The sequence below is a fragment of the Dermacentor andersoni genome, chromosome 1 (assembly GCF_023375885.2).
Source record: "Dermacentor andersoni chromosome 1, qqDerAnde1_hic_scaffold, whole genome shotgun sequence".
Lineage (NCBI taxonomy): Eukaryota > Metazoa > Arthropoda > Arachnida > Ixodida > Ixodidae > Dermacentor > Dermacentor andersoni.
Window position 1 is genome coordinate 59,278,070 of NC_092814.1, and position 72,089 is coordinate 59,350,158.

The 72,089-nt window shown below is 50.5% G+C and overlaps 1 protein-coding gene across 1 annotated transcript; it reads right to left on the bottom strand.

Moving 5' to 3' along the window:
* Positions 1-939: 939 nt before the first annotated feature.
* Positions 940-56,675, bottom strand: LOC126545643 (uncharacterized). Its single transcript, XM_050193576.3, has 4 exons — positions 56,438-56,675; positions 40,029-40,106; positions 7,853-7,997; positions 940-7,367 (listed from the first exon to the last, which is right to left on the bottom strand). Exons 1-4 carry the CDS (start codon positions 56,450-56,452, stop codon positions 6,601-6,603), a joined length of 1,005 nt encoding a protein of 334 aa, XP_050049533.1. The 5' UTR covers positions 56,453-56,675; the 3' UTR covers positions 940-6,600.
* Positions 56,676-72,089: the final 15,414 nt, after the last annotated feature.

The window sequence follows — 72,089 nt, forward strand, 5'->3', positions numbered from 1 at the left end:
TAACGACCAGACACTAATGCCTTGGTGTACAGACTTCTGCGCGATAACACCGCAGTGTACTGGACCTCGCCAGGTCATCGTCATCACCGCCTTCACGAACTCGACCCAGAGATGAAAATACGGATACCACCGAACACGAAAAGGTGTAATGCAAGCTTGCTGCACAGATTACGACTAGGCGTGGCCTTCACCCGGCGCTACTTACATCTCATCGGTCGGGCGGACAGTCCGAATTGTGAGGAATGCGGTATTCCCGATACGACAGAACAACTGTTGTGCGTCTACCCGCGATTTGATGTAAAGAGAAAATCGCTGACGGACATCTTGTCCAAATTTGTCATTGGACCATTGACTGAAAAGATTCTATTGGGACCTTCGCCTGATCCTCGTCATCAGCCTGATAGCTGAAGGTTCTCAACAAATTTTTGTACGAGAGCGGACTGGACAATAGACTTTGAATAGTCTTGGAGCGTGCAAGATTTTCCCCACCATCTTCATCCTCGTAATCAAAGTCTTCGTTATTCTTTCTGCACCCATTCCCCTTCTCCCAACGCCGAATAGCAGGTCAGAACATCGATACAGGCCGACCTCTCAGCTTTTCTACCATAATAAATACCTCTCTTTGCATTACATTACCCTTGTCACTGCGTCCGCTTTTCTTAACTGTAGTGCGGCGTCGTTGGCAGCCAGAAGAAGTCGCTGGTAGATTAGTCCTGTGGCAGCGCGACAGCAGAGTGGCGTAGAAGACGACTGTCGTCCTCGATCACTCCACCACGGCTAGTGTTTTTTTCCGCGACATGCGCTCTTTTAGCGTCAAAACACGGGACGAGGGAGACAATAAAGACAGAAACGTCTTTGGCGTAGGAAAACGATGTGAACAAAGCCCGCCAACTCGCCCAAAGATTTCACGCCATAGACAAGAATAACGCCACGCAGCACTCGTTTTGAAAACGCTCAACGCATCGTTTATTTAACAATGTTACAGTCGTAGTCTGTGATTTTATATATCCAAAAATACGCAAGATTTTTTTTTTTTTAAATACACGCAGAATGAGGCTCACGTTCGAAAAAAGCACAAAAAAAAAAAAAAAAGACGAGGAAGGGTGGGGGAGGGGGGAACATGGTGGTGGGGAACGAGGCGATGTGCGTATGAACAAGTGAGTCGTGCGGCTGGAATGGCCTCCTGCACAGTGCTTTCCGCGGTCGGAGACAAGAGGAGAAGCACGTGACAGATGGATTTAAATAGAAACTCAAACGAAAAGGGAGAACAAACAGTGGAATGCGAAGGAGTGAAGGAATGTAGACAGCGACGACGCGTTTCCGTGCGCTCTTCCCCCTCGGATCGAGATCAACGGTTAAGTAGAAGTGAGCCCGCGGCGGCTTCGCTTGTCGGCGGTGTCACTGTTCCGGTGCAGGGTGTTTGCGCAAGAAAAGCGCGACCACTTCGCCCCCGAGCTACGCTTGAACGGAACTGGAATCAATCGCTGCATTCAATGTTCGCTCGCGCTACTGCCGGATCTATACTCGCGGACAACTATCTGTGGCTATGAAGGGAAAGCTACGGGGGCGGAGCTTCTGCACATGTGTTACCGCACCAAGTAGTCCGGCAGCGTTCGACAGTGCTTTGGTTGCTCGGAGCAGACGCTGAATCGACGCAGCTTCCCCGTGCGACGGTTTCGCGTTTCCTAAGACGCGGAACGGAGAAGCCGCAAAAGACGTAAGCATTTCCACTCACTGGTGTGTTCTAATTTAACTGTTGCCAATAAGGTGTTTGTTTTCTCTTTCCCAGCCTAAACCAACGTGGATTAAAACGCGGGACTCCTTTCAGAAGCGCTCTCAGTTGTGCGCTCTTTGCCTCCGTAGCTTTCCCTTCATAGCCACAGAAAGTTGTCCACGTTTTCTTTATATATATATATATATATATATATATATATATATATATATATATATATATATATATGCACCTTTCTTGTCTGCACATTGTTTAATGCTGCGAGCCCGGTACTTTCCTGTCAAGAACGCTATGTCGCGCTACTCGCCGTGGTGGCGTAGTTGCTTTGGCAAGCGCTGCAACAAATTATATTTTAATGCGAGCAGTTCAACGTGCGCGTACAGCTTCGGGTATAAAATTCTCCGTGGCCAGCAACCGCCGCACCGGGATGGCCATGCGTGACCTACTTAGTGGCCTGTGCGAGAGGGGCTTGGGGCACCACTGGAGCTGACCAACATTCCCGTGACGTAATGATGAGTCCCTGCTTCGCGTCTGCACATGGCACGCGTTTTGAATTGGTCGCCTTAAAGAACGACGCATTAGCTATGCTACACGCTCTCGGAATTGGAGCTTCATGACGTATTCAGTTGCCAGCCGTACTTTTGTTTTTTTTTTTTCATTTTCCATCAAACCATAAACACAGATGTGATCCGTTGTTCGCTGTGGCGGCGGCGACTCATGGAAACAAGCTACGCGGAAGGCTCGCGCTGCAACGAAACGTGGCCCGACTGAATTCATGCCACCGCTGCTCATCCAGCGAAAAGCGCCAGTATAGGATCCAGCAACTGTAGCTTCGCCACTGTAGCTTCGTTTGCATGAACTCGACTCGAGCGGGTCGAGTAGGAGTTGAGCTGACCCAGCTTCACCCGACCGCGTTTACATGCATCTTGCCTAGCGGGTTGGGCGATTCAGCCAGCGTTGGTGGAAGGGTTGATCGAGCTTGCCTCGACGCTCGCTCGGCCAACGCCGCCTAGATAGCCAAAGCCTACGCACTTCGATCCATGACGTCACAATAAGGATGCTCCGGAGTAAACCGTGGTGCTTTTGACGTCACCGCTTTCGTCACGCCGGGCTTGGCAATGAAAATTTCGGTCCAAGTAGCATGACGTCATAAAGCAGAGTGCACAGGCCTGCTATCTAGGAGGCGTCGGCTCGGCCCAACCCGCTAGTTTTCATACGAACACGGCGACCGGTTTTTAACGCGCCAAATCGATTCGACCAGCCTTTGTAGGGTTCAGATGAACGTACTTGTGTGGCAGGTGGGCAGTGGTCCCGTGGTCGGGTCTTTCAAGCACCTTCGTTTAGATCGTCTGCACAATGACTACTCGGGCGACTGTGTGGGCTGCGTCAATCGGCATAGTGTGCCGGCAGCGCGATGTACTGACTGCGAGAACGTTCGTAGCAAAGCAAGTCGAAGGAAGCAACGACGCTGCAGTGTCACACACACACACTACTACAAATTAATATCATTCTGCACCAGAACGCACTCTTATTTCTATACGTTTCCTTCAAATGTGTACAGAAGAGCACCAACATGAGCATCGTCGTGTTTACCGCGTCTAGCGGTTGATTGTCTCTTTCCTCCCGTATGCGCTGTCAAGTTCAGCAGGAGAGCCCGCGGATAGCTCAACTGTCACGTATATGCGAATCGCAGCACGAAGACAGTGGCGAACCCAACAGCGCACGAAAAAACAAAAAAAAGAAAGAAAAGGCGCCGCGCCGAAAGCGTTTTGGACGGAAGCAGTAAGTTTCATTCATCTTGAACAAATGCAACCGATCCAGTCGGACAAACCTGAGGTCCAACCTTAGGCGCATCACAAACAAAGCTCGGGAAATTCAATGGCAATCTATATCGGTTGTTCAACCAATATCCAAACGCTTCCCGTAACTTCGCATTTGCATTTTTTCTTTCACTTTCATTCCTTGCAGCTGATACATCACGTTCAACATTACAAAACAACTCTTCGTACTACTCATCATAAATGTTAATGCTCTAGTAATACGTAGGGCACTGGATGTTTGCACCCTTTCGGTGCTAGCCATAATAATGCCTTTTAATTTTAGTTAGTGCTGCTTAGAGAACACTTCCCCTGTCGGTGGGAATCGGTGGGCCTAGGACTGGCGTCGTGAAGGACAACGACCGTGAGATATGTCAGGGCCGCCAAGAAATTCAGAGCGAGAACGATTTCTGTCGTCAAAGCAGCCGTGCCATGAACTCGTTGTAGCGCTTTTAATTCTCGACAGATGGGCGATTGATTTAAAGGCAAGCTGCAAGGAAGTTTTGGACCGCAAAAAAAGCCTAGTTTCAAGTAGTTTAAATATGGGGAAGCCATCCAGCAAAGCTCCCGAGACGTTCGATACCGAAAGTGGAAGAGGTGCTGCCGTTACCGCGCACCGGAAATGACGCAGAATCTAGAATGTGGAGAACCAGCGCGGCTGCTCCGCATAACCTGCCAGATTGGGTGGGCGAAGACCGCGGCGTGCTGAAAATCGCGTGGCCATTGTATGGGATTTGCGTCGTAAATCCACTAACTAGGGTTACTGTACCTTTAGAACCTTGCTTCGTTTTGCGCGCAAGGTGGCGGAGCTTTCTTTGCGCACTTCTGCTCCCCGCGGGAGTGCATACAGTAACTCTACTGCTAACCACTAGGTGTATGCGTCGTCTGCTTAGGTGCCATTTAACGGCTGTTCAGAAGAAAATTAGACAGTTACCAGCCTTACAGCTTTGTCAAGATTTATTCAATAGTACATGTATGTACTACTCATCTATAACCAATTTAGCTAACATGGTGAAATTTCGATGCAGTTTGCCCTTAAGGGGAAAGTGAAAAAGAGAAAGGCTAGGTGATCTTGGGGACTTCGCGATCTTCTGGGACATTGTTCAGCACAGAAACGTTCCGAATTTTCGAAAATTCTGTGAAATCCATGACATCAGCAATGCGGTTTTGACGCAAGAAAAAAAATTTATGGGAGAGCTTACGTTTACTTTCTTTGTAAATAATCAACCTTTCCTTCGCCAAATAAAAGTAAATGCGCCGTTAATAGGCTACTCTTCAGTGCAAACCGCTTTAGTTTGTTTTGTGCCTTAACAAAAGCATAGCCAATACGTCGCCACCTGCTTCTGCCGTGTACAGTTTGGTCTCGCTCGGATACGAACGAAACAAATTCTGTGGTTTAAGAGCTAGCTTAGTGTAACTCCAACGCCAGTCAGCACCGATTTCAAGCATTGGGAAATCTTTACGTCGGACTCAAGAGCTCCGAAGTCCGTTCGGTGGCCAACACCGTGCAGATTTTCCAGCAGCGGTCCGCGAGCATGGAATGTTGGTCTGAACGACCTGGGGGGTCGCTTTTGTCTCGTACTTATCTCTTTGAAGCATTACCTCAATGGGGAGCGTGGCGGCTCACAGCCTGAACTGGATCAACAATGGTTCGACGCTCGGACCGCGTGATAAGCGACACCGGAGGATGGCCGTGTGCGTCGTTTTCGGGGGGCGCGCACTTGCCGTAATGAGCTGCGACAAATTCCAGCTAGGGCAAATGACTATACGAGGGGAAAATGCGAGGGAAAAGCAGCAACACGATCCGCGCATGCGCGGCAACACTGTTCGACAGCGCGCGCCGCCAGGGGCAACGGAAAGGCCAGAGGAGGACAGCGGCAGCCTGATCAGGTACTGGCACAGTGCGAAAAAGACGAGGGAAAGTGCCAGAAGTAAAAGCCACTTGGAATGGTTTGTACTAGAATGCCCACAGCCCCGATGCGCGTGTACACGCGAAATTACAAACACACACACACACACATAAAACACACAAACACGCCGACACACATATATATATACTCATATCTATATATATATAATATATATATATATGTATATCAAGGCTCGTAGTGAACCGCCTGGTTCGAAGGTTTTATCACAGTGGGAATAGAAGAAACATTAAACGCTTAAAAAAACAACGACATTTCGAAACATGCGTATGAAGGCCTCTCTTGAAATGGATGCAGTTTGTGAATTTTGTACAATGATTCAGGCCACCAGTGAGCAGCGATTGTCTTCCTGGCACACAGACAGCAATTTGTGAGGGGAGGCTGCGTGTGGTGAACAAAATGTACAGGGAGCGCGTCGGTGACAGCGACGACCCTGGCAGTTTGTAGGCCCGTTTGCAACGTCGACGGACGAGACTCGCGGACAAGCGGTGTAGCTCTACGGAGCAGGCACTGGTGGCACGAGGACGTAATACTGGTGGCGGCTCGGACCGGACGAGTCGCCCAGCCAATGGCGTCCCGCCAAAGGACACTCCCGTGGCGCTATACCTCGAGTAGGAGGCGCAGGAGAAAAGAGCGTCGAGGCGACGGAATGTCTCACAAAAAGGCACGAGTTTTGGTGGCGATGTGGAATGGTCGGTGGTCCACGTCTGAGAAGGGCAAAGATAATAGGAACATTTGAAACAGGATACGCGAAGACGAGGAGGAACGAGTTAGAAGACCGACAGATCGCAACGAGACGCTTGGCTACCAAGTCTTCTGCAATGCCCTTAGTGAATTGGGAGAGGGAAAAAAAACACAGTAAAAGACAGACTTTGACGGGGCCACAGCGGTCCCTTCGAAGACGAAGGACTATTACAAAGAGCAGGCTCACACAAGTTTCCCTGTCGTCGACATAGTTCTATCTCTGTGGTCCATAAGCGTCGTTCTGTGGGGGGGGAGGAGGCATATATTACACAGTATTACAGCTCTAACACACACACAAACACGCACACACACTGCGACCTTTGTTCCGGCGGCGAGTCCCTATGAACACGTGGACGGCTGGCGAAAGGGGCTGGGGGCATCACTTCTTAGCACTCCGCAAGTCGAGTGGGATCTCGGCGCCAGAGGAGCAAGGCGCCTGCAGCGCGGGCTTGACGTCACTGTCCTGGGTATCAAGCTCCTCGGCGAGACCGTCGGCAGGCGAGGCGCTCGGGGAGCAGGGCTTGCGTACCGAGAGGTCGATCGGCTTCTCCTGCTCGGGTAGGTCGGCCAGGCACTCGCCGTTCACGAGCAACGTAGACGGGTGAAGTAGGTCTCGGTACGGCTTCAGGGGCCCAAACGGCATGAAGCGCGGCGAGTACGGATACGCGACGGCGCCAGCACCTTCTGCGAGGTACTTGGACAGGCCATTGTGCGACGCGGACGGCTTGCCGAAGAACACGCCAGCGCCAGGGTGGAAGAAGAACTTGCTCGGGTGCAGCGGCGAGATTGGCGACACGGGCGACATGGGGTGGTAGGCCAACGCATCCGCGTTCGTCGGACTCTCGCCGTTCGACGACTTGGTTTCAAAAGCCGACGGCGTGGACGCGAACGTGCTGGCAGACGACGATGGCGGAGGATACGACGCTGGTGACGACGGCGGCTTGTCCGACGACGAGAGCGGCGAGCTGGTGCCTTCTTCGGCCTTGGCACCGAAGCCCAACACGTCCTTATCGTACAGGGCCGTCAGCTGGTGCGCCGACGCGCCCATCTGGTGGTGCTGCTCGGCGATGCGGGAGGTCATCTCCGCCTGGTCCTGGATCAGACAGTGGATCTTGAACCAGTTGGAGCGGCGTCCGTATCGGGACCCTGCAAACGGGGCACGGAAGCCTGTCATCTCCGTGGATCTCGTACCGTGCACGGGGTGTACCAGAGGCGCCATAAGTTTGGACCCCTTTACTGCGCACACATGGTCATGTCACGCACTTTCAACAGCAGGTACAAATTACGGCGTCACACGAGAAACGGGTAAACGCGATAACTATGCACCGTAACTTTCTCCTGTAGACCACTCGAATATCTCAGTGAAAGCGACATCCTGACTGAGGTTGCTTTCACCAACAGGCAATATTTGCAGAAGGAACTACTAACACACATGCATCCTAAACTTAACACATGCACTCACCCGGCCCTCCTTGTTCAATATGCCGTTACATTCACACTTATTCCGCCGCAGACTGCAGTCCGGCGCACAAAATGTGTATTCGCGATCTCTCCGAACACACCATTCGTATATAGCTATACAAGTTAGAACACATTGCATGCACAGCAAACTGAGTGCAGCTAATACACACCACTTTTGGACATGCCGACCAGGAGACATTTCTTGAGTCTACAGCTCTTGCAAGAGGTCCTGTTTTTCTTGTTGATAACGCACTGGCCGCTGTTTTTGCAGTCACCAAGAGCTGCAAGGTTGTTGTACGTCCGGCCGAAGAAGGACTGAAAGAAAAAAAAAACAGACTTTTAGCCCTATATTTGCTTGTACATTTTCCTGAACACTATGCTCCGAACTGCCCTCGACTGAATTGTATGATACTATGCTGTCTGGACAAAGTTGACATCAGAGTTGCGTGCATGTGTACCTTGTCTCGACAGCGTGGACGCGTGCGACATAAGGCATCGCGAAAATGTAGCGGCAGCGGCGAGTGGGGTGCCTCGCCGACCATCCGCGAGGCCAAACGGAAAATTTTAGTGTCCTATAGGAGGCGATATTTAAGTTGGCACGAACAGGTGCAAACATGCGCGAAGATGGGAGGCGTGAGCCACACCCACGGAGGAAGGGAAAAATAAAGACGAAGGGAACGTCATGTGAAAATTTTTAAACCTAGTGATCAAAACATATACCAGAAAGGTTCATGGGAAAGAGGCCCTCGCCACGTTGTGTGCAAATGGTAATTTCTAGACGGCGAGCTCGCAAAGATTACAGGGAAAGTAGAGGGGATAGCGCGTGTGGCTAGGACCCATCATGACGAGGGCGTCACTAAATGCTCCCACGAACCAAACAATGCCTTGAGAGGTCCGGCAACCATGGAGGGTCTACTTCGCGATCTGGGATATAGTCCCTTGGAACGCGTAGATAGGCCTCGAGCAGAGGGAGCAGCCGCGTCAGAGGGGACTAGCTGCCCGACGTCGTACTTTCTCCTAGGTGTTTCTCCTTACTCCGTACGCACACTTGCCGAGGAATGTTTACTCACGTATACCGATAACTAAAAAACAAAGGGACTACCTCCCAAACTCCGACTGGGTTCTCTTGTACCCTCGGCCCAACTCGGCCTCAACTTTGGGTTTCTTATTCCTAAATGTCCTTAATAACGGTCGAACGGCCCGTGGCGGCGCGCCAGCTTGCTCCGAGAGTGCGGACTGTCTAGCGGCCGGGCCGCCTAGGGTACTTCACCGTTCAGCCCTAAATTTGAGCGCCCTTTCGTTTCGCAACGGGAAGGCGGAGGCAGGCATGGGACTAGCGACCTCTGCGGCACGGCGGGCCACCGCGCGCTGCGCAATGTGGGCCGGCGACGCTGGGTGCTCCGAGGCAGAGTTCTTGCGCTGCGCGGAGGTCGCGACTGGCGTATGCCGTGTTTGCGCCGCTCAAACAGCCGACGAGGAGGGCGGAATGCGCCGCCAGCCGGGGGTCTCGACTCTATGCGGCGTCCTCGAACTTGCGCAAACAGCGGCGGGCGCAGGTGGCCGACCTGAGCGCGGCGAGCAGCCGCGCCGATGGCCTGGTCGCCCTGGTCAAACAGCCGCCCGGGCGCCGTTAAAACAAGCGCGCTTCCCTTTAACGAGCGCCGCCGCTACTGCAGGCGCGCGCGCGCCCGCACCTGCGGCCGATTAATTGCTTTGGTCAGTCGCGCATGAGCGCCCGCGGGTACCACTGGGAAGGCGCACGCTCGAGTGGCTCCATTCAAAGGCGCGCGCGCGCTCTCCATTCAGCGACAGCCAAGTTCAAGGTGGCGAGCTGCGCCGCCTGATCAGAGCTGGCCGCGATAGCGTGGGAACGCGCGTCCGCAACCGGCGAGCGCAAGTTCGCCCGTCCAGTGGAGCGCTGGACGCACTTCCGATGTAAACGCTGCAACGCGCTGGCACGCACTCGCGGGAAGTCGAGACGACCGTAGGAAAGCACGTACGCGACGACCGCTGTTCGGCACATGACGCCAACTTGGGCAGTCGGAAGTCTGCGTTACGATACTACGAATAATACGCCGCGCTGAAAGTCGCTCTGCGTGAGAAAGAGTGCGAAGGTCTTGGTAGGAATCGAAATGCGGGAGAAGAACGCAGCCGCCAGCAATGAAAGAGGCTCCTTTGTGCAAATGCCGAGCGGCGCTTCGCGTTGAAGAAATTACACGCGTGGTTTTACAATTAGCTCCTTTAGTTCCCAGGAACAGGACGCCTGTACTCGTCATGGCGCATGCTACTGGCAGTACCATAAGTGTGCTTGCCGCGACGAGTTCTTGGTTCAGTTCGTCCGGCAAGGTTATGACATTCCTACCGCGGAGTACGAGGTGGTGGCTTCGACTCCCGGCCGTGACGGCATGCGAAAACGCTCGTGTACCGAGCATTGGGTGCACGTTAAAGGACCCCTCACCAGGTCAAGCCATTTTGAGCTGACAAGCGCCGTGCATACAATGCGCGCTAACGGTCGTGTTTGCTAAGTATTACATCTCTACGCGCCGCGGAAAGAGCTTAAATTTCAAACCAAACGCCGTTTGCTCTTCTCCTCGCGGGTGCCGCGCTCCCAGCAAGAGAGCCGACGTCAATAGCGCAAGTGCGCCTACGTACATGTCAGTGCTGTGACGTCACCCAGTGACACATGACTTCTAGAATTATTCAAGGCAACATCAGTGATTTTTTGCAGGCTTGTTGGCCTGGTGGTAGTTGGCCTGTTGAAGCAACAGGCCAACTAAAGTTCAGAGAAATAATAAAACATACAAACCGAATGTCTGCGTGTTTGTTTTACTTGGTACCGTGCAAGAGATGTACTCCCGTTTTGTCTGCTTGTTCCCATGTCGTGCAGTCGCGCGCGCATATAACGAAACTCATTTTCTACCGTGTTCCAGCGCTGCGATCATGCTCGTTCATCCTCTCGCGTCTGCCTCAGTGCTCGTGACTGTGGCACTGCCTTATACTATATCGTCCGCTGCGCGAAACGAGACAAACGCAACAGCTCGCGCGCGACAGTCGCCGGAAGTGCGCCAAAAACGCGTGCGCGCGACAGAGAGAGAGAGAGAGAGAGAGAGAGAGAGAGAGAGAGAGAGGGCGGGCCCGTTAAAGGGGCCCGTGGCGTATTCGTCACGCGATCCTCTGGCTCCCGTATGGGAGAGAACGCAGGGAAGGAATTTCGCTTGTGGAGGCTAGACGGGGCAAGTGGAGAAGAGCGTTATGTAGGTGGTGACGCTCGCCTCCAGAAACCATGGGCTTGCAGCACTTCAAATATTGCTATCTCTGCTATTAGTGAACTAATTTGAACATTCCTTGCGGTAGAACACTCCTTAACAACTTCCAGCGCATAATCAAAATTTGCTATGTGGCCTGGTGAGGGGCCCTCTGAAAAACCCCAGGCCGCAGAAACTTATCTGCAGCTTTCCCCTCCGCAAACGCCAGGTCATTCTCACCCGAAAGCATCTCTTTTATCGGAAAAGTGGAGAGTGCTGTGAGATACATAGGCATCGATGCGCGTTCGCGTAATTGATAGCAGCCGAGTGACGGATTGCGAATACACATTTACGCTCTTCGGTGAGCAAGAAGGAACACTGCTCGTCTGGCTTAGCTCCCGACTACGCCACATAGATATGGATGTTATACTTGCAGAGCGAGGGAGCCGTGAAGTATATACAGCCACAGTCCTGCCTTCGGGGCTCACTAACCACCGCCACAAGACGGCAGCTGAACGACGGCCACCGAAAAAGAGTGCGTCTCTGGGCGCCATTATTAATGCGGCGTGACCCACATGCCGCCTGCTACGGGTCGCGCCCCTCCGATGCATTCCCGTGCCGCTCTTCGCGAGGGCATCCGCCGCCTCGTCGCTTTCGTCAGCGGGCGCCGCTCGTTCCTGGCGGTAGGCGATGCGCGTACCTGCGGAATGCCCTCTCGGCGCTATGCCTGCACAACCCACCGAAGGTCGCCCGCCCGGCATGTTCTCGGCACATCGACGACGCGTATTGACAGCCCAGTGACCTGCAGCGTGCGACTGGCACGCACTGCCGTCGTCTCGTGCGGCTTGTGAAAGCCGGTGAAATCCCGGAAATATTGCGCAGTCACGACGGCTCGGAGAACACTCCTGGTGCGCCGTAACATGTAGCTCAATCCTCGAGCTTCCTCCCGCAATCGCGTCATGCAGGTTATTCCAGCTCTAGTGCCCACATACCAGAAAGCAAGAAACGGCATTGGCTACCGGCTCTCTCTAGTACTCGTTAGTTTCCTTCTTGCCGTTATAACTTATTTTTAATTTACTTTTTATTTTATTTTTTCATCGGGCTATTAAATAGGTCAGTGAACGTTAAGCACACAGTGTGCGATGAAACGAAAGGAAAGTCCTAGGAAACGCGCTGATAACTTTCGCGCACTTTATTCTATAGGTTTTTAAAGTAAGCTCTGAAATTAAAACCAAAAGCCACCTAATATCGCTTCCACGCTCGTATCTAACACGTCATGGTGCAGATTTTTCTTGCACCCAGTGCGATTTCTTTGTATACGCTTTATCTGGTGGCAATAGACAACTGGTATTATTAAATGGAACCGTATTCTCAACGCGCAAGACAGTTGACCGAAAGAATTTTGAGAAATTCGGTTGGCTATGGGCTTGACCATCGTTTCTGGTCCGGACTGGCCCTAGGGGTGGGCAGCGCAACCCGGACGAAAGACAAAAGGAAGTACACCTTTTGCCTTTCGTCCGGGTTCCGCTGTCCACCCGATTTGATGTGTCGCTGGCAACTGACACGCGAAGTCCAGTCTGGGTCGCTTAACTGTCAATCAAAGAAAGGCGCGGCAGCAACGCAAATGCACATACGCTAAGATGATGACAGGTCGAACGAATTCCTCGTAAAAAAAAAAAAAAAATTGTGGGGATTGACTTCCGGAAACTGCACGGTGGATTACACAGTATGGTGGAGGAAGCTGCGGATTATTTTTGAACACCTGGGGTTTTTCAACTTGCAGCCAAAGCACGGTACACGAGCGTTTCCGGATTCCGCCTCCATCAGAACACCACCGGGTTCGAACCCATGACCTCGTGCTCAGCAGTGCAACTCCGCCGAGCCACCGCGGCGGGAAATTCTCGTTTCAAGATATGCGAGAGCACCGTACCGTTTTGTCATATCTTGCTTGATAAGTGTCTTCAATTTGTTCCCGGAGGATGCGCGCGACATTCACGTATCCATTTGACAGAACCAGTTTATTCGTGCCCGGCGGCTGCAGACCATCAAACATGGAAAATTTGCCGGCCACAACATGTACCGCTAGTTTGGGAGAATCCTTGCGCCGCTTTTCGGCCTCGCTAGATGATGGCCCGTATTCACAAAAACGATCTTACACTGTTCGTAAGAGTAGATGCCGGTGAATAGATACACGAGAGAGGCAAGGTTAACTAAATATATATATACTACTTCCGATTCCCTGCCCTGTACTGGGGTAAAAGGTGCGTGAAAGATGAGATTAAAGAAGAAAAGAGATATGGATCAGAAATATAAAACATCTATCTATGTGGGCGCTGTCACACGGTCTGTCAAGGCCCGACATAGTCACACACAGTGTCAGTGTTGCATTAAGAGGCATTTACGTCACACAGTGGGCAGGGTCGCACCATTCAGTGTCTTAAGTATCGCCGCTGTGCCTTTATGGCTGCGCACACTGATGTCCGGGTAAAGCACTGTTCAAGAAGTTTGGTCTGTGTGTCGTGATGTCGGGCATATTATTAGCTAAGGCCCGCTTGCGAATAGCAAAGTGGAAACTTACGAACGCAATTTTGCCACCTTCACTTTCCGCTGGCTGCAGACCACATCAAGGACGCCTCGGGAACTTCCCGCCCGAAGCCGTTGAGCGTGAGGTAGTCACCAAACGACAGGGCCACCAGCCGCGCAACAGCCACACGCCGCAGGATTGGACAAATCTGCTAATCAGCGCTGACTAATTAACGGTGCCGCATACAGACTGCACACCACTCGGCACCGCCTGCTGGCGGTGCCAGAAGGGCGTAACGAATGGCACGGGACGCGTAACGTGCACGCAAGCCGCTGGTCTGACGCCGGCGAAGACAGTGTCACACCGGAGAGGTGCGAGATACTTCCTTGCCGGAAAGCAAGCAGGTATTTGCGGAGAGGGGAGGGGGTCATGCCGGCTGCTCCCTGTTGCGGCTCAGTTCATCAGATTGCAGCTCGTGTTTCCTATGCTCTTGACAGGACACCAAGCACGACTACTCGGTGTTCATGTGTTTGGCGGAATGAAGTTGAAGTCTACGTTAGTGTGACGTCACGGGTTTGAGATCGTATGGGTGGATCATTCCTGTGCAGAAAATGTACTCAAAACTTTCTACGTCGAGTGTCCAGACAAAGACCTGAAGAGAGTGGCAATGGGTTTTGCCCCAGCAGCCTATAGCTGCTTTCAGCCCCGCCGGGTCGCATCGTCATTCCTGTGCACATGTAATTCTTGGTTATTGAGAAACTAGTAACTTGCCCTAGCAAACGCTATCTAAATTCGTGTAGTTAATGCGAGAACGTCTGGCATCGCTACAAGTTCTTTCCGTTTTTCCTGGCATTACCGAGCCTCCTCCTGCGGTAAAACTGGCTGTTTTGCTATTGTAGAAGCATGATTAAGCGTTACCGATTAATATTCCAGTTTAGTGTTCCTATCCGAGATCAATATAAAAATTTTAACACGTGTACGCATTCTTGACATCAAAATATTGTTTTCATCCCCACGCCTGAATAAGAATTCAATTTTGGCCAGCAGATCTGCTCCCTCCTCCCTCCACGTCCTATTTATGAGCAACGCATCTAATACGAATCAGTAAAGCTGTTCGCTAAAAAGAGTTTCGCCGTCCCCACATATGCGCAGCACTATAGGACGGTGTCCCATCAGGGAACGTGTTCCAGTGCGTCTCATTTACTCTACTCCGCGACTTACAAATACACGAGCAGCGCTGCCGGCCTTCACCGAGGGAAAGAATGGCAGCCTACCAGCAAAATGGACCGTCCCATGATGTTCGCCTCAGGGCACGTGACGACCCACGTGTGTGTGCACCTCAGCATTGCAAAGAAGCGGCCTTCTACGGCGCGGGCGCTCCTGTTTGCCCCGCGGGTCGCGTCACCCATGGTACGTGCGCGGCCCCGCGTTCGGTAAATCTCCGGTATGCAAACGCCGCCGGGAACGCCCACAGCAAACAGGCTCGGAACAGCGCCCGCGCACGCGGAAGCTTCCGCCTCGAGCGAAACGCCGAAGGAAACGCGGAAGGCAAACTACGAGACAGGCTGCGGCCCGTTTGAACGGCGCCGCAGTGGCCCCGGCAATCACCGTCTTGCCGGTGCATCGCCAAGACAGCCAAAGACCTAGACACGCGGCGCGCAGACTTCCAAGCTCACCAGTCCTAACGCACTCGGCTTTCCCCTGGCATCAACGTCTCCGATATTTCTCACCCTGGGCGGAAAAGGCACGATCCGTGATCGACGCGCGGAGCCCGGAACGCTGGAGCACAGCACTATGCCGTTGCACAACGCGCTTATAGCTTTCCTTGCACATGCTGCCGTGCTTCACCGCTGTTCCGATGACGCTCTGCAACCGAGCACGGGCAGCGCCCCGGGTTTGATCTCCGCGTGCTTGCAATGCGCTTTAGCTGTACCACGGTTGGCGAAGGACCAGAACATTTCAGCCCGCTTAAAGCATAACGCACAGAACTGGTTCTGTTGGTGCCATCTGTCACATGTGGCATTACGGGCATTGGTACATGAAGAGAGACACGTTGTTCAAAACATCGGTATCAACTTTCGGTTGGGCATAAGCGCCCCGGCGAATGGTTGGCGCATTCCTTCTAAGCCTGGGAACGGACCACGGTCGAAGCAGCGGGCAGGAATGGCGATAGCCCGCCCCGACGACTTGTGCGCAGTCTCCGCGATGGATCCGCGAAACGGGGACGCCATGGGACGCCTTCGCCCGCGCGGTTGTGGCGAGCGAGGGGGAGGCTTCGGTTGCTGTCGGCAACGCAATAATTTAATCTTCCGCCGACCCCGTGACCCGGCGCCTGCCATCGGTCATTGCGAGACTCACCGGTGCGCCGAAAAGGAGCTCCCGCCGAGGAATCGAGGTCTGCGCATACGCTCACTTGATGCCCCGGCGACGAGGTTAATAGCGCCTCGCTCGCCCGACTGACTGACTGGCTCCGCCGGGTTCGGCGGTTCGACAGTGGCAGGCTGCGCGCGTTCCAGCCTACACCGTCTGCTGCACAGTGCGGCACCGGTGCAGTGCGCTCCTCGGCGAGTATCAATAAACGCGCGTCCGATGTCGCGCGCACCATTGTCTCGCGCTTTAGTGACCGAGCGACTTGTGTACGCGTCGGTCGGAACACTAGACTCTCAACCTACAGTAAACGACTAGCTTTTGTAATATATTCACTTCGTTCGTAGCAAATCACTAAACGACTTTCGCCGAGTTTCAGGCCACTTCGATCATCCATGTTATATATGGATAATTATATTATATTGGTTATCCATATTATATATGGATATATTATACATGGTGACCGATATTATGTATGGATAACCTTGCGGATTTTTTGAGACCGTTTCTCGTTTCGAACGCGTCGAAGCCTAACGAGAGAGATGGATGAGTGGATGGATGTTATGAGCATCCCTTTTGGAACGGGGCAGTGGGTTGCGCCACCATGCTCTTGCTATAATACTGCCTAATGTTCTACCTAGGTTAAAAAAAAAAAACACTATGAACTCCCGCAACCAAATTTTCTGACCTCTATTGCGAACTTTGCTTTTGTACGTCTCCGTTTTTTGTCGTTTCCTTTGACTTTTCCTTCACGAATCTCACAATCGCCTCTTACTAATCTTGCGAACATGTTTACTTTTCCCCTGCTCTCGCTGAATCCAAGGGCTTCAAGGAGGCCAGTGGTGCCTAAATCGACCGCTTGGCAGACGTCTTCACATTCTAATAAAACAAGCTCCATCGTTTCCCTAGCTTTACCACAGCAAGCACATGCTTTTTCCTTCTTATAGGCATCCCGATCTGGATGGATGGATGTTATGAGCGTCCCTTTTGGAACGGAGTGGTGGGTTGCGCCACCAAGCTCTTGTTATTATACTGCCTAATGTCCTACCTAGGTTAAACAAGAAAGAAACAACAACTATGAACTCCCACAACCAAATTTTCTGATCCCCTATTGCGAACAGTGCTTTTGTACGTCTCCGTTTTTTGTCGTTTCCCTACTTCCACCAATCCTCCAATCGCCTCTGGTCATCTTTTTCGGGAGTAGCGCCACCTATCGGCGATGTTTGGAGATAGGTGCGACGGCATATGGCCTCTGAAATAAGCACATCTCGGAGGCCATGGTCGACAGCTTGCACTGATTTTGCCGCGGATCGGCAGACATGCAAAGTACAAATACAACGCGCTCCTGGCTTTCATTGCAATGCCTCTCACACTGTTCGGACGGACACGCAAAGCTTGGCGAATAGACAGAATCACTATGTATGCGAAATCTAAAGAGTAATCGAATAGCATCCCACACGTAAACTACTCTATCACGCTATACTAAAACTCCCTTACTGCAAAGTTCGTTTGCGGAAAGGTAACGCTATTTTCAGTAAAGGGTCCCCCACCAGGCCACACAGGAAATTTAGATTATACGCTGGGAGTTGTTACGTTCCCTCTTGGGAGCGTTCTGCCACAAGAATTTTTCAAATTGGTTCATTTATTTCAGAAATATTTAAGTGCCACAAAATTCCTTCCCTGCGTTCTCCCATACTGGAGCGTGTGGATCGCGTGACAGATACGTCACGGGTGCCGCCTTCATTTTTTTTTCGTCCCTCTTGCTGCGCGGCGCAATTCCGCTGACGGCATCGCGCGCGAGCTGTTGCGTTTGTCTCGTTTCGCGCAGCACAGGATTTTGCGCGCTGTACCTGAGAACACCTGACTAGCGGTATATGTCAGTGCTACGCGCTTCTGAATCAGACACAGGCGGTCCATAGAGAATGATCGCGCGCCGAAGCATGGCAGAAAATTACATACTTTCGTTGTCTGCGCGCGCGACTGCACGAGGTGGGAACAAGTAAAACCAGAACACGCAGAAATTCGCTTTGTGTGTTTTATTATTTCTCTAAACTCTAATTCATCAAATAAGCAACATATTACACAAATAACAAGTGGTGCACTGACTAAGTCTCGAAGTCACGTGTCACTACGAGCGACGTCACAGCAGCGCAATGTACGTAGGCGCACTCGTGCGATTTACGTCGACTATCCGGCCGGTAGCGCGGCGCCCGCGAGAAGGGTGAACGGCGTTCGGTTTAAAATTTCAGCGCTTTCCGCGGCGCGTGGCGATGTAACACTTAGCAGAAACGGTCGTTAGCGCGCATTGTATACACGGCGCTTGTCAGCTCAATATGGCCAGACCTGGTGAGGGGCCCTTTAACCCTGCTATTAAGCTAACGTTGAACTGTCTATTGCCTGGACCTCATTCTCCGCCAGTGTTCTTCGACAGAACACATGCCTGCTGCTGTGCTTCACTATTGGTTGCTTTATGATGCCTCGTACAGAGAATTTCTTCCGGCTTCCAGCCGCATAAAGGCAAGACAAGTTATGAGCCCAAGGCATGTGTAGGTTTCCCTCAGGCAAGGAAGAGTGCCCCCATTTTTTTTTATACGGGAAGAGAATTCGGGAAATATAGTCATCACTTCGGTGAATTTCAATATCGATGACGCGCAGCGGTTGTCAGCGCGAACTCGCCCACGGTTTGGCACTGGCACAGCATGCTGGGCGGCCGCGTCTTTTGCTGTTGACGCAAGCAGCGATGACAACTTTCCCGGACCTCCAGAAGCAAGGAGCCTTTGACCGAGAAAAAGAAATCACGGGGTAACGCGTTTAATAATCGCGCGCAGCTTGGTGGCGATCCATTCAACCACGCAACAATGAGTGAGCCCGGCATCTGTGACAGCGAGTGGCCCATTTAGTCCCGCTAATTGGACGCATTTAGGCGCGTGGTAACCCAGAGAGAAGAGGCTTCGTGACCACCGCATTGTGCCGTTCCGCTGTTGCTGGGATGGCCTTCTGCGACGACGGGCCGCTCGCGTGCACTGCACCCGGTCGCCGAAAGAAAGGGGTGGGGGTTCACCGCAGCGCGCTCGGTAATTGTTTTAGACTCGCGTTCGGCCTCCGGGCGCCTTTCGCCTCGCGCACCTCACGAATTGACAAACAGCATCGGTTCTCTGACCTTGGTCGCGAACAAAGCCTCGGTCGCAGTCCTCATTACGCTTCGTTTGAGGAGCACGCGCGCTGTCTGGAACCGTGCTACCGCGATCACGAACGCCGAAGATGCGCTGCCAGAGAAGTGGGTCCCGGAGAGGCTCCCATTGCGACGCCGCTTTGTTGACCTTTTACGCTACACGATGGCGTGACGCTTTCCCTTCGTGAAAGTCCGCCGGGCGAACTTGTCCATGCGGCAGCCAATCGCGGTAAACGACTGGCCGAAATGCGACGCCGATCCGAGTGCAGGAAAACGCGCATCATCCCTGCGACGCACAAGACGTGGAGCGCGGCAGAGCAGAAAGCGCCGTTCCAGAAATCGCTCGGCGGCGGGCGAGACCCCCTCCCCGCACGAAGGAGAGCAGCGCCGTGACCTTGGTCACCGCCGCCGAACGATGTAAATACGCATTTCTCGGAGTCGAGAAACCATATCACGAAAACTTTCACTCTTGATGGCCCAAGGTCCCGGACGCTTTCCAACTCTTCCAGTTTAAGCCGGCCTCTTACCTGGCCGGCTCGCGTTTCTGTTCCTCTCTTTGGTCGTTTTTCTTTGCTCCCCTCTCGGTCGGCGGGTTTTGTTCTCTTTTCCTCGTGCTCATCGATTTGAGGAAGGTTCCAGTCGACGAGCTTTGAAAGCTGTTCCCAGGTGCTGCTTCGCTGGACGCGAGCCAAGGCCCGTGCGGGCACGCCCAGCGTCTCCCCTCGCCCAGCCACATCGTCGCGGTGCGTGTCTGTCGCCGGACGTCTGCGGTGCGGCCGCGCACTGCCCCCCCGCCCACGGGAGAAATGGGTAACGATGCGGCAACCTCGCACCGTTACGCAGATATTTCATTGACAGGGTACCTCGTAACCACACCGGATGACTTACATTTGTATGCAAATATTCTGGACGGCAACGATGGTTTAAACGTGAATAACAGTGGGATTGGAAATCTCCTTCGTTAGTTAAGGGGAGAACTAAAATTGCGTTACAATACTCGCCACGGCGGGCGGAACAATCGACGTCTGTGGCGCAACTGGCCTTCTCGTTAATATCGCCATTCCTGCCAACTCTCAACGCTTACGCCGAAATTGCCGAGGTGTTCACTCTCCACGAAGCGACAGGGGCTTAATTCATCTCGGTTTACCCTGGTATCCGAAAGACACTCGCTCATAGACGCACGTGCGTTGTCCTTGATTTGCGCGCGTTTCTAAGAGGCGCGTTCAATACATTGCATGTGCAACTGGGCAGTCGCAGGTTTAGCTCTGGCGCTTTGGAGTACGACGCTCAGGGTCATCGTTGCGGGGACGCGGCAGAGCCACAATTTTACGGGTGAGAAGAGCCGCGCATGCACGAACTAGACTCTTCACGCGTCAAACACGAGCGATTTTGTCGCAATGCGTAGTTTCAGCATCGTTTAAAGCTGCAGTTTGCGCACATTGCGAACAAAGCATTCACGACAGCGCATAGAGAAAACCGCAATTCGTTTAAGTTACGCTCAATAAGCAAAACAATGGCGAGGCGCTGGGAGGCAACAAAGACCTCGGGGAGCGCTTCTCGCGATGTTAACAGCGCAGAATATCGGGCGAGCGAAAGGCCGCGGCGATGATTGCGACCGAGCCATTGAAGCCACGTACTACACAGCCACGGCGGAGGGGGCGGTCAACATTGCAGGCTCTTGCGAGAGAGCCGCTGGGAAGCGTGAAAACAAACTACGTACGCGCACGAGCGCCGGGGCTGGTACCGCACGCACCCGAGTTCTTGCAGCGAGGGATTGCTTTGCCCCGGCGGGTCAGCTCGCAGGAAGCCCTTATAAACCGGTCCACCACGCGCGCCTCGAAAAGCTGAGGCAATGCCGACGCACCGCGCGCGTACTTACTTAGTCACACCGTACAGCGTCAAAGTGGAGGGGGGCAACGGCGTCACCGATTTGCGCCATATTAGTTGGGTTGCCATTCCGGGGCCGCACCTGTCTCGCCGCCCACCACTAGTAACGCTTTGGTCACCGCTGCTGGACGACGGCGAAGCGCAATTCAACAAACTGCGCAGACAGGATATGAATACAAGGCATCTCCACGTCCTCGTGCATAAATTCGCTCTCATGTAGTATTTCGTTCAAATCGATTTCATTTAAGAAAAAAAAAAAAATTGAATGTCGCTCGCGACAAACCCCGCCCCTTTTCCACCTCACTATCGCCGAGTGCAGCGAATGAAAGTAAATCGCACGGAGAAAGTGGAGGCGGAAGCTACACGGCGCTGGAATTTCTCGCCGCGCCCGCACACATGCCCTCGCGTTGCGACGCGCTCCTCGAGACCGAAGCGCGCGCACGCACACACTGCTGCGGACCGCAGTGGCGTGTAGGCAGCGCGCGCGAAGCCGATAACCGCCGCCGACGGGCTACGTGACCAACATTCTAGAGTGGCCTGTCGTCGCGCGCGCGGATTTGTCGCCGCCTGTAAACAAGCTGGTTCACTCAGAAACCAGGCGCTGTACAGCGGGCGCTGCTCGACCGCGATGATCATCGGGCTGTGACTCAAGTCCCCTTTGAGTCACGGAAAAGAAAGAAATCGAGCTCCTCAACGGTTTTTCTTTAGGCAGTGATTTGGTTGCCTGGCCGTCATCATGAGCGGTTGCGGCGCTTTTTCGCCTCTTGCGCACGCGAACAGCAGGTGAACCGGAAAGCCCAATTGCGCGCCCACCGGCGGAACAGTTTCTGAGCGGCGATGACATCAGGGATGTGCCTTCGGGGAAAGTGGTTCGCTCTCTCCTGAGTCACGCTCTGGGGCGGCGAGGGGGAAAGTGCGGCTCCGTGTGAAATCCGCGCCGGTCGGCTCGCGGTCCGTTCGAGGAAGGAGCCCAGCGGCCTTGGCTGCCGAGGAACCGGCGCATCCGACGAGCGGGACGCGCCTGCGTAACGGGGAGGCCGCCAGGCAGCGCTCGGCGCAGTCCGACGGCGGGAAACGTTCCTGTAGCGCTTGATGGGGCAGCCCCGGGTCAGTACGCGGGGTTCAATGATGGCAAAGTCGCTGGATCATGTTGAAGTACAAGGTAAGCCACAACTCGTGAAGAAGGGTAGTCGACGGTTGATTACAGTCGAATCGGGATCGAGGCAGCGCTTGACTCAAACTGGGGCACCGTTTCTGCCCTTTGAGAACAAGTTAGAACACGAGTGGCAGGAATAATAACCTAGCAGTTAGGTGTCCACAACAAAATATCACCTCCTTCAGCACTTCCATATCTGCCAACAGTGTAGAATAAGCAAGAGAGAAGGTAAGCACAACAACGTTTTACTGGCTCAAAGCTCCATCAACCCAGACGCGGTAGTGAGAGCGTTGAGAGGCCTCGTGTTTTCCAGGGACCAAATTAATAAAGGAAACCGACATCTCAGGTCACTTTCGTCAGCGAGTTGACTAACCTCCCGACAGAATCACGTTGAATGCGTGTTGAAAAAGCTCCCGAAAAGGAAGCACCCGCCGTAAGTGGTGACGGCAAAGTTCGCTGTTTCAGACGCGACGGCTCAAAAGCATCGCGACCGTTGTGAGAAGAGCTGCACTTACAGTGGCTGCCTAATTTTTCAGTAGAAGCTACGCGATAAGGAGCGCCAATAGTTGTATAACACCGCCACCTTTTTTCTTCTTCCTTTATTCGCTCTGTCTAGCAAACGACAAAGCGCCGCCGATCTTCCGCACAGCAACGGCGTTCAGTAAAGGCTCACTCACACTAGGCCGACCCGACACCGATTTCGGTCTGTCGACTGTCGGCGACAGCGTTTTTTTCCTTCGTGTCGGCGCCTCTGCCAACGCCGAACAATCTGCCGACGGTCGGCGGAGAACTTGGCGTCGATACAGTGTGACAGAGGTGCCGATATGAAGGGGAAAAAAAAAGAACGTTGTCGCCGACAGTCGGCAGACCGAAATCGGTGTCGGGTCGGCCTAGTGAGTGAGCCTTGAAGCGATCAGATAAGACTCGTTCTAGCGTAAACACGAGGCACGACCCGGTTCACAGATTGTCGAACAGCGGAGCTAGTCTTGCTCTTTCTGCTATTCGGCACCGGCAACGCTCTGACCCATCAGCTGTATTCTAGGCTGTGTGCCGCATGGACCCCCGACTAACAGTGGGGTCGGGAGAAAGGGTTCCGGGCGATGTTTAAGAGAATGAAAAAAAGAAAGGATTATATTAAAAAAAAAGGTACATGGTTGGGTTTTACAATACGGCTCCCAACTATTGGAGCATTATGGTAGCGTCTTTGCATGTCCAATTCTCTCACTGTTGAGAGCGTCCCCCTCTCTGAAGGGCCGCCGGGCACAACACCCGTGAGCAAAAGTATACGAACCACAGGGCCGCCAAAGAAACAGAATTTCTTCGTAATTAACACACATAAACGGAAACTGACGAGTGCACTATACAATTCGTAATGCGAAGTTTGGACTGCAGTCTTTAATTTCAAATTGCATTCACAGACAGAGCAGACAATCAATTTTATCGCGCAATCCCTGGTCCGCATAATTTTGCTAACGGGTGTACACTGACGCATCAATATCAAAGGGAACAAGAAATGACACCCTAGGGTGCGATCAGGGATCGTTGTCCGGAGCGCGCGATCGGCTATAGGCCGCGCCGACTTCATCCTGCAATCGCGCCGCTGCTCCTGTATACGTTCTTAGTAGTGCTCCAAAACAAGAAAAATCTACGGTTTTCCATAATGTAAGGACTTGCGTATCTGTATTCGAGAGGCCACTAATGTTAAACATTTACAGCCTCTCAAAGGCAGTCTACGTCACCGGCAGCATAGGCATCCGGGAGCCGGAGTTCATAAGCCCATCCAGTCAGACGCCAGGAAGAAAAAATGTGCCGCGTCATTGGCGTCTGCTTCGATGCACAAATTCCCGCTCGGTGCTCTTCAATATGCGCATATCGGCGGGCAGAAAACGCGAGTAACGTGTGCGCAATCTTCACCGATGCAGAACCAATGACAGTCTGCTTTAAAAATAAAATGGAGGCGAACTCTCAGCTCGTCGGCAGCGCCCCGTAGAGCAGAAAACTTCCGCCAAGCGTCGGACAGAAGTCCGCCCTAAAACCAGGCGACGAGTTTTCAGAGAAAGTCGCCCCCTATTACCACCAAAGGTATCATCGGCAAGACTTTTTTCCGGCCCGGGCGGCGATCCTCGAGACACCTCTTAATTTCTACCCGTGGACGTACAGCTGCCGCCACTGCCTTTGATTTAGTACTATGTTGTATTTTGTAATTGGGTTTGGTATTAATTTTTGGCAACTATTTCCACCTTTCAAAGTGAACTGAAAGCGAAGCAGCTTATCTCGGCGATCATTCGCGGGCTGAAAGCCATCACTTCGTTTCTGTTATGAATTGTCACAGCCGTACGACACAAGAAAAACATTAAAGCTACGTCCATCCCGTCTTGCGCAAAAATGGACTCGAACAGGGGAGCTCCGGACGTTCAGTACCTGACCCGCTTGCGACGTTCGAACGCCTTTGCATGCGTGCCAAAAAGACGTCTTCGAAATGTGCGGACTCCGGCTGCAGCAGCGGGCTCGTCTAGCAAGCTTCAGCTACATGCATGAAAGAAGCGGTTCGCAGTGGGTCGCAGCTTACCTCGTTACGAGACAAGTGAAACGCGAGCGGCGATGCCTGCGTTTTAGATTGCATGTATCTGTCGCAAATTCAGTCAACTTTCGTTAGCGCGCACCACTTTCTATAATTCTCTTTAGCGTTTGACTCGGCACATTAGAATCGCTATAAAGGGCAACCAGGATGACGGCGCTGGGGCAATTTACCGTCGGTGGCTGTCAGCAGCTCTATAGATAGCGGCGATTTTTTTTGGCTACTTGGTGAGAGTTTGAAGCGGCACGCGAGTGACTCAGGCGGACAAGCACAGCGGTGCACGAATCTTCGAAGAGTTTTAACTGAAGAGATGCGAGCTAAAAGGTGCAGTTACATATGGCGGTTATGAAGAGAAGTCCTCACTTTTCTCGCGCGCTGCAAGCTAGCGTGCTACGTTAAAGCGTACGTGTTTTCCGCGACGGCGACAGTCCAGCTATGCTGTACACACGAAGAGCACGTGGGTCTGCGTGCTACCCAGAATTTTTGCGAAGAGTTCTTTGGGCGTCCACCGCGGCAGTTAATATAAGGACGTGCTGCAACGATAGTTGCTCAAGTACGGTAGACAGCGCACAACGAAGGAGTAGAATATATACTATAGGGGGGCAGGGGCTGTTTTCGCCCTTTGTCCGTTGTCTGTCATGCGGATCATATGTAAATACGTACGTAAGTGTAGCTTCCTCTCCACAGCATTTCCGTATTTCTCTTCGGCGTCGCGCTTTTCGGATACGGTGTGGCTCCCACCGCCGAGGAAGATAGATGCGCAGAGTCTCAATCGCGCAGTTCATTCGGCGCACTGTATACCCTTCAACGCGGCGGCGACACAACGCGCCCAGCATAACGTGCCCTTCTTACTCCGCTCGCCTCCGCTATTCGGAACTTTCAACGCGCTTTCCCTCCCGTTCCTGTATTTACCAAGCTCTGAGGGAAAGGATCACTAGTAATATGCCCTTTTTGAGACAAGATGGCGGCTTCGTCAGCACTTGAATGTGCGAGCTTTGTAAAACACTGCTGTAAATTACAATGTTTACTAATTGTGCACATGATTGCGCGCTATCTCGTGCGCGCTAAACGCGTTTGTATTACGTATGCGGTCGAGCTAGTTGGGTAATCCGCCATGTTTAGCGTGAAAGAAGAAAAGAAGATACAATGTGTTTTTTTTTTTTTTTTTTCGTGCTAGAAGTAACTGCTATGCTGTCTCTCTCTCTCTCTCTCTCCTCAACCTTCACAGAGCGCAGGGTCTAGTGAACCTGTTCCAATTTTTAAAGCTTGCTATCATACCAAAACGTCACTTTAGTAAGGTTAAAATAAACTAGTGCTGAACGTGCGCTGACGAGGTTCTTTCGTTACGCCACTTGGCGCAGTCGCTGTTCTAATGCTGCTAGTCGGGCGCTAACGTCGACAACAGCGCGCGGGCCGCCAACAACCGTAGCGATGTTACGGTTTTGCCGAGCGCCCCGAGACCGGCACCAACATAGAGCGACGGGGAGGGACTTGAAACGTCGACCGTTGCTTCCGGATGCTCGAAATTGAAAACGGGGGCAAATCGCTGCGCGCGCGCGCGCCTTACCTGTAGCCCAACCAGACGAGCCGCGCAGAAGGCGTAAGCGCGCGACAAGCTTCACTTTCTCCGTCGGCAGTGTGTGTACACGCCTCTGCCGCCCTGCTCTCTTTGGGCATGCCGATCACGCGCCGGCGGCGCCATGAATGAGCGACGCATCCGAGATCGCTATCGCATCGGCCTTCTCGGCGGCGCTTCTCGCCCCTCGTTGGCCGCGTCGAGGTGACCTCCGCTGCCCACGCCGCATTGCGGGGAACAAAGCAGGGAGGAGAACCCCGTGGGCGCTGCCGATTGTGGGCCGCGCGCCGGAATGCGTCCGCTGCTGCGTTCGGCATCCTGGCGACGCGTGGGCCGCCAAGACAAAACGGCCGCCGCACGCCGCCAAGGCCACTGCGAGCGAAATTAATCGCGGCTTCTCCACGAGCTTCTTCCCTCATCGCGCGTACCAAATACCGCAGCCCGTGTCTGCGGCATTCTTTTCGGCCCCAAATTTGTGCCTTGCGCGATACGCGCTTTTTCGTAGGAGTGACCGGTGGGAAGCAAACGAGCGCGCGTCGCAGTGTTTGCACGCCGCAGTGCTCTCCTCGCTAATTTATTCGTCAGTGCCATCTCGCGTGAGACGGCAATCTTTCTCGCACGCGCGCACGTGCTTCATGCACGTTTCGCCTCTGGGCGACGAGCACGCGCCAGTGAGACAACGCAGTAATCGTTGGGTGCTCACTCAAACTTGTACACGGCGAGAGGATGAGGCCCTCGTTTTCGGCTTTCTCGTTATCGCGGCCTCGATTATTGCAGACCAGTCGCGCGCGCGTCACTGCCGGTCACTGTGATCGGTACGGTGCAATCTCGGAGGCCCATGTCCCGAGGTATTGGCGGCGAGATCGACCTTGAGGTGGGAGCACCGTCTGTCTGAATGGGCGGCCGGCGGCACGCATTGAAACGTACTATCAACATAGTTTCGAAAGCGATGAAGCCGGAAAACGACTTCGATGTGTTGTAGCGTTTACCAGGTGCGCCTCCATTTTTCAGACTCCGAAACATACATTCGGCACTAATCCATTCTTCGAAACCCATTCTTGAGCGACTACACGTCTCGCTTCCTCGTAATTACGTGGAAAAGACGCTCTGATCAGTTCTTTTCTGTTCGCATTTCATATTGTGTTGATGGCAGCGTTTCGCTGTGGACACTCTCAACCACTGAAAAAACTCACTCTCTGGTTGCAGTGAACTGTTGATGTACTGTCCTCCAAGTCAATTCTCCCCCCACAAAATGCCAGGCAACAGGGACCTCGCACTCAGCCAAGCAATATATATTTCGGTACGTTGTCAGGTCAGCGCATTCTACTTACGTGCCCTGCCATTGAACACTGCAGTTGCGTCACCTATATAACGCAGCACTTCTGCTAATCTTGCCACTGGCATATAATAAAATGCTGTAATATTTAACAACGAAGATAAAGTATACATAGAAAGTTTATGCACGCGCCCTTACTGGTTGGTTGTGCACTTCATTCTGTTTCATTTTTCTTTGTCACGTCACTTCGCTGTGAAATGATGCAGCGCATTGTGGCAATTATGCAAGCTAATGGACGGAACTAAAAGCGACACCGCGTTAGCAAGGTATCCAAGTTGCTACGCGCGATTTTTAGGGAACGCGCGCAGGCTTCGAAGGCGCTGTCCCGCGCTTTCCAAAGACAGACTGGATTGTGCGACATTTACGTTCCTCGCCTTTTTTTTTTTTTTTTTCTGTCATTCGCAGCGAACCGCGCGCGGACTGACGCTCATTTGCGAGGACAACGGAGACATTCTTGATCAGCCAAGGTTCAGTGGTGCATTGCTAATTGCGCTCAGCAGCCCGACACGAGACGGTGTGTCGTCGCGCGACAAGCGCGGCAGACGACGTCGGTCCTGCGTCGCGACAGGGCACGCGAAAGGAGAACGAGGAAACGCAGCAGAGGCGCCGGCGCAGATTAGGCTGACGGCCCCTCGAACAGGTTCCGTTTCACGCTGAAGGGGCGTCCGCTTCAGCCGGAAGTCGTCGCAAATGTGAAACAAAGTGTGCAGACGGGCGACAGTGCCCCGCGCTGATGCGTTCTCGTTGGCTCACTTGTCGGCCGAAATGCATTCGTTACGCGAAGGCCATTAATGCTCGATCGGTTCCGATTTTCATTCAAGAACAGGTAAGACACCACAACTCCTAAATTTCAAGCCGAACCAGCTTCTTCCCTTCGAGAACATTGCAGGCGCACAATGGTATAGCGCAACACAGCACGTTATTATAACCAAACTGCACGTTGATTACGATAGCAGCGACGATCCGCTGGACTGTGCGCTTAGGTGGCATATTCCGACATGACGCGATTCCGACGCGCTATGAATTTCCGCGCGCTAGGTCCATAAGAAGGAATGCAGTGCCTGCAGTAACCACTATTCGTTGAATTGAATTCTGGGGTTTTAGAGGCCAAAACCGCGATTTGATTATGAGGCAAGCCGTAGTGGAGGAAGTAACCACTATTCAATGAGATAATTGATATCTTAAATAATATCGTACATCCTAACACATTTCTTGTCAATGCGCGCTTTCTGTCAATGCGCGCTTAACGCAGAGGTGCGAACACCTCTGCGTTAAGAGGCACAAAGAACTATTATGTTTAATGCCTCTGGCGAAGATAATACGCTTGTAATGACGTCTCTGCGGGGAAAATATCAAAAACGAAACGACAGATCGCGTGCACACATTTACGTACTAGCCATTCTGTTAGTTTTCGACCGCTGCACAGCAGAGGGAAACGCGTAGTCAACATATGTGCACGCCTAACCAAAGCAGGGTCCGCTAGGGTTGACGTATCGTTTCTTTGCACAAGCAGAAAAGGCCGAGCTGAATTAGCACTCGAGTGTCGGCCTGGCTTCATGCCGTTGCACCAAAAGCGAGTTGTTTGCGACGTCAAAGACGGCGCAGTGACCGCACGTGCCGTCGTGCGCGGCTGCACAAGGCGTGTCTGATCGATAGTCGAGCTCTACATACAAACCCCGCAACTTCCTTCTTGGACCTGCGAGAGCTTACCTTCGCAGAAAAGTTAAATAACACTGTGCTGCTGCTAATCCTTCCCTGCCCATCTCTGTGTGCGATGCCATCGCGGTTACGGAAAAATTGGGCGGGAGCCTACGTGGTAGCATGGGTGGTGCCGCGATTCCGATAGACTCGTGTCCGCAATACCAGAAGGTTGGATGATGCATGGATGAATATTACGAACGCACCCCTTGGAAATGGTGCAGTGGCTCACGCCACCAAGTTTTACCTTTCTTCTGCGCTTGTTATCGGCCCTTAAAGACTCGTGCTAACAAGCCATCGAACTTTATGGAAATTGCTTGCTATATGCGAACTTATGTCTTTTCATTCTTTGTATCCCCTGCCCTTGCGCCACCAATACTGCGACAGTTTTGTCTGCTGCAGACGCACGGCGCCATACTGCGGTTGGAGTTCGTACTAACCCAGAATTCCCGAGTGGAACGAGTAGGAAGGAAAACAAGAGGTGAGAGGCAGAGAGGCTAACCCGATTAAGTGTCCGGTTGGCTACTCTGTACAGGGGAATGGGGTAAGGAGCAGAAAAGATAAGAAAGCAAGAGAAGATTAAAAAATAACAAAAGGAAAGCAGCAGTTCGCACCTTCTATAGTTTTTCAATGAGTACTGTTTCCTTTAAAAAGCGCACTAGCGCTTTTAAAGCAGTTCGTGGCGACGTCGGACCATGGCAGGGTCCAAGAATTCTGCCTTACGCAAGGGGACGGTTGTTAGTCCTGTCGAGCGTGGTGCTGAGGACTTGTCTTTGTGCACTGAAACGACGGCAATCACACAGACGATGCGCCATCATCTCTTTGCACCCGCAAACTTCACAATCTGGACTTGTGGTCATTCCCATGTGGTAAGAGTAAGCATCGGTAAAAGCTACTCCAAGCCATAGCCGACAGATGAGAGTTACCTCCCATCGTAGTAAGCCATGTGGAAGGTGGAGCTTAAGATCAGGATACAGGGAACAAAGGCGCTGGTTTTTAAAGTCTGCCGAATACCATTGGGCCAAGGTAAGCTCGCTAGCAAGCGCACAGAGCTTTCCCGCTAAGTCTGTTCGTGACAGCAGGATAGCAACGCAATTGGCACTGCTATGTGAAGATCGGGCGGCTGTGTCTGCTTGCTCGTTTCCAATGATGCCACAGTGACTTGGCAACCATCGAAATACGATGTCATGTCCTGTTTCAACTGCCTGATGGTAAACGTCCCGTCTGTCCGCGACAAGTCGTTCGTGGGGTCCACGGCGTAATGCAAAGAGTATATCAGCTACTTAGCACATCCGCGATACTAGACAACACGCGGTATACGTTTTGTTTGCGCAAAACAAAACAAGAAGCACGCTCTAAAGAAAGTGGCCTGATCTAGTGTTTTTATGGCGCCCGTATGAGAAAGCAAAGTCGGTCGGCTTGGCACTTGGGTATGTTCGCGGATAGCGCAGATGCCTACCATTCCACCACTTCGCGTTCAGCCCATGGAAAACTACGGAGCGCGTACGCTTTGGGCAATAGACCGAAAGGTCGTGCCTTATCTGCCCGAGAGAGGACAGAAGAGGGAGCCGGCGCCATTCGGGACGCTCCGAGGTCCCACAAAGGGAAGGCCGTTCTTTCGGGTTCCCCCAAAGGTCCAATTAGGGGACGGAAACTCCCACGCCTTGGCGTTTCTATGGGTTCAAAGCAATTACCGCTACTACTTTCGAGAACCGAAGGCGACGACAGAGGGTCGACCCTGTACAGCAGCCGATGACCCGCGGGCTATGCACGCAGTTGGTTGGGGGCAACGGAGACAAGCCACGCGCTCCCCTGCACTCGCGGTGATGGGCAGAAAACTACAGATGTCAAGGACCCTGCTCCCGGCCTTCTCAGAAGCTCGGAAACAATGCCAGCGTCTCCGGAAAAGATCGTTGCACGACACGGCGCAAAGCACAAAACCTGCCAAAACTTTCTCGAGCACGTTTGGAGCGGTGTCGCAAAGAACAACTATCGAAATGGCACCCCCGCCTCATACAACCCTCGCCTAGAGGCACCTATTTCCCCACCGTCATCTCCTCACAATGAACTTTTTTTTTTTTTTCAACAGTGAAAGTTTCTGCCTCCTTTACTCTGCACTGCGCTGTGGGCACGGGAGAGCCCGCCGCTCCCTGAAACGAGCCAATATCCTCGTCAAACAGCGTCCTTTCAGTACTGGCGTCCCCTGCCAGGACACAATGCCTCAACCTTGCATTCCCAAAGTGGTATGAACACCATGGCGAGGTCACTGCTATATACTGCTTCTTCCGCGCCTTTGTACAGGCGAACTAGTGTCCTAGGTAGACTCTTTAGGCAGGCGCTTCAAGCGGCTCTCTCGGCGCCTGCATGCAGTGATAGCCCTTGTCCTCAAAGAGAGAAGAAAAAAGCTGCGAAAGGCGGAGAGGTCAACGGGAAGACAAACATCCAGTTCGCTACACTGCGTTGGAGAAGGGGTGCCAATCAAAGCCTCTGAAAGTGCCACACTCTGAAAGTGCACACGGGCGACGTTCGGGGCTTCACCGATTCGTCGTCTTAAGCTCTTACTTCTGTTTTAACGAAACGCCCTACAAAAAAATCACGAAGTGTCTGTCGAAGCAACTCCAACATCGCCAGAATTCGTCAGGCACCCCGCGTCGCACATGTCATTTAATCAGAAACATGTAGCAAACCAACAAACAATTCCGAATTCCAGAGCTTGTTCTGCATGGACAGTGCCGAAATGCCGTCACTCACCACCTATTGTGGGAATTGTAGCGCTGTGCGCAAAACTGCACAGCCATCACAACCCTAAAAGTAAAAAAAAAAAAAAAAAAACTGGAGCGTTGTTGCGTTACTCCAGAGCAGGTCGAACAAAGAAAAAGGAACGAAATAAAAAAATCCCTCTATGCTCATTTCACTCGGAGCATAGGTTGCCGTGCCCCGCAGCAGGGAAAAAGAAAGAAAAAAAAAACTGCCACACAGGCGTCGGCGCGACTCGTTGGCGTCGTCCTCCCGCTCGTTGGCCGAGATGGTCGGCGACAAAAAAATAAAAGTTGGAAAACGATGAGAAAGATCGCTTTTACCGCAGAGAAAGGCCCACAGTGGGAACCGGGTCGCGCGCAAGAGGCCGAAAGTGAAACACTGGTCTCCGAGCACGACACACAAAAGGGCGTATCGCGTCTGCTTTTGATGCTCGCCCCTTTTGAAAGAAAAGGGTCGTGAGGGTCGAAAGGACCTGCGGCCAACGTCGGGTGTGCAGAGGTCACTCCTCGAGATTCGTAGAGAAAGTAGGAATGGTGGGCCGGTCGACGCGTCTCGGGGATCTCTCGCGCGTGCAGGGCGAGAAAGAAGACGAGCGTACGGAGTTGACGCGTCGCTGCACTTCGAAGGTGTATATGCGCAATGCATGGTGAAGGAAACGTCACGCCATAGTGTGGTCCGCTCGTCGAGGGGGCCTCTTGACAGCATGTGAGCACTTGACACATTCCCGAAAGCGTTCGGAGCCGCGGCAGAGCCAACCTCGGCAACGAGGTGTCGGCCCCGTTGGCCGACGCACGTCCCATTAGGGCGTCCCTCGCGGTTCTTATCGCCGTGGTGCCGATGAAATTAATGGCCCGCCCAAGGGCGGCACGCGTTCCCCCGCGGCACAGGCGGTCGGGCAGAGGCCGAAAACGGCGCACGGTGCGCTTCGCGAGCCATCGAACACCCGTCTATGCTGCGCACCGGGACTGTCGGGGAGCGCTGAAAAAATGTGCACCGAGACCTCAATGACTGACTGACTGACACCAAGTCCGTACGCTCGATTTTACAGGACGCGACGGCTTCTCGATTAGAGAAAAACAAATCGGTATATTTGCGAAAAGTGGTCGTGGACGGAGTGTTAAGTAGTTTGCTTTAAGGCGTTCTCGAATTATTCACTTCCTCAATAATGCGAAATGAGAAGAAAAAGGAACGTGAAGTCAGTTGACTTGAGGCAATCGGCACGTAGGACGTCCGATTCAAATGCTGAATGAAACAGAAGAACGTGTAAGGGCGTAACCACTACACCATTTACGACGGATGCCCGTTTACCTTTCACAACTCTCCTGCAAAGAAAATGGCATGAAGTGAATGCACGTTTCCATGCACTGCTAAGGATTTCTATTTATGCTAAGAAATGTAAGCAACAATCTTACTAATTGGAGCTTATAAGCATGCGCGTACGTGCCTGCTTACCCACGAGTCATCTTTGTCACTATACTTTTTTTGTTTCTTTGTCATCTTGCAGTATGCTTTTCGGACAGCGTGTTCGCTGCACCTAATCAAAATGTGTCGCGTGCAGGAAACGCAGCTGCTTTTCTTTTTAATGTTGTGTGTGTGCGTAGGCTTCACGCATGCGCGAACCTGCCATCGTTGCACATAACCGGCGTGGCCCCATCACCCGTATTTCTTCTTGGAATGTGAAAGCTGCGAATATCTCTGGCTGAGGCTGTAACACGGGGCACGCAACGTGGCGACGCCGATGGTCGCCCGATGAAATTGATTCTCGCGCTGCACGTGCCATCTGCTCGGAGCGCGCGCGCAGGGTAATGGAATATGGAAATGGACGTTTCGGCGGCTGCCCGTTGAGAGGCGGGACCGAGGCGAGCAGGAAGAAGCCGCGCGCCGACTTCGCTTTCACCCCGCACACTGTGACCTATGGCGGGCACGCAGGAACGCGACCGCAGCGAGCCGAACCAGGCCGCTCTTTTAATGATTGGACCTAGATTTTTGAGCAGCTCGCCGCGAGTTGCGCGCGCCGTAAGCACCGCGCGTCGCCGTGGATGCACCTTGGCGAATCGGGAGGGACCGAGCGGCGTGAAGCAGCGCCCCCTGTGCGCACTCGGCAAGGTCTCCCGGGAGACGCGACCTCGATCCTGGGCGCCTGTGCACCGTGCCGTGGCTCGAATCGCGCTGAACAGGCACGCCTGCACATCTCTATTCCTCGCAGAGGTGTCGCCACACAGTGTCGAAGCCCCCCTTACAGTGGTCAGTTTTGAAAGATGAAGACGTGCGGTGGCACCGACTACTAAGCGATTTCTTGCCTCCTCAGCGCACCCGAACGCCTGAATCGCCGTAGAAGCAATACGCTTGCGTGCGTATGTGTAGCGTATAGTAACAGTTTGGTAAGATGTAAAGAAGTGTCCTTTTGTGCTAATGTAACTGCGCGAGGACTGTCTCGCGTTCACATGCGTGACAGGTCTTCATGCGGTTCGTCGTTAAGCACGTCGGTAACTGTCTAGTGCGGGAGCTTCCATTCAAATCGCTGGGAGTGGCGAACAAAAACAGCCGTACTTTTGCCCTAAGAGCGAAGCACTGATAGCGATAGCAAATCATTACCCAGCTGTGCGAGAGTGAAGTTCATAGTTTTATCGGCCATATAAATTGCAGTAAACATTCGTTATTTAAATTGACAAGCATGATGTCACGCGTGCGCACGCAAACAAACATATCACTCAATGACCGCAAACTCTCGCTGTCACAGCGCCGGCGTGACGAAGAGCGCCAATGGGGGGGGGGGAATGAACGCTTTCGTTACCTCTCGCTTCAAAGAGTCTCGGAAACGAGGTTGCCCCCCGACACCAGGCGCCCGGGAAGACAGCGCACATGCAGCTACCAGCCACCTAGGCTCGCACAATCTTTACACTCGCCGGAGATTACCTCCATGATAGGGCAGGGCGGCGTACGCGCTCAGCTAGCCATGACCCTGTCTTTCTCTCCTCTTAAAGCCGGTGGGAGTGGGCGTGGTGTCCCGTTTATTAGAAAATTGCTAGCCCGCTTCTGTTTCTTTCGTGTGGTATTTTAACACGTTCAAATAATAATAATAATAATAATAATAATAATAATAAGAAGAAGAAGAAGAAGAAGAAACTAAAACGATGGACATTCTGCCAAAGCTCTTGCTCACTCGGAAACTATATATGCTCACTTGCCAGAATCGTTACACGTTCTCGCGAAGTTGGCAAAGGTGAAGAGCAAGTAGGCATTCTGAATAACTCAGATAAATTTATGCCGGCTTATTCGATGGTGACTAGACGTCATTTGCGAATTCCGTGCTTCGCAATAATGCGGCTTTATGTTTCCGACAAGCAATAAGAAATTTAAAAGAGAAAAAAATTAAGTCAGTGGCAATTTAGCGGTAAATCGGAGAGAAATGCGTCAGCATTACGTCGCGCCTATTGGAGGTCCCGGATCCGTGATGTAAACCGTATTCACCATACTGCGAAGTGTTCATGAGCGCGCTCGACACATCCTGCCTATTCGAACACACACACACACACACACACACACACACACACACACACACACACACACACACACACACACACACACACACACACACACACACACACTTTGTTTTCCACTTTGACACTCGTATAACGCTAACGCGTTCAAAAAAGTGGGCGCGCGCAGTTTGCCGTACAGCAACGAGGCAGCCGTAACCGGGATGTTTATCCTCTTCGCGGGTCTCGAACCAGGAAAGCACGAGCGTACGGGCCGACCCAGCTTTCTCTGCGCGCGTTCTTCGCGGGGCCGCTCCATGGCGAAGCTATGCCGATCCCTATGCAGAGAGGCCGTGACGCGATCGTTGATGTAGCGTTTGTTTTAGCCTCGCACCACCGCCACCACCTTCCAGTATGAGAACTATGTAACGCTCTTCAGAAGGGGCTGCAATGCTGAGGGCGTTCGTGCCGCTTTACTGTAACAAAAGTGCTTTGCGGCCTGCAGAAAACGCTCTGCAAACGCCTCGATTATCGCGCTCCAAGCGTTTAACGGCGTAGCTTCTTGGCGCACCCCAAGTGCTGTCGTTACAGCTGACTTAAAAGCCCCGCGTCTGTCGCGTATTGTACAGGTCGTCGCCTGAACTTTGTTTGACGTACCAAATTACGTGCAGGACTGCTCGCGGCGCTCCTCTTGAAAAGACCCCCACAATGCGCGGCTCTTTCTTGCTGGAAATCGGTGGCAGCATGAACCCTCGCTACTTGACGAAACCGTCGGCTGTCTGCTCCACAGCTGCGACTTATATGTTCGCAAGGTGGGCGAAGTGCCCATCAACGCAACGGCGGTCAGACACGCTCTAGAGCCGGGCGGGCGCCCCTGTTTTGATGGCGTTGAGGTCAGGCGAACTAAACACTTGCCCAGAGCCCACTCTGCCAGTTCACTTTAATGGGAAACAAAAAGGGAAGATTAAGTTAACCTGCATTTTTTTTCTCTTAATGTCAACGAGAATATCGGCAATCCCCGTTGGTTCTCTGATCAACACCGCTCTCTTCCCGCCTGTTAGCGTTATGCATAGCATTTCTCGTTACTTCGCTATTTGCGCGGTCCTTAAATTGTTCTCGAGTGTCCTTGTTAACCTCGAAGCTTCTGCCACATATGTTGCGAGCGGTAGAATGCAATGATAGTAGACATTTCTTTTCAACGAAAGCGGTAAGCTTCCAGTCAGGATTTGGTAATGCCTGCCGTACGCACTCCAACTCATTTATATTATGTAAATTTACATCTCATGATCAGGGTTCCCTGTGAGTAATTGACCTGTATAAACGTACTCCTGCACAGACTCTAGATGCAGACTGGCGATCGGCCCATAACAGCACGAAAACGAGAAAATACTTTGAAGTTAGTGACGTCACACTGACGTTCGGCCATTTCCACCAGCAAGTGATCAAAAGATTTACGGAGAATTAATGAAAAGATATGACATGAACTTGCAGAAAATTACATTGCAGAAAACTAAAGTAATGTTTAACAGTCTCGGTAGAGAACAGTAGTTTACGATAGGTAGCGAGGCACTAGAATTGGTAAGGGAATACATCTACTTAGGGCAGTTAGTGACCGCGGATCCGGATCATGAGACTGAAATAATCAGAAGAATAAGAATGGGATGGGGTGCGTTTGGCAGGCATTCTCAGATCATGAACAGCAGTTTGCCATTATCCCTCAAGAGAAAAGTGTATAACAGCTGTACTGTACTGTACTGTATAACAGTACTCACGTACGGGGCAGAAACCTGGAGGCTTACGAAAAGGGTTCTACTTAAATTGAGTACGACGCAACGAGCTATGGAAAGAAGAATGATGGGTGTAACATTAAGGGATAAGAAGAGAGCAGATTGGTTGAGGGAACAAACGCGAGTTAATGACATCTTAGTTGAAATCAAGAAAGAGAAACGGGCATGGGCAGGACATATAATGAGGAGGGAAGATAACCGATGGTCATTAAGGGTTACGGACTGGATTCCAAGGGAAGGGAAGCGTAGCAGGGGGCGGCAGAAAGTTAGGTGGGCGGATGAGATTAAGAAGTTTGCAGGGACAACATGGCCACGATTAGCACATGACCGGGGTAGTTAGAGAAGCATGGCAGAGGCCTTTGCCCTGCAGTGGGCGTAACCAGGCCGATGATGATGATGATGACATGAACTAGTTCAGTGTTTCTCTTCAGTAGTCCTGCCAGATCGTCACAGGCACACTTGTGCTTAGGTGTCGCGGCTGCCGAGTGGACGCAGTCGGCGGAGAGTCTTCGTGCTCTTTGCACCGCGCTCGGTGGAGGGTGGCTCGCGAGGAACTTTGATGCGTGCAAATGTTGATGGCCGTCGAATGGCGGGGGTAGCCAGGGGGGGGGGGGGGGGGGGGGTTCACGGCGGTCGCAGCGAGCGGAGACGCTCGCTTCGGCGCATAAGCACGTACCGAGATGTTCTCACTTCGGCGCGACGGCGCTCACGCAGTGGCCGCAGACCACCGGCGGCGGGTTCCGCCGTTGTACGCATGCAAGTCGGGCCGCGTGAGCGTATACGTAATTCGTATCGCGGGTCGGCATAGCACCGCAAATTATCGCCGTTCGTGAGCATTGCCTAACACGCGTTTGCCCAGCTGAGCGGTCACTCGCTGCCGGCGCGCCGATGCAACCGGCTACCCGCCTATCGCGAACGTGGCGGCAAAGAACAAATTACAAGGCGAACGGTTTCGGCCTCCTATCGCGGGCAGCCAAGCTTATTCAGTGAGCGCTAACTGCTGTGTGAGAAATGCCACGCGGTCACCCCTTCGGTAAGGTTCCCCCCATTCACGTTCCCAATCGGAGTCGTTTTGCTTATACAAAGAGTAATGCAAATTTTGGCCCGAGAGGGCATGCAGAGCGTGCACCGCAAATAAATTACGTGCTGCCCATACTCACGGCACAGTGAAAAAGTGACGACACTTTTGATAACATTTCAGAACTGCGAATAATGAGCCTGTTTCCCCCTTCAAGGATGCGGCAGTGGCCACATGCAAATTTCTTTGACTGTAGCTGTAGGCGTCGCTGGCGGCGTCCGCAACGAGTAAAGATTCGAAGGTGGTGCCAGAGGTATCCTCCATGCATAGCAGTTATAAAGTGGGCACAGTATACACATGACCGGAGGTGAGATGGCAAGGAAATGGCCTCACAAGCGCTAAAGTGACTAACACATCACGAAAACGTGATCATCCTTGTAAATAAGTTTACAAGGACCTTTCAAACAATCCGTAATGCAATTTTACCAGTTTACTTACCCGGACAAAGGCGTGTGACGATAGGAATACGTGCGGTAATAGAAGCGCCCAATCGTACTACAGGTACGCAAACGATACCAATTACGCAAAGGAAACCGCCCACCCACATACCCCGACACACACACACACACACGCACGAAACGCTGCGCCAAGCGTTTTAAATCTTGAGCGAGCGCAACTATCGAACTGAAGAAATAATAAAGTTACGGTAAACTTATAAGGTGTTCGAGAATTTGAGGACGCGGTATTATACTGCCACAAGACAAATATTTATTTTACGCGACTTTCATTAAGCACCCCCTTCCCCACTTAGGCTAAGGAGCCATCCTCTCAGGAAATGCTCTATTCAACCATTCAATAAGAGGTTTTCATGGCACACTTCGTGTATAATTAATATGTAATTACGCTCACGCTGAATGTCAGACGTAAGCTGAGTTATTATGGGGTACGAATTCCAGAAAAGGTTAAAAGAAACGACACTAATTGACATTGTTCCCATGCGAAAACCTACCGAAATCTAAAAACCCTTCTTGAATGGCAAGTTCACGCAATAGAAGAGTGTTCTCGTGCGCAGCCTGGAATTGTGATCGTATGCGCAGGACGCTTATCTTCTGAGCGAGGCTTATCGCAAAGCCTGTTCACCGTGGCGAAGCGCTGCTCAGTAGCGAGAATCCCTACAGCGAAGCGATCGATTGCTTGGTCACGTTACTATCGAACGAACCACGGACGCGCGCATTTAAACCACCACACACTACGCGCCCTCAATACCACGGCAGTAGAGCACGTTCGGGACCGATTTCAGGGGCAACGCAAACTCGCCTGCAGAGGTGCCGGGGACGAGGCAGAGCCCACGCACGACGAGTCTTCCCACGATCTGGACTAGCCCCCTGACGCACCCGAAACGCGGCGGCGCTCCGCGTGTGAGTGACACGTCATCCGCCGCACCACAAACCGCTAACGGTGCCTATTGTTGGCGTCACCAGCAGGCGCCCCGCTTGGCGCAGCGGCATGCGATGATCGTGTCGCTGCGCGCGGACGATTGAGCATTGTTCGCCACCGCACGCCATGCAGCCTTCCGCGCTTCATGGCTGCGGTAGCTCACAACATCGCTCCGCGCGCAGGACAGAAACAGTCGGCCACGACCGCGGGACGGCTCGCACGTAAGCCAGCGGGTGAGGTCCAAAACCCGTCAACTTTCGCCGAGCCGGACAGCCAGAGTGTTGCTTTCTTTTAATCGGGTCCGGAGAAGCATAAAGCGCGCTTACCTTGCACCCTTCACAGGTGAAGGCGCCGAAGTGGTATCCAGCGGCGGGCTCTCCGCACACCTTGCACAGCTGGTTCATCTACGAAAAAGAAGGAAGCATAGAAAAAAAGAATTACATTCCTTCTTCGCTCGAGTTAAGAGACATCTACACAATGATTTTCTGTTGGAAGCTTGAAAGGCGCGTGTTGGTGTGCTGTTAATTGCAATGAAAAGCGGATTCGATCCAACGCTGGTTCGCGAGGCCCCCGTCGGCGACAAAGGCCGGCGGCGGCACATGAAAGAGCGCGACGCAGCGGCCAGCGCGTGACTCCGCGGGTCATTGCTAGAAAACAACAGCAGCGACTCTGGATTTACGGCGCTAACGATACTGATTGATGGCCGCGAGCCGCGGTTCCCGGGCATCGTCTCATTAGCGAGCCGCACTGGGCCAGAGATGGACAGCCCCATATGAAATTAAGCGCTCCGCCTCTTCGCGGCCGGCACAAAAGGTCGCTTCGCGCGGCAAATTGATATCAATGCGCCGCCCCGAGGCTCAAAAGCGGCGCCAGCTGAGCGGCTGTCCCTCCGCAAAGGGGCCGCCGCACGCAAGTGGCCCTCTGTCGGCCCCTTTCTCCCGCGCAAATAGTGGCGCCCGCCGCACCGCAAAGAAGCAAGAAACGGCCGCGGATTGGGCACAACACGAGAGTTTTACCGTTGTCTTCTTCCGCTAATGGGTCGTTATACTCGATCGGCTCCTTCAGGAACCCGTGGCCCCAAGTTTTTCCTTTCACCCCGACTGTTAGGGTTTCGGGGTCACCGGTTCGCAAAAGAAGCACCCATTGTGGTTCGCCTAGAACGATGTGCGCCGATGATCGGGGAACGTGCCCTTCCTTGACATCGCCGGCAGGAGGCCCGCGATGCGGCGGCGGCATCGTTACACGGTGCCCGCAGGCTGCTGCCCGGCAGACGCGCGAGTGCACGCCGTGCCATGTCTGTCGGTGCCCGCTTTCCCGTAACCGGAGACTTTCGTGCGAGGCGCTGCCGCTTGTAGACACAGGGACGACGGCGCTCCGGTGGCACCGGAAACTGTTGCGCGGGGTATTATAGGGATCGTGATCGAATCACGCACCCTCGGCTTGCAGGCAGCGGCTGCCCGAGGATAAACATATGGCGACATACGGCGATTTCGCCTGTCGCCGCAGTGTAGTGCAGGTCTGGCATCGGGTCTCGCGACCACCTACACATTTCGTACTACAAGCTTTTCTGTGCCTTAACGCCGAAACGCCTTCTGCAAAACAAACGGGCACACTACGAATAGGGAAGAAGCACGATTGCAAAATTATGTTACAGCTAGTGGAAGTCTTACGTCATAAGTTAAGCATGCAAGCTTTATAATGCGCGGGTAAATTTAACTTGTGTATTCGGTTACGTCATTTCTGTACCCTAGTACCCATACACCGTCTGTAGCACGCACAAAGAGTTTCACTTACCCACTACGGCTACGTCCCCGAACCAAAAACAGCGTGCACGAAAAGATACATATACACGAAGCTACATGACCGCAGGCGGACACGAGTCCTCTCGTATGCCTTGTCATTTCATGCGTGCCAATTTCTTTCGTTTCTAATTTTTACAGCTCAGTAAGCTGTAAGCGCAATACTTTCGTAATGGAAACCATCATAATGATGTATACAGCGCAGTAAACAGAACGATATCATACAATTAGCCCCATTTGACTTATTGAATGACGATCCTACAAACGACCTTTCTCCTAGTACAATGGTAGTACGGGATGCGCAAACATTCCCTCGTTGTAACATGAACACTGGCTCACGAGTTTGCACTTGCTGACACGTCTTTCTGCAGGTCCAACCGAATGAAAAATGACTCAAACTGCAGCAACAACGACAGTTGCGGTTGGATCGTGCGCAGACGTTCAGATGAACGGCGCTAACTGCGTAAGAAACTGCGTAATAACTGCGTTAACTACAGTGACAGGTCATGCTTCTGGAACTGCGGTCAATACTACGGATGGAGGCTGAAGTTTTGCTGGACTGGTACACAAAGGCTGTGTATACTGTGTATAACCAGGACACCTGGCGCCACCAGCTCCCCCGGTCGAGTGCGTGCTTCCTCAGAAAAGGATTCCTGGTTACACCACTGACTCGGTTCACAAAACTGACCACAGTAAATGCGAGCAGTGGTGGCGTGCTAGCTACCTGCAGGGCCAGCCGCACCCTGTGGGCAATACCCTGCCCTCTTTGATTATAGGACAATATTTACTTTTCAGATCGCCCTTTGCAAAGGGCAAGCCACCAATATAATAATAAATAGCTCGGTGTTACGGTGACCTCGGTTAGCCTTCAGAAAACACTCGCCCCCCCTCCCCTCTCTCTCTTCTCTACTTATCCTCAGGACTTGTACGTTTCTGCAATGCTTTTGCGGAGGCTAACGGATAATTACAGCTGTCAAGAGGCTAATGTGATGACGCCCAGGCAGCTCCAGAGGGAATTGTGCACATGCGTCGCCTTTCCTCTCTGCCACGCTCCTTCCATGTATATGCACGCTCTTAACCAGCCCACGATGCAGCGTACAAGACAGCAGCAGCAGTGTAGAGGGAGGCGAGTTCTTGGTTGAGCAAGGCTTATACCCCTGTCAAGCGGGCAAGTGCACTTACGGGAGGTGCACTTCGGGACCTTGAATGACACTTTAGGCTACGCGTGCTGAACAGGAAAACAGAGCGCACTCGCACTAAAACAAACAAACAAAAACTGAGAGCACGTTTTTTGAAGATGTAGATTCAAAAGATAAAAAACTAAAAAGTGGTTGTTTTACGTTGTGTTATAAATAAAAAGAAACAATGTATGCTTTCTCAACAAAAAACGAGAACATTATTTATTATAAGAGTGTTGCAAGTCAATGCCGGCCAATACGAATGCCTAGCCAATCCAGAACATGGCGACATTTGATCCTGCTAGAGCAGAACATGAGCGTGTTCTATTCTGATTATATTGTTAAAAGCTGTTCCAACAACTAAAATGAAGTTCCGCGTTCATTTAATACTTATTTTATGCATTACATTCTGCACCATTTAAACCGCTGGCGGCGAGGCTACACACTCGGCCAGCAAGTGCGTTCCGTGGAAGCACTCCGACCGGAGTGCACTCTTCTGCGAGTACCCTGTACTTGCGACGCTTAGATTTGGGAAGGTGCACTTAAACCGAGTGACACTCTGCTTAAGTGCACTTCACTTGCTCGCTTGACAGGGGTATTAGAGGGGGTGATAATTGTTTGAAAAACGGCCTTGCAGGGTAGTAGACTCAGCCTTTTTTTGCAAATGCTCCATTGTTTTCACGACACAACAGACTGCCTTAGGCGAGGGCGATGCACGCTTCTGCCTTTTCCCGAATTAGTTCATGTCGTTTCATACAGCACTTCATGCCTAATTATTGTGCAAGTGCTAAATGGCCATTATTGCAGTCTATATTTTTTTCCTGTTTTACTCGAGAAACAAGAGCCCCACGAAAAAGCAGGAGCCTGTGCGCACTGGCTCTCTCGTCACGGCGCACACAACGCATGCAAAGATGCTGGTCGACTTTTGCCAGGCTCATAGGCAGCACTCCGACCAGCATGCTACCTGCGCATTTACCATCCCCTGTGGGCGTGTAACCAAAAAAAAAGAAGAAAACAGCACTTCACGCTGAACGGCTCAAACGTGATGAGGACGCAGAGCAACACAGTGTGCGCGAACACGCGCTTACTGAAAAAGGATAGCTTTATGCCGCTCTCTCACTGACGGCTGTCTCCAATTTTCAATAGTGGGCGATTCGAGATAAACTGATTATTGCTGACCATGGCTCGTAGCAGTGGCTGACATGACAATTTAGCGATCATCTGCAGTATAGTTAATACATTTCGCTCATTTAATTTAGCCTTAATGTATGTAGGGCGCAGTTGTAATTACATCTTTGAAATAAGTCAGCACTGAAAGCGTAACATATTCGTTGCTTAGACACCTTGTGCATAGCACCAATGTCGAGAAATACGGCATCAAAAAAAAAAAAAAAGGGGGGGGGGGGGCGTGAAATGCAATGTTATCCCAGTAAATAGATTTGTGTGCTACATTTAACTGCAACAAGAATTCATATCGATGCAAGGCGTAGAGTCTCTAGCAAGAGGTTACGCTATTCGCGCAGAGAACTCGGAAATCACTGACGGCAAAGGGCTTGACTTCCGCTCATATTTCCCACCGCCTTCGTTTGAACAACGCTTAACACTACACGACGCGCTAATTTAGGAGTCCTGCGAAGACGCATGACTCACCTGTACCTCGCAGAATCATACTGCTCGCTCTGGTAAGTCTCGCAAGGTTAGATCTGCCTACAACATCCTCCCCCTGGTCGAAACTGCAATGAGCTCATGAACACACTGTGTCGCTTCAACCATTCGGGAGGCAGAACAAGACGACCTCGTTCTTTATCGGCGGCTAATACTCTTCTGCGCGCGATGTCGGTTCACTGGAAGGATCAGCGAAGCACAATGGGCCAGTCTTTTCTCTTCGGCACATAGCTGGCTCCCATTCCGGATCTGTTGACGCAAGCCGTAGCTTCTACCGCAGTACATAGAGTTGATGAGGTGGAGCGTACGTGCCGGCCTTATACTAAAACGATGCAGACGATATTGACGTTCATGCGCCATCTACTTAAGCTATCTTGCATAGACAGTTACGCGTTCTTCGAATAAGTGGGGGATTTTCCTCCCTGAGCTTGCTTATGATTAACTTGTAACCTGTCTGCCTACTCCCCAATGAACCTTGGCAAAACCGCTTTCAAACTATTGGGGCACTTTCTGGCATGTTCGGCATGTATATGTTTATGCAAACATATATATATATATATATATATATATATATATATATATATATATATATATATATATATATATATATATATATATATATATATAGTTTGTCTTTAATAGCCCATTTTTATACAAAAGAGCGCAAGCAGGACGTGGGGCTTTGGGTATACGCAATGACCCTTGGTTGGGCAGTTTCTATGACTCCCTATTATATCTTGTACGAAAGCGGCAACGCTTTCACACATAGTTCAACACTAACTAACCCAATCAATTACACCGCTACTATACTTTTGGGCCTTCTGAGAAGATATACTCAGACTGCTCTAGGTTGGCATCTTTTGTTCCTTTAGAATGCACTGTAATCCTTGTTGAAATCAGCGACAGGTGAAGAACGGAGCACGTTCATAAGGAGAGAGTACTGCATGCACCAGCGATGACCTCATTTGGTTACCACGGACTTCGCTCGTCCCGGATACTCACAGCTCCACTTTGCTTAGGTGTCGACGTGTCGCGAAACCTGGGCCGCTGTTGGCCAAGTAGAAACCGCACGTCCGTAAAATGATTCACTGACCTGTCACTGACTTATGAACGTGCCGTCAGAATCCATCAACACGTAGATTGTTCAAACAATCGTTACATTTGCGCGAACCCGATGAGGTTTGGTCGAGTCGGCTTGTCAGAACGAATTCCAGTCGCCGGATTTCGCGTAAACGCCAGCGGGCCGAGCCGAGCAAGCGTCAAGCTTCAGTTCAGTCGATTCGCCTGGAATGGAAGGGCCGACTCGGCCACCCGCTCGGCAAGATGCACTCTAATGATGACCATGAAATCCTAAATAATGCCCTGGAATTTTTTTTTTTTTTTTTGGCGCGAGGAGTTGCAGATGACTATAAATGCAAGGCAATCGGCAACAATAACTAGAAGGAAACAAATATCTGGCTTCACCTACACTATTAATGACACGCCTCCAGCTAGGGTTTTAGAGCATAAAACACTTCCCATGATCTCCGACGGAATGCGCAAGTTTGAAACATTACATCGACTGCACCAAAGCGACTTTTTGTTCCTGAGAAGACGCGTTCGCCAGGCACCACCTGCCACAATGCTGTTGGCTTATCGCATGATTGTTCAACCAAACCTCGAGTACGCTAGCATCGGTTCGTTTCATTTCACTAACGCACTTATTGACAAATTGGAGTGGGTGCAGAGAAAGGCATTAAGGTTTATCTTTAATAAATACAAGCTAAGTGACTCACCAACAAGTCCACTAAAGCAAGCTGTATGCTAACCTTACAAAATCGAGCTAAGCCAGCCCGACTGAAGTTTCTCTATCTATTATTCCATGGCGATAAACATGGACACATCTAAAGTTATCTCTGTCGCGTACAAGACCTACACGTCATAAACACCCTCATACCCTTGCTGAACACAGGCACAACTCAAACTGTTTGAAATAATCCTATTTTAATCGTGCAAACAGGCAGTGGAACCAACAGGACCATCCAGTCACGAGCACTCCGAATTTAGAAAATTTTCTAATGTTGCTCGAGGAAATAATACGTGCATAACTAATTTTACATCTACATTTTCTAACTGTATCATGTTCTCTGTATTCTGATATCGCGCTTGCGTCTCAAAAATTGTGCTACCTTTCTGTATACTGTGTTCGATATACTTACGTTCTTTATATTTGTCACCGTTGACTTGAGGCATAATTATTGTAACACTGTATTGCATTGTGTTTCTCATACCTGTCTTTTGTCTCTTTTACACTGTGCTCATGTATGTGTCCTCCCTGCTATAATCACGTGTGAGATTAGCATTATTGTTAAATAAATAAATGAATAGTAAATAAACGGGGTCGTGTCGGCTTGGGTCAGCTCGACTTCTGAATCTACCCGTTTAGGTCAAGTTCATGCAAACGAAGCTATTGTAGTGTCGCCGCGCAACTTTTGGTTTATGGATGGTTCCTGGCTTTCCAAGCCGCTGCTCATGCTTAGACTGACCTATTTAACTAAAGATGTCTGACGTGCCAATTAAGAGCCGGTATAATGTAAGAATCCTCTTGCTCCATCCTGTGTGTCTTTTTATCATCCGCAGTTCACGACCGGCCGCTCATGGTGAGAACGTAGGCGTTGCGCTGCTCTGTCTGGTCAGACGTATGTGCGAGAAGAAAAAGTGGGCCAGAATCGTTCAACGATTCCAGCTTAGTTTTACCTAAGCATTTCTCTTCGCCGTCTTTAGAAGATGTACATCATCTGCAAGTGCGCCGTTCTCAGTTATAGAAATTATTCGCCTGCGTTGCCACGTATGCAAAAAAAAAAAAAAAGAAGCAAGAGAGAGACGGTTATGCAGGACGCCCATCGTGTGGCGACTGGTTTAGGACTAGCGCGGTTACGTCACAGTCAAGCGTGCATTTCTTCTGCCTCGGTAGCTTCGACGCTCCTGAAGGGGGGCTCTTCCTGGCACCGGCGCGTACCAACGCAACAGGCAGGACGTCTTTTCGAAATGGCTGTGCGCAATCGTGGTGGCCTCGTAAGTCTCCGACGGCGTCCCACCCTACGTCATTACCGCTTCTGCGGTGAAATGTTTCGTTTCTAGAAACACCGGCTGGCTGAAGAGAGGCGAGCTCTGGCAGACGTAATCGGTCGTCTGAGGAAAGGGCGAGGTTCGGTGCTTGCCAAAGCTTCCGGACATGGTGGCAACGCGCATGAGGCAACAGCGAGCGCACGATTGTGAGCAGGCCACGCGCTCAGCCCAGAGGGCGACCAAGCTATAACTGTCCGCCTCGCTGACTGCCTCTGTGTTACAGCCGACTGAATCTCCCGAAGCCTGACCCATATGCCGCGTTATTGCGCGCGCTGATCGCGCACGTCAGTCGAGAGGATGTTTGAGATGCATGCACACGCTTCAGCGTTGGCTTGCAGCCGAACCAAGCCTCACCCCCCACCCCCCTTTTTTTAACAAGCCGTTTTATTTTCCATTAGTTTCTTCATTCACTCACACGACGTAGTCATCGCAGGGATTGTCCACGGGACGCAACAGGAGATACAGAGCAATAATGGAAAATAACAGATTGTTACAGAACACGAATTCAATATAAAAATAAAATGCGCGCGTGTAGGCACGCATTTGGTAACCATCGTTCCTACTCGACATGTAGTCTAACCAACCAGTCGTAGGCAGTGCTACCACGCAAACAACTTTTCCTAGTCCTTCAGTCTTGTTTTTTTTTTCTCCAGAAATGACCGCATGGGTTGCCCCAGACGGCTCCACGCATTGCCAGTTTAAAGAGATCTTCGACATCAGTGCTTAGCAAACAACTGTGACAGACTTGTTTCCGGGGCTCGAACCTGCAAAGTGCACCGTAACCGTGTCTATCGATATGAGAGTCATCTGCCGCGCGTTGGCCTCTCCAGCAGCCAAGCGCGCTGAAGGATGCGGGAACGATAAAAGGACCATCCAGAGTAGGGAATTTGTCGCATACCAGTTTTTCGCCCGTATTTGCGTGGCCTTTATGAATCGAGCTATAAGATACCGGCAGGGATACGCGCGCCATCTGTGATAAAATGCATTACCGTCACCGTCCCAGCCAACCGTCCTGCCTTGAAAGCGCTAGCTTATTCATGCCAGGTGCGTGCACAGCAAGCGTTAAGCTATAGTGCGCGCGTAAGCCGCCGTTGACTAGTACGCAGGGGAATTTAGGTAAGCGTTAGCGTCAAGCTAAAAACGCTCGTTCCTATTACTTCTGGCAAGCTAGGCCACCGTTCCTCTGGGGTGACAAGTGTCCCGAACGAACTACCGAGCGGAAAGTTAGTGGCTACTGATGTCAGCGCAGCTACGGTAAATGCAGTTTAGCCTACTCGTGTCAAGACCTCACACGGTCTTAGAAGTACACACACGTTCCAACTGCTTCAGAGTGCGCGAATATACTTGCAACGAGGCCGCACGCGCTCTCAACCCGAGCGCGATCAGAAAGACGTGTCGACGCGGCACCCGACGGCGGCCTTCCAAGGGGCACCTCTTCTTCCTGCGCGCCACGGATGGCGTGCGTCCTTGGGAGCCGCGCCCTGGTCTCGAAGCGGCGGCCGTCGTGCTCGGACAATCTGGCGCGCCGCTCCTCGGAGATGCACTTTCGCCGCCGCCGTCTCCGCATAATGGCGTCCCGAGGAGAGGGGGGCGCGCACCGCTGGACAGCGCGCTGGAGCGTTGATGATCACGCAACCGTTAGGCTGCCGCCGGGGGCTGCCCCCTCCTTTCCCCGGACAGCCCAGATCTGCCCCTCACCCCAACCGCCAGTCCGCGGAACCGAGGCGCAGGTGCGCGCTCTGTCCTCGCAGGGGCGCCGTTATATACGCGCGCATCCAGAGCGAACCTTGCCACGGTGTGCATGACACAGCGTTCTTTAGGGGCACGAGTGACACTCTTGCTTGTTGCGCGGCACTTCCGGCTCACCTCCCGAGACGACCGGGAACGGAATTCGAAATAAATAAAAAAAAATATAGTACAGTACGAAATTCATGGGTTTCATTATAGATATGATATTAGAACATAAGTTTAGTTACAAGTTAAGTTACTGAAGTGTTTCGAATAATTAGAATTAATTAGACGTCACTGATTACCGCCCACCCAAGCCCAGAGTCGTAGCTGAGTGGTCTCCTGATCTTTACTGCAGCATACACATGCCTCATCTTGTTGCAAAGATTTGCTTCAGTGTGTTTTTCCCTTCGCTTTCCATTAGGATGTGCTGAGTGGTCTCCTGATCTTTACTGCAGCATACACATGCCTCATCTTGTTGCAAAGATTTGCTTCAGTGTGTTTTTTGTCCTTAGGCAACCAGAGCTGGAGCCTCAAATTGCAAGGCACTGCTCTTTGTGTTACCGCACAAACTTTCCCTTCTACTTTCTTCCCAATCTTGTAATCTCCTTGGTCTTTTTCGTTTCCATTCTTTGCATCCGATTCGCTGCCTCTGTTTCTCTCACTTTCTTTCTGGTGGCTCCCGGTTGTCGATATCTATTTACACTTTCAATTACTGTGTATTTGGTTGCGAATTTTCTTTACCTCTTCCTCCATTCTGTGTCGACGCTTTTCAGGTACAGATCGCTCGTAAATCGCAACACCCACTGTGCCCCCCTGCAAGCGTCCCTACTGCATTCAGCAGTGTCGTTATCGTTCACGCGCTCTGCACAAGTGTGCAGTGTGGGAGTTCAACAATGAGCAAACGTAACACACATCCTTTTGAAGTTCTAGATGCATACAGGAGATGGCAGATACGAAAACGGCACACCGATCTGCGAATACCGCGAGATAAAATGACACTTGTGCCTTAAGTTAAATCAAAAGTTTTGCTGCGCACTGTGAGAGAGGCGGGGTGGGAGGATTACAGAGAGAGAGAAAGAAAGTAAAACGAAGCGTTTAAGAACGATTGCGTCGCGTGCAAGTGCGCACATGCCTGTGCTGCTTTAGGTTCAGTTGATAACAGACATTTTTTGTACCTTTGTCAAGGCCATTTCGCGAAACGGGCTTTTTAACGACCGACTATCAAGCAGCCATCAAAGCAAAGGAAAGAACTTGGAGCCTTTCACCTAGTCTCCAGCTAGCAGCCATGGTAGAGTTATTTTCATTTTTGCCACAGATGCGATTAGTAGCCATATAGTCAATTTCGATTCCTGTGCGGTATCTTTACAAACAAATGTCCATTAGTGACATCAAGAGCCCGGGCAGCGCCTGGCGTAACGCGTGCGCTACATGAATAGAATAATGGTGTGTGAAACTAAACAGACACACACGCACTAACAAATCAGAGCGCGCGGCTCATCGAATAGGTAAGGGAATTGTATATGTTGATACCTGAAGACACTAGAGAGGCTTGGAAAGCGATTCGATGCGAGATGACGAGGAATGACCACATACTTGCGCATGAAATGCACTAGCACAAAAGTTGCTCACTGAAGGCCTGTATACCGCAAGAATGCTACAAGCGCCTTTGTGGAACGCAGTTCAGAGCCAGGACACTGCCACGGTACAACAACGTCCCGCAGCTCACGTCGGAAGGTTGTGGGGAACAGCTAACGACGTTGCAAATCGTTGTGTTCATCTGGTTTGGAGACGCGAGCAAAGCATTCTAACGAAGAGTGTGCGTATGTGGCACAGACGTAGTAGAGTGTAGGTAGTGGGAAAAAAAATTTAAGATACGCTAAGGTCAAGAAAATTCGTTTTTGTGTGTATGTGTGTGTGACAGGTTTTCAGAACGTCACAATATCGTTTCTAGAGCTCCCTTCCTGAAGGTGTGTCGGGTGGTTTTCGCTGACTGCTGCGAGGACTAAATGTCGCAGTCAAGAACCCCGACAGCAATGGGTCCGCGTACCATCGTTGCGACAAGAAGAAAGTCATCAGGGTGAGTAACCTGGCGCCATTGTGCGGTGCTTTTCACGCTACCTACGCACGAACGGAAAGTTTTCGTCTATTATGGTATTTTTCTTTTTGCATACACTGGGCAAAATGTGTCGAACATTATTGAACGTATTCTAAAAATCGTAATAAAATCGTATTCAATCCGAACACACATGTGCCGTCGTGATAATCGTGACCGAACACTCAAGTCACATGTAGAAGCAAAATGCTGCTCATTGTTTGCTATTTTCTACAGTAAACTCGAGGTACACCAAGTGAAAAGCAAAAAAAAAAAAAAAAAATACTGAAGGCTACCAGAACGAAATATTTAAGTGAAAGCATGACCTAGGAACGAATAAATCAATAAAACGGATTCTCTTGCACCTAATTTGAGTAGTTTCGTTGTGTTTGATAGTTCAAATTATAAATTTTACGCACCAGAGACAAACAAAACAACAAAAATCTATTAGGTACGTAAAGCGGACAATTTATAAATTATACACAACGCTCAAGCGTAAAAAAGAAAAAAAAAGGAAAGAAGAAGCAAGAGGGCAACACAAAGGCGACTATCAACTGAAGCCTTTCAAATAGTGAATCATTGCAAATACACTAAGCTTTCTGTCGTGCTCTACACTGATATTTCACAAATCGGCTTCCGCAACGTCCCCTCAACAAGGCAACAACTTCATGCAAGCTCCGATGATGTGCAAGGTTGAATGGCGCACGGGCCCTGCTAGCTCTGAATAAAAAGTCAGTTTCACCCGAAAGGCGGAGCATCGATTGCGATAGCAAATTAGTAGACAGCTATACGAAGTAAGAGAGTAGTTTTAGTGGCCGTATAAACTTGGAAACATTCGCTAACTGAATCAACAAGCATGGTGTCAACGCGCGCAAGCAAACATGAACTCATGATGAGCGCGGACGCGCTGTCAAAACGCTGGTGTGAGCAAGCGCGGCAGCAGCAGCGAGCGAAGCGACCTATGCGCGGTCTATCGCTTCAACACAAGAGCTGCGAGAACACAGAGCGTACAAAGGTTTGAGTCATCTGCAGATCCCTTTCAAGATACGGCGCGCGCGGCCGTGCAAAGTACGCACTTGTTGGCGGAGTCGAACCCGCCACACTCACTCACTCCCTCCCTCCCGCGCTGCCTGCCCTCTTTCCTCCACATATGGCGCGCGAGATTGAACCGCGATCGCCAGTTCCCCTTGCGCCAGCTCGCGAAATGCGTAGTTCCTTCGCGCGACCGAAGACGGCGCGTTTGCTCTCAGCTTTCTTTCTTCGCGCGCGCCAGATTGAGCCGCGATCGCACGCTTCCACTCGCACATACAGCATACGGCGACGATTTTATCGCGCTTGGCCTTTATACAGGACCACACGGCGACGCCGACGGTAGAAATGCGCCTGGAGTGTCCATATAATTGCTATCGCAATAAAATATCTGTCCACTTTACACGCTTTAACAGATGCAGTTGACAGATTTGTTATGAGTTTTTGCTGCATGGTGACAGCGGTAAATTTTGAGATTTAGCCTTCCCATTAATATATATGAGAATTACGTATTCCTGCAATAGCGGCAGAAGATTATTGCTTTCAACTTTAAAGGCAGAATATTTCATTCGGATCACTCCTGCATTTCAGATTTAACTTTTTAGGAAAACGGGGGTGGCCGCGAGGCCAAGCTTACACCCAAATGAGCAGTAGCTGAAAAAATAAAGGCTGGGCGAGTTCGCACCGATTTATACTGTGGGTTGCGCCAAAACACACAGAGGAATGGGAAACTGAGCAACAACGTGTAGTCCGTTCCTTCCTCGCTTATTCGTGTTCTTTGTGCGCGACCCATAGCGTGAGCCGTAACTGGCCTAACAAGTAGGGCACGATGTCGAGCACAAAGACGATGACGTAAAGACAAAAACATGACGACGAAGGATCACATTTCGCGTAGTGGGGACAAAGAACCTTTTTTGGGGGGAACTTCTAACAAAGAAACATGATGATACCTGTGGCAGACGCAACGCAAGTTGACTGCATTTCCCTCAACCACTGTCGGTGTAGAAAGGGTCATAGACGACCCGCTATGACGTCACCGCATGCTGAGCAATGGGATTGTACGCTGCCGCCGTCTGAAAAGAGTGCAGGTAACGGAGGTTTGTGCGTAACGCAGCAATGACGCTGATGACATCGCCTACAAGCTGTCAGTACGGCGTCCGTGGCTCAGAAGTGCCCCCTCCCGTCTAAATGTTAAAGAGCCATTGTTTCCCAGCCACGCCGGGACAGCGAAGGTCGACCCGCAAGTCCCACAGACGAAAATAATTTCCCACTATACGTTCCAGTAACCGATTAGCGCGTGTACGGCTGACCGCTGAAAGCACGGCCCATGAATCAGGATTGCGACACTTGTAATGATAACAATCGCAGCTCTTGTATACTTCTCTCGCGAATAAACCCAAACGAGCCCTGACCCTTTGCTCGACCATCGTTCTGTGAACATGATATTGTACGTGACGAGAGAAAGAGCACTCGCGATTTATTCGCACAGCGATCGCGTCCCTGCGGTTCGAATATGCTCGAATTACGGGTCTCGCATGTCATCGAGAAATGCGTACACGATGCGCATTTTCTTCGCGCACCCGTAAACGTTTCGAACGCGCTCCATCATTGCAGTCCTTGGACCACGAGCCTCGCGAAGACCTCGGCGCTGACGCACGCCAGTGTCCGTTGCCGCGACAGATCGTTTTCTTTCGCGCATGCGTGCCGCGCTCAGCGACGCGAGATGCGTGCCGGCAGTCTATTTTCGAATTTACGGGGCAACGGGCCCGTGTCACGTTCCCGCAAACTTTCATAACGCTGGAAATGCGACAAAATACGTTGCCCAATCCCCGAGAAGCGTGGTCACAACATAAATATTCCGCTCTTGGTGCCAAGAGCTATCTCCACCGAGCAGCTGCAGCAAGCGCCTCAGAGGCTCCGTCGATTGCGCAACCGCGGCCCAGTGCAACGCCTTTCCGCTGCGTGGACGGCGAGCGACGCAGTTGGCTTCGCCGCTCACGGCGCAGCACTGCACGCACCACGGGGAAAGCGCTGCCAAGCCGAAGTGGCCCTGAATCGCTGCGTCCAGCGCAAAAGAACTACGACGCGCATCACGAGCTGTTCTCGCTGCGAACGTCGCTTGCGATTGCAGAGAAACATTAGCAGCTCCTTTTCTGTTTACGCACGAAAGATTTTTTTTTTTTTTTTTTGATGGGGCAGTGGCGTGATGAAACGGGATTATCTGAAAGTAACTATACTTGAACCTTGAGAGAACGCAGACAAGTGTCACTATCAGCATTGTCAATTTTTTAGTGACACTCGTTCGCATTTGCGCGTCCGCAACTACTTGCGTCGTTACGTTGGCGTGATTGTACAGGCCAGGATTTGTACTACAACGTATGTCACTACAAGCTATACAGCTACTAGCATTGCACTCCCTAAACATGCGTAGAATGCAGTCTTCTTTTTTTCCGCTGTTCTCAAATGGTGTGATGAGCTTAGCACCGAGTTCTCAAGGCAGGCGAACGCATATACCCGCAGCAAATACCTCACTTTTATACTTTTAAAGATGCACCCAAAGTCAACGTAAGGACTGAATAACGTGTGTTATGTATGAAACGGGCATCCGGGATATGGAAGACTCCGTAGCGCAGTGCTTCAGATTAACTTTGACTAGCAGGAGTGCTTGAACGATCACCGAAAACTCCCTACATACATTGGCATTCTAGCAATCTGCGTCCATCGGAATGCAGCTACTGTCGGAAGTCGAACGTGCGACCAGCATCTACGCCACATTCTGGCTAAACAGAATCGATTGACAACAATTCGATCCAGTCGCTATGGCGTTTTGCTGTTGCTCAGCACGTGGCCGCAGGTTCGATTCCCGACCAAGGCAGCTGCATTGCGATAACGGAATGTAAAAAGCGCTCGCGCGCAGTGCCTTTTTGGGTGCACTTTAACGAGACCCAGTTGGTCGGAATCAATACAGAGCCCCGCAATACGGCGTTCGTTACTTTGGTACTCAAATTTCAGCTAGTTGCTTGATACTTAGTTAAGACATGGCTGCGTAAATGAAACGGACACAAAGAATACAAGACCGGACACCACGGGTGCTACATTAAACCCCATAATTAACGAAAAACAGCCAATAGTTGCCTAGCTCCCCACATGATCAAGTCACGGAGGAGCTAAGCCCACCACCAGAGATCCGCGCGAATTAGCTTAAAGGGCACTCTTTTCCTCTAAACCGAGCTACACACTTGATGGCGGTGCGGCAGGCGCTGGCGAAATATGAGAATGCGCAACCCTCCAGCTAGCACAAGTAAACACCGAAGGAAAGTACCGACCAATGGGCTCATGAACTCGAGTGAAGGAAAAACGTTGAATGAAGAGAAGAAAAAAAAAATAGACCAGAAAAGAAACACGCCATGAGAATTAACACAAAGGAGACATGCCGCGCCTGCCCTCTACACGGGAACTTAATCATGCGGGGCAGGTTGCAGAAGCGCTCTCCGCATCTTGATGGCATCGTTAAGCGACGAACGGTCAAGTAAAAGCAAGTTGGAGGCGAGAATTGCATTCCGAGACGGACGTCGTCTTCACAGGTGAATGGACGTGCACACGCAACCCTATGGCGGAAGGTGAACCTTTGCCGATAACGCTGCAGTAAAGTGCAGGCTTGCGATTAATGTTAAAACAACAGGACGACGCGTAGATTTGTTTCACATGCCTTTGTGTTCGCATCTCTGTAGATAGACGTACTGAACAATGAGACACACTGAAATGCGCTAACTAAAGCTCGTGTGGTCGACACAGAGGAGCCGAGAATGACACAAGCAACATCACCTACGCTAAAACGAGCCGAGCACTTTCACTAAAGGAGCAGGGACCAGAGTATGCGGAACAGCTTTCTGTGGAAATCGGAAGGAAAAAAAAAATATGAACAGCGCATCAAGAGCCCGCGTGCAGAATTGGCGAAAAACAATGACGAAGAAGAGAAAGAAAAAAAATACTTGCGAAAATAGAACAGCGGCGCGAAGCGTTCGGTACACAAAGCAAGGCTCGAAAGAGCGCGTGCTCCTGCGACGCTCAGGGCACGTGCTGACCAGCAGCCCCTTGACGTCGCACGAGCATGCTTCCAATCCACCACTCACCATTCCCAGAGTCATCCGTACAGCAGCGGCGACCCGGTCCGAGCGACTACGGCGCACAGACTAATCCGGTCTAGCGCGCGGCCAGCGTCTTGGCTTGCAGGCGGCCCACAAGCACGCGAGTCCAACATGTGAGAGCAGTGTATCCAGCAGCAGCGCGAAGAGCGGCCAAGGTGTGCGCGCATCGGCCGGACGGCAACACTCGGAGCACGTCCGCACCGCAAGTTGCCCGCGACGCGTCTGTAGGTAAGCGTCTTCGCCCCTTCGCGCCGGCGGGAAACTGCATGTGCTTCCAAGGTCCCGTGACGTCAGTGATTACCTGACTTACGAGGCCCTCCCACTTTCTCCTTGCGTCTTAACCTCCTTGCGGCGGACGTCACCTCCTCTCCGCGCCTGAATGAAGGGGGCGAGGGGTGGCCATTGAGTGGACCACGCGTGGTCGGCTCCAGCTGTTTGGCACTCCAGGTGCCGCCAAAGGGCCGTTGCCCGAAGCACCTGCCGCCCGCGGTCCACGGACCGGCGGAGGAACGCAGTGGCTTCCGCATTGCCGGCGGGCCGAGCCAACACTGTCCGACTTAACTGGCAAGCTCACTGGCAGGCTTCTCGAAGCACTGAGATGCGAAACCGCGCCGCTACGAAATGCTTCGTGCCTAAACGAAATGGTCGGCTAAACGAAAGCTGCCGCAGAAACGCTCATTTTCGGCCTCGAGGGAAAAACTCGCCAGAACATATACGCACTTCCGACGATCGTGTTTCGCGATCGCGCGTTTCCTTTCTTTTTTATCCCCTATACGATTTCGAAAATACGGAAAGCGGTGCCAAATTGCTTGGATTCTCAGAGGCGGATGGAGAGTGCATTCCGCGGCACCGTTAGCCGGCGGCCGCCTTCTCTGCACGGACTGGCTCTACTACCTCGCGGAATCTAAAGTTGAGACGGAGGGAATAGGCTTGGGATAACTAGGAATAGGTGCGTAATTTCAGAGATGCCTGCTTTTTCGCGTGAGCGTGTCGTTGCGCCGCTTCACACTGAAATTCGCGCGTCGAACTGAGTAGCAGTAGTTGGGCGGGTGATCGACACGGAGGGTGAAGTTGGAGCATGGGAAAATGTTCCGCTAGGTGGTTGTGTAAGTGGTTTTCATGACTGAGTAACGCGCTATCGCTTAAGCTGTTCCAAGGGTGGAGTAACTACTTGGACGACACTTCTTTTCTTACCTTTTGCTCCCCATCTACTTTTCAGTACCGCTTTTATGAACTGAGAAATGACGTGGGATTTTAGTTAAGTTGATATCTATCGCCCAAGCCCCGAGCTATCATTCTATTGGCCTTTGCTAACCTTTAGACCTGGCGCAAAACACCATATTGTCAGTTAAAGGATACAAATATCCTGTTTATTTATCTATCCGCTATCGCCGAGACATCATGGAGGCGAAGGTGGTACCAACAAATTGGAAATATTATTAAAATGCAAATTTAGATCACGTGGGATTCTCTAACGTGCACACAATGCACGGGAAAAACGCGATGAGCGACGGTGGACAAATGCGATGCTTGAATAGTAGTGCCTGCTACGCATGGCAGTAGCAAAGAAAAAGAAAAGTATGCGTCCTGAGCCAATTTAATAGCTTGTATTCCTCATTTCTGACACGGATACTTATCAGGCTGACGCAGCGGGACTGAGTTGCGTCTTTATGTAGCGTGGATCATAGCTAGTGACACAGCGGAAGCAATCAAGTTTACTTCTCTTTCGCACGTAACGATAGCAGTATATATGGTTACCCGATTCCCTACGAGATAGAACACAAAACCGCACAAAATTTAATAGCGACAGACCCGATCGAGGCTGTACCGACGGATTAATTCGTAGCACGCATGCGCCTAGCTTCATTCCGTTCACTAGTCGGCTGGTGCCGCGAAAGAAGAGCATAAACTAGGAAGTGTAGAGCGTAGTGTTAATTCATTAGAACAGAGCGTTAGAACGTGATGATGCGGTGTATAAGTAAGTATTTTACCGCAACCAAGTTCACCAGGAAAATTGTGCAGCAAGCTTCCGGAGCTTGCTCCGGCTTGCTGTGTCGACAAATTCACCTACTGGCACGGTTTTCCACACAGCCTTATCGGCTTTGTGAAACAAGCTTCGTGGAGCTAGCGTGCAGCGCGGCAGCAGAATCCTACACGTGACGTCACACGTGAGAAAGCAGGGAATAGATCCATATGGAACGGGGTCGTTACAGGCATAGGTAACCGTATAATATAGAGACAGAAGTTTTAATTACGAGAAAGAAGATCACGGAGCGATCGGCAAAATTCTTGACTGCAATAGATCTAGTAAAAACCTGATTAGATAACGCAGGCTGGGTGACTATTTGCCGCGTCAGAGCTTCAAAGCGGACGCCAATAGAAATAAATCGTCATCTTGTGCTACTATAAGGTCGAACCGAATATTGTCTATTAGTTCCAACAGCAAGTAGTATACAAGCAATACCTTCCACTAGCGCCCACTCGTGGTGTACATTAGTGGAGTGCAATCAGCCAACACGCGGTTTACTACCCCGAGAACCCATGCACGGAATGCGGGGAGAACACGTGCTCAAGAATCACACTAGCCGTTACAGAAAACATGACGGCGTGGCGCTCAAGAAGCACAAACATGCATTTACGGCATTGTTGGTCGGAAAGAGATCAAGTGGGACAAAAGAAAGTATGAATGCATCACGAAAGGTCCGATTTCCAAGCGCCCGGAATGTATACCCCCTTTCCGGTAATCCCTGACCTTCAAATCTCCAAGTGTCACTGCATCCCCGTGTTTTTTTTTCTTTTTTCTTTTTTTTTGTCATACCCCTGCTTGTTGCCTTCTTTTCCTTGTTTTACTCAAAGACCGACGAAGTAGAATCGGAAAGAGAGGCGTAATTTCTTAAGAATGTATACTTTGGCCTTCCACTGGTTTTGTTCGCTGCTGGCCCACGCCTTGCTTCTTGTTGTGAATCTTCAGCGGAGTCATGCTCACTCTAAACGGTTGCAGAAATTTTAAGTGGAGCAGCGCGAAGCAGGACAGAGGGACACAGGAAAGATGAGGACAAGCGCTTACTGCCAATAGAAATTTTATTGTTTGATGCATTATAGAACGAACATATATTAAATTTTAGTTGAGAAATAATTGTTAAGGCAATGACGGGATTTAGTGGCATTATGCTCACAGACGACGTATACCCTGGAAGTTCATTCCATATCGGAGAGCACGCGGTAAAGCCGATGATTTAAGAGCATCAGCGTTTCCGCAAATCCACGCGAAGCTGATGTTATTGCGTAATATGAATCATGACCGATTTCTGCATGATGACATATACATGGTGTTTCCTTTTATCGTTAACAGAACGATTTAAAACCACCAGTGGCATGCTGCACCCATTTCTACTACTTAACCAAGATTACCCTCAGAGGTTGACGTTAATTTGCACGAAGAAATAAAATGAATATGTGACTAATTAGCAAAGTTTCACTAATTAACTTTTAAACGAATTGCTTTACCGCCATATTGCAATTTACGAATTCTGGCCAATGACTTTGAAAGTCGCATCAACTTAATACAAATTCAGACGATGACTCCAGCTTCTATATATGCCTGCCCAAAGATTGCGATGAAAGGCATGAGTGTTCTAGTAATTTTGAGCTTCACTGAATAAAAAGACGTTCTGCTAGAAAAGTAAGTGGAACACTGCCTTTTTACCGCAAGTTTGACAGCCCTTATCTCAGAACTGGTGTTAGTCTCAACATTCATTCCGAGTTGATATGCCTTGTCAAATCACGGGCCTCAGTTCGTGTATTGCAATATGTGCGCTAAAGTAATTAGTTAAAAAGTTGATTAGAAATTTTTTTAAAATCAGTTTGTGATGAATTTTGATTTCCAGTGCAAGTAATGTGCGCCTCTTCGAGTAATGTTGCTCCAGGAGTATAATTGTGCTATATGCCACAGGGAATTAAAGAAAAATTATTACCGCAGAAAAAAAATGAGAGAGAGAGAGAGAGAGAGAGAGAGAGGAGGCAGTGATGCATAGAAAGGCAGGGAGGTTTAAAGAAAGCTAGCTGAAATATCCTGTATATACCAGGTGTCTCGCTAAAAAAAGAGAAACACTTGGCATATACAGGGTGTTTCAGCTAACTTTAGCCAGAGTTTAAAAATATGCCGATGTACTCTAAGGCGACGCGATCAATTGCATGTTGCTCACTTTTGTATGTAGTCTGTCACGTTATCTATTGTATTTTGCTTAATTAGATAATTGGTCAAATTTAATTAACCCGCCGTGGTTGCTCAGTGGCTATGGTTTTAGGCTGCTGACCACGAGGTTGCGGGATCGAATCCCGGCCATGGCGGCCGCATTTCGATGGGGGCGAAATGCGAAAAACACCCGTGTACTTAGATTTAGGTGCACGTTAAAGAACCCCAGGTGGTCGAAATTTCCGGAGTCCTCCACTACGGCGTGCCTCATAATCAGAAAGTGGTTTTGGCACGTAAAACCCCATAATTTAATATAATTAATTTCAAATTTAATTAACAAACTTCTGAAGAAACGAAGATAGGAAAAAAAATCCAATTAGAAAGTTGCACAGCGGTTTGCAAAACGTCCGAATAAATAGTTCTTCCTTTCTATTTATTAAGTATTAGTGTTTTTCAGCTTACTGATGATGCCCGCAAAAAAAAAAAAAAAAAGCACCACGTGACATGTCCGCTTCCGCGTCGTGATTGCACTGCTCCTACCCGCCGCGGTTGCTCAGTGGCTATGATGTTAGGCTGCTGAGCGCGAGGTCGCGGGATCGAATCCCGGCCACGGCGGCCGCATTTCGATGGGGGCGAAATGCGAAAAACACCCGTGTACTTAGATTTAGGTGCACGTTAAAGAACCCCAGGTGGTCGAAATTTCCGGAGTCCTCCACTACGGCGTGCCTCATAATCAGAAAGTGGTTTGGCACGTAAAACTCCATAATTTAATTTTTAATTGCACTGCTCCCAAACGTTCCGCGCAGAAGCAGTCACAGGCGCGCTGCCGCTTAAAAGGCGACAGGGCAGCGACGTAGGCGTTGGCTGTGCCATTTACGCCAGCGATGTGCTTCCCTCGCGACATTTCGTTATAGCGATAAGCAGACGCAGCGGCAGCACACCCGGCTAGATGCTACGTTCGTCTCTACGGGAAATGTTTGGTAGCGGTGAAATCACAGCGCGCAAGCGGACGTGTGACGTGGTATTTTTTTGGTATTTCGTGGACATCTGCAGTAAGCTAAAAAAAAAACACTAAAATTAACTTGTGGGGTTTTACGTGCCAAAACCACTTTCTGATTATGAGGCACGCCGTAGTGGAGGACTCCGGAAATTTCGACCACCTGGGGTTCTTTAACGTGCACCTAAATCTAAGTACACGGGTGTTTTTCGCATTTCGCCCCCATCGAAATGCGGCCGCCGTGGCCGGGATTCGATGCCGCGACCTCGTGCTCAGCAGCCCAACACCACAGCCACTGAACAACCATGGCGGGTCTAAAAAAACACTAATACTTAATAGATAGAAATACAGAAGCTGTTTATTCGGACGTTTTGCAAAACGCCCTGCAACTTTCTAATTGCACTTCTTTTCCTAGATTCGTTGCTTCAAAACTTGGTTAACTTAATCTTGACCAATTATCTAATTAAGCAAAATACAAAAAATAGCGTGGCACACTGCATACAAAAGTGAGCAACGTGCACTTGATCGCGTCGTCTTAGAGTGCATCGGCATATTTTAAAACTCTGGCTAAAGTTAGCTGAAACACCCTGCGTGCGCGCGTGCGTGTGTGTGTGTGTGTGTGTGTGTGTGTGTGTGTGTGTGTGTGTGTGTGTGTGTGTGTGTGTGTGTGTGTGTGTGTGTGTGTGTGTGTGTGTGTGTGTGTGTGTGTGTGTGAAAAGAATCACATGTTACACATTGCATCGTTCCGCATTTTCCTGGTGGATGTTTCGAAGAGGCGGAAATTATCTCCCTGAAAATTCGCAATGTGAAGGCATATAAACAAAATGATCTTTAATTAGGTTCTTACAGTAGTAACTTACAGTAGGGCGCGGGTTGCAATTGCGAAATTGAAGTTGATCAGTATTAAAGTCATATTTGCTTAGCAGCAAAAAAGTGCATTTCTGGGAAACTGAGAAAGAGAGAGAGAGAAGCAAAGGCAGGGAGGTTAACCAGACAGTCGACTTTGCTACGCTACACGTGGGGAGGGTTATGGGGGAGTGACAGAAAGAGAAGACATGAGTCTATATCGCACTTTCACATGCACTAAGCTAGGTGCAGCATGCCTACAGTCGGGCACTCAAGTCTGTTGCCTTCAGGCACTGAAGAAGCGCTCTAAAGGCTTTCTGGGCTGATCAATTGTGAGGCCAGGCTCACAAGACCTTTGCTTCTGTAAATGGCCTATCGTCCGTCTTTTCAAGGCACACTGGAGAGTCTGACGTTGATTACAGAAACCAGAACAGTGACACAGAATATCATTGATGGTCTCTTCACACTTGGACTTAGCGCACATCGGTGAATCCGCCATTCCAACACGATACATTGACAAAGAACCGTCCAGTAAATGGGCAATACTTTGTGACTCCAAAGCTTGCGAGGTTTACGACGTGATAATTACGACCAGCTGGTGTCCCAAATCAACGAAATTAGCCATTGCGCTTCTGAACGAGAACATACGTGTCCTGTGTCAGAAACTTCTCACCAGCTATCAAGAGCCGCACGCTGTTGTTGACAAGCTCAGTGAGATAAACTATCGACTGGCGCTTCTCACCGCGACTGGACGACGCTCCGCCAAGACTGAGGTTGTACACGTCGCTCGTCTGAAGCCCTTCACTCCAAGAACTCAACTGACTCGCCCGGCGGGCTTCGTCTAGGAGGGGAGAAATATTACGGTAAACGTGGCCGCATGAGTGGAAGAAGTAGTATGGGCGGATAACACGAGGAAGAGAAGAAGGACATTTTGCCCCATCTGAGACTCGCCTTCATTGCTTTTAAATAAACCCCGTTTTTTTTTTTTTTCGTGACGTAACAATATAATGTTTCAGTGGCTGCCGGGACATTGTGGCATCGTTGGTAATCACCTCGCCGATGACGCTGCCCGACGTGCCCAGACTGGAGCACCGACTCTCCTCATACGTTTATCAAGAGCAGACGCTGCAAGAGAGCTTCGCAGCATCGCGCGCGACGTAACGTTGAGTTACTGGCATACGCCGCAGAACTCTAACCGTCGATTACACAGCCTCGAGCCACAAGTGAAACTGAAATTACGAGCAAACCTTTCACGACGTGACGCAACACTATGATGGGTAGGAGTAGTATTCACGTACTCCTCGCATTTAAAAAGGAATTGTACCTTTGTGCTCTCGCCCGTGTAACACCGCAGAAAGCTTTATAAGTGCCTCAATACGCACCTCTTCCCCCGCTTCGTGCAGGGTGGCGACATTCTTTGGAGGGGTCGATGCCGACAAAACCACTGCGAAAGCAGTTTTCCCGGCACGCTGCGCCATTTTCCATCTCGGTTCAGACGGACGCCGTACACATGAGCTGTTAGCACTCGTCGCACGCCTTGCCAGTCATGTTGCGACTTTTGCAAGATGACTGGGTGCTTGAGTCATCGCAGTTCTCTGATAATTCAATAAATGGCTGGCGATTGTATTAATTTTCGAGAGATCGAAACAGAAGACTTCTGTGGGCGGTGAAGATTAAACGGGACAAGTGACAGCCAACGAACTCCTCGTATGTGTACAATGGGGTGTTAGGAACGGCCTGCAGAGGTGCCGGCATGCAAGGTTTTCTCAGTCCGCTGCAGCTGCGAGCGTGGCGAGCTTCCCCGAAGAGACTATGGAAGCCTTCAACAACTGCCGCGGTGACTCGTTTCGTAGGGACCACGAGGTGCCGCGTCAACACCCCCTCGGCGCCGCTATGACTAAACGCGATCGACGGACTAACTATTGTTAGTGAATTCGTCACCACTGACCCGGTCTTTCGGGAGCGAGGGAGTTCCCGAGGGAATGTATTTGGCGGCACCGTCCCACGCGCCTTTCAAGACGCAAGACAACGGAGAACCACGGCGGCCACGCTGCGGCGGTCAGCTCGGGGAATAAAAGGCGCCTCCTTTGGGCAAGACACAGTTCTGCGAAGACCGTCTCACCTCGGTGGGGGCAGTGAAACTAGTGCGTACGTGTGTGTGTGAGCCCTCCTCCTCCAACAAGGCGGGTCAACTACGATGCCGTTGGACGCTACGAATTGGCGGTGAACTGCCGTTTTCCCTCACCTAGGGATCTAGGGAGGACGGAGTACTTATAAGCAGCTGTTTGTCGGCTGCTAGGGTATGCTCGTGAGCTGTGTGCTCGTGCTCGACAAGCTGTGTCCTCGTATGCTGTATGCTTCGTCTTGCGTGCTCCATTTGGGAGTCACGCTTGGCTGTCGAATGTATACGCTTGTTCTAATGTAAATATATGTAAATAAATCCTGTGCGCCTAGTTCCTCCCTATGACCTCCAACCCTTACAGGGAGTACAGCATGTTCTGCATTCTCTTTAACTCGTTTGTAATCACGAACTAAAATTGAGTGAAGCAGTGCACGTACAGTAAAGTTGACATTTTGTTAGTGCACGTGTTGACATTGCAACAGTGCGAAAAATTGTCGAACTTGTGCAACCTTGCGGAATAAAATCCAAGTTTAAGCGATGCTGTTAGCGCGGGTAGACAATTGCAAACCCCTTTTCATTTCTAAATTCATTGTAATCGTTCAAATTTATCAAACCAATACACCCTTTAGTTTCTTGAAGCGTCAAGTGTTGTAGTAAAGTATTGCTATTTTGTGTCTTCCTAACTCGCTCTACGCAATTCTAGCACGTTATAGAAGGAGAGAGAGAGAGAGAGAGAGGAGGCAGGGAGGTTAACCAGACGCACGTCCGGTTTGCTACCTTGCACTGGGCTAAGGGGTATGGGGCCGAACAGAGAGAGAGAAGAGAGATACGTTATCGAAGGGATGCGCTCTGTTCGTAGGAGTTTCTGTCTTACAAACATACATATAGCTGTTGTCTCGCGACGGTTCTATGAATCCCAGGAATCGATCCGAGCAAGTTTGCAATTGCCGAAACTGACGCGATTTCTCAGAACGCAGGTAATTCATCCCAGATTCATACGTTTGCTCTCATATTATTACGCTTATCGCTCCCAGACTGCCTACAATTTCCAGTGCGCGCTGCGAAATTGGTTTGGGCTGATGCGTCTCTGTACACGCGCTTGATTATACGCGTCTTTCGTTAACTCTTGCGCGTGTTAACTTACTTTCGTAAGCGCTCATGCATTCACGAACACAGGTTCAGTGGTGTAATATATTAAATCAAAGGTAATTACTGGGAAACTGCGCTGCAGCCACAACCAGTCTTGTTCTGTAGAGCTGGTGGCTTTCTATGCAAGAGTGCTTTTCGCTACAAATAAAGCACGACAAGCACGCGCTCGTAACCCGAGACCACAGAGCACTGTTTCTAATGCATTTCAGATATTTTGTTTAGCCATAATATACTATAATTACTTCGCGCTCAAAAGCACGCTGGGACGCTAACTATATGCGAGGTACCACAGTGAGCTTGTGATCTTTTTATTCGTCGCAAATTAACATGGTGCGCTTTGCTGTAAACATGCAGGCCGACTTTATTTTCATTCAGAGGCTTCCTTCTAAAAGGAATCCTAAAAGGAATCCTTTTGGGGGCAAGTGCCAGCGGGCAAGCCTACATATCCTACCTGAAATAATAAAACCGCGAAGGCCACAACCTTCATGACCCAAGCAAAGAAGTAATGAAAATGCTGAAGTCATGCGAAGAGCACCTCAATGGCAATGTTGCTTGGACTGACGCGGTCTTCAAAGTGAGGCCGCGGTGCCTAGTTATCTAGGTATCTAGTTAACTAGTTAGTGTGACTAGTTATCTCACTAGGACTCTTAAGCCAATTGTGGAGGCATGCCGCCAGAGCAGGGAGTTTGTTGAGAGCCTTCTTATTTCCAGCTATGTTCAACTAAGACTGCGTGACCTGAAACCACGAGTGATTGAGGGGCATGGGAGCTAAACCAGGCACATATCCAGCGGTGGTGGGGGGGGGGGGGGGCCTCCCAAAATAATCGGCATAACCCCCGCCCCCCTCACCGCCCACGCCACCCCTCCTCACACACATTCCTAAAGCGCCGCCAAATCAATCTTGAGACTTGACAGTTGTTATTCGGCGGTCAACATATTGTTGCCTTTTTCGTTCTTTTTTTTTTTTTGGATGGCGGTAGTTATCAGCACCTCCTGGGGTGTGAAGGTCAGTTTCCTCATCGATTCGGTGCCCGAGCGATTAACTCGAGATGCGTTCAGTTTTCACCATCTATTCAACGGTGGCGCGCATCGCTGCTGTTTCGTTAGTTCAACCTTCTTTGTTTAGACTGATCCAGGGACCAGGAAAGGGATTCGGTTCGTAGCGAGCTGGTCTGTATGCTCGTGGAACGAGCTGCAGCCAGAGAAAACTCCAGTTGCGTTTAACTTTTTCTTTTGCTTCATTATTTCCTCGAGTGGCGGACCGCCACGATGCTGGCAGATCCTCGGAACCATAAACCCGTGATATGGGTCAGTTAAGATGGAAAATAAAATAATACAAAACAGCGTCCATCATCAAACCTTGCAATAACCGCTAAATGCATAAGCAATGTAACTGTCACCCGTTACCTACTCTGGTTTTTCCCTAATTGTACAGCACTTCTCGTGCAAAATTGGCAACTGGAAGCAAGGGTCCAAGGAGTTGAGAAATTAAGCGATCTACTAAGGAAGAGAGCAGAGGTAACAGCCAGACAGGAATGAAAAGCGAAAATTAACAAATTTTACCGTTGTTCGCGAAAATATTTATGGATCAGCATTTTTTATATAAAAAGGAAATGAGGAAAACGCCGCCGGAAGTGGAGAATAATTCTGTATGTTTTGAATGACGCTTCTGCAGTTATCAGTCAAGCCGCCTGAGATAGCCACTTCTCTGCTGTGCTTATGTGGGTGTTTTTCTAACCTTCCTCGGTGGGCGCAGTACGTCTAGAACGGCAGCGTCCTGCGCTCTATGCGGTTGTACGGGACTGGCAGCCACGGATCGTTACGCAACTTCCTAAATAACAAGAAGAGTCGGTTTGGGCATTTAACTTGGTAGAGCAGTAAACGAGGGATCCAAAATAACTGTGATTATTCCTCAAATAGATATTTCTTTATAATTCTTCCAGGGCTAATTAAAAAAAACGCTACTAGAAATCTTTATTTTACACTTTCGGTTGTTTACTTGTTTTTGGCAGTGTTCTTCCTGCGCGAGTCCAATTGATGTGGTTCCTTGTTTGCCAAGTAAAGGAAAGGTGTATCTTACAGGCGTACCTGTGAGGAACACCTTATTTCATTCCCCATTTTGCGACTCTATGCGTCTTTATGGCGAATGGTGGGCACTATTCACATTTGTACGAGTAACGGTACCCCCCCCTCCTCATTTGCATAGAAAAGTTACCTTGGGTTGCCCTCCCCCCCCCCCCCCCCCCCGGAAAAAGAATTCTGGGTACGTGCCTGAGCTAAACATGCGCAGCAGTCAGCCTGCAATAAATTTTAGCTCATTCAGTGGAGCTATAGTTTGCGTTTTCTGTTTGTTTGATGTATTACTTCCGAAATAATTGACTAGGGGTGACGGCTGTTCTTCCCGCTACATCGTGTAGTGTGTATAACCTCTAATATATGAAATGTATGAAGTGATTTAAATGTAGCCTGCAAACGCTTTTGACCATTTGGTATTTACTTTTGAAAAATATACATCCAGAAATCAGAGGCTCATATGGTCTGTAGTTTCAGTTAACAATAGAAAAGGGAGGTATATATATATATATATATATATATATATATATATATATAAAACGATTTTCGATGAACCATCTGCAGAGACAAAGTTGTTTGAGCTGCGCCCGAGCTTAAAAAAAAGAAATAAGCAAATTACTTGTATTGCATGTAGCGCGGTTGCGCTACTGCAATACACCGCGGTTAGCGCGGTTGTCGCCCCCCTGTACGGAGCGGCGGGCGAGGAGGACATCGACACCCTAAGCGGGAATATTTCGAATTCCGTTCATTTTTCTGCAGAAGCTATGCAAAAATAAGAGGTGGCAGCGCTTGGCCGCAAGCAAAAATGATAAACAATCGCCACACCTGTCGTATCCGCTATAACGCTCTCCGCCGATTGAATCCTCCCACCCTTTACGCCGTATGTCAACAGCAAGAACGCTGGCAGAGCTTCAAGAATTGCAATGCGTTATTTATCGCATGTCCCACGGTTCCGTTGCTTCAACCATATAATTTCCTATAGCTTCAACCGTCAAGATTGCTCGACGAAAGTGTAAACCAGTACCATTGAATTCGGTGCATCTACGTTGCTTAAGGTATGTTCACGCCTTCGGTCTGCATGCAGCATTAATCATTCCTAGGTAGCATGTTCGAGGGCACTAACGTCGCTGGGTGCAAGCGCCTAGTCACGGAAATAAATTGTTGCGCAACTTCTCCGTTGAAGAGTTTGCGCTTTGTGCAATATTTTTAAAATGGTTAATTAATTATTGATAATTCGTTACTTGAGCTCACAGTAAAAAAATACTTTGTGTCGCTCGAAGGGACAGAGAACAGTAGGTTTGGCACAAGTCAGCTGCAACACCCTGTATGTTGTTGTTGGAAGAAATAATAGAAGAGGAGAATTCTACTGGCCGCACCGGTGACGGCTGACACCGCAACAATGGCCAGCAAGGGGACCACAACAAAAAAAGGAAATATAGTAGGGAAAACCATAGAGCCGGGAAAAGAAAGGAGTATGAAAGTTAAGAAAAGAGTATTAAAAGACTATTTACAGTATTTAGAACAGCAACTATTAGGCTGTACGGGACACATATCAAAAGTTCATGCCAGCTATAGAGGGCAGAGAGAGAGGGATATAAGGTTTGAAATTTAGTGTGAGAAAATCAGGTGTTATGGTATTCAATGAAAACAGTGAACAGACAGTGGCAATGCAGAGCCAGGAAATACCTCTGGTAAGAGAATATAAATACCTTGGTATATCGATAAACGAAAGCAATAGATATATGGAAACACAGAAAAAACAATAACAGTAGAGGGGAAGAGAAATTCAGCCATAATAAAGCACAGAGCGCTATGGGGATACAATAGGTACGAGGTGCTCCGGGGTATGTGGAAAGGTGTAATGGTTCCAGGACTTTTGGAAATGCGGTTGTTTGCTTGAAATCGGGAGTACAATCAGGACTCGATGGGAACCAAAGGTCAGTGGGACGCCTCGCATTGGGCGCTCACGGGAAGACTACAAATGAAGCTGTGCAGGGTGATATGGGCTGGACAAGCTTTCAAGTGAGGGAAGCTCACAGTAAAATTATTTATGAAGAACGACTGAGGAATATGGAAGAAATTAAATGGGCTGGGAGAGAGTTGAGGTATCTGTACAGGAAAAACATTGATTCACAGTGGAGGAAAATAACTAGGAAGCTTACCAGCAAGTATGCGGCCTGTAGGGTGGGCAACACAACAACAAAAAACGTCAAGCGGAAAGTCAGAGAGGCTGAAATAACCTCATGGGTGTTCGCAATGGAAAAGAAACCTGCCATGAGTAACTACTTAAGAGGAAAGAACGAGATCAGGAAAGACAATTTATGATAACTCAAAGGGAAGCTCATTACTTTTCGAAGCGAGATCAGGATGCCTTAGAACACGCACCCATAAAGCGAGATATAAGAAGAAAGAAGCATGTGCTTGCTGCGGTAAAGCTAGGGAAACGATGGAGCATGTTTTATTAGAATGTCAAGATATCTGCCCAGCGGTCGATTTAGGCACCACTGGCATCCTTGAAGCCTTTGGGTTCAGCGACAGCAGGGGGAAAGTAAACATCCCCACAATAGAGATTAGTAAGAGGCGATTGGAAGATTGGTGGAAGAAAAGTAAGGAAACGACAAAAAACGGAGACTTACAAAAGCCAAGTTCGCAACAGGGGGTCAGAAAATTTGGTTGTGGGAGTTCATAGTGTTTTTTTTTTTCTTGTTTAACCTAGGTAGGACATTAGGCAGTATAATAGCAAGAGCTTGGTTGGCGCAACCCACCGCTCCGTTCCAAAGGGAATGCTCATAACATCCATCCATTCAGGAAGGCAGGGGTGTTAACCAGTGAAGAGTCTGGTTGGCTACCCAACGCTGGATGGAGGAAGGGAGACGGGGAAGAGAGAGAAGGGAGAGAGAGAATGCATAGAGACGTGCACAGACAGTCATTGAGTCAAAGCCGCTCGTGCAAACCAGACGTTCACAGAAAGCACAAAAGTGTCTTCATTGCCTTCTGAGCCGATGATCGGCGAGGACAGTGCTCTAATACTGTCTGTTCACTCAAAGGACGATTGGCCGTTGTGATCATGAGAAAAATTGTGAGTACAATGAAATTCCAGGAATTTGCACGGTAACCCATCTTTGTTCACAAGCCAGTGTGGTGGTGTTTTTGCACTGGGCACCCAACTTTCCCTCCCCCCCACCCAGCTGTCTGGTGCGTACGCTGATAACTAGCACGTATATAGATCTGGACAGCATTCATCGGGCTTCCCTGGCGATACGCAACTGACAGGCGCGCACCGATTCCGAGAGAGGAAAGAAAAGAAAAATGAATGTATAAAGTGGTTTGGTTGTAAGAACGTTTTTGTCCAGAGCTGACGTGGACGCGTAGCCTTACACGTAGGGGCGGTTGACCCTTAACTGCGGCTGACATCTGAACATGGGCCAGCAAAGGCGCGTGCAATAAACAGGCAACAGAACATTATAAATAGAGCGACGGAAAAAAAGAGTAAGAATAAACTATTTTCAACGTTTGCAGTATTTACAATAGCAACCATTGGGCCAACTTCGACATTCCGCTTCCCATGCATGGGGGGACATCATGAGTGCGTGCCGGCTATAGTGCAGGTTAATAGGATGGGCACACAAGAGTCTCAAGCAACCCGCGGGCCATTGTGGATAGACTGATATTTTAGAAATCTGCGGCCACATCTTTATTCACGGGGCAGTGACGTGATGTTTTTGAAGTGACCATGTCACTTGCGTGCTACAATCCTGGGGAACTGGGTAGTGGGGGGGGGGGGGGGGGGGGGTGTAGTCTCTTGTGGCGGAGAACCTCTATTCCAAATAAACCTCTATAGCTGTTTTACAGCCACCGAAAAACAAAAGATGTTGTGCCCCTTATATCGAGTGGAATGATGAGCCTCCCGAGTCTCGGACACCAAGTGTCACAAGGTCGGTGACGTTGGCTTGACAGCAGATTCTGAATGGCTAGCTTAGGGCCGTTAAACACGGGCCATTTTCTTGGCGCTGCCGATTTGACGTAATTTATCGCGGTAAGAACAGCAGCTAGCTCAGACGCCGACGATGCCTGCATTTGGGAGGGACACTGATACCTTGATAGGGATTAATTTCGCCATGGTGATAACGGCGCCCGCGCAGCTGGTATCACCCCGTATAGCTCTTGCAGCATTTGCCTTGGAGGAAATGGAGAGGGCTCGGAGAAAGCGCGGAGTGCTTCAACCAATAACATAACCTCACTTGAGACATACTAA

What these genes read in the sequence shown, in the direction of transcription:
- LOC126545643 (XM_050193576.3), bottom strand. An exon ending in TCACCTGTGAAGGGTGCAAG is followed by an intron (nt 7,998 to 40,028) that starts GTAAGCGCGCTT and finishes TTTTTCTTTCAG; the next exon opens with TCCTTCTTCGGCCGGACGTA. An exon ending in GGTCGGCATGTCCAAAAGTG is followed by an intron (nt 7,368 to 7,852) that starts GTGTGTATTAGC and finishes CCCCGTTTGCAG; the next exon opens with GGTCCCGATACGGACGCCGC.